This window comes from Suncus etruscus, chromosome 7, assembly GCF_024139225.1.
Source record: "Suncus etruscus isolate mSunEtr1 chromosome 7, mSunEtr1.pri.cur, whole genome shotgun sequence".
Lineage (NCBI taxonomy): Eukaryota > Metazoa > Chordata > Mammalia > Eulipotyphla > Soricidae > Suncus > Suncus etruscus.
The window spans coordinates 6,946,890-7,017,923 of record NC_064854.1 but is presented as its reverse complement, the minus strand read 5'-3'; the positions used below and the strand labels follow the sequence as shown (position 1 = coordinate 7,017,923).

At 47.1% G+C, this 71,034-nt stretch overlaps 2 protein-coding genes across 3 annotated transcripts; one reads left to right on the top strand and one right to left on the bottom strand.

Annotated features, from left to right (window-relative positions):
- Positions 1–45,124: 45,124 nt before the first annotated feature.
- On the top strand, positions 45,125–56,558 carry NELFCD (negative elongation factor complex member C/D). 2 transcript variants are annotated; one of them, XM_049776342.1, is made up of 15 exons: positions 45,125–45,251; positions 47,255–47,373; positions 47,535–47,644; positions 48,098–48,207; positions 49,301–49,408; positions 49,811–49,963; positions 50,050–50,180; positions 52,063–52,228; positions 52,562–52,696; positions 53,874–54,013; positions 54,969–55,083; positions 55,312–55,407; positions 55,496–55,636; positions 55,796–55,925; positions 56,414–56,558. In XM_049776342.1, the coding sequence occupies exons 1-15, from the start codon at positions 45,165–45,167 to the stop codon at positions 56,446–56,448; spliced, it is 1,776 nt and encodes a 591-aa protein (XP_049632299.1). In that variant the 5' UTR covers positions 45,125–45,164; the 3' UTR covers positions 56,449–56,558. The 2 variants fall into 2 exon arrangements, with proteins under 2 accessions (XP_049632299.1, XP_049632300.1); XM_049776343.1 differs by having other exon boundaries at positions 45,142–45,251; positions 47,258–47,373.
- A 215-nt stretch (positions 56,559–56,773) lies between these two features.
- On the bottom strand, positions 56,774–63,653 carry CTSZ (cathepsin Z). The gene is made up of 6 exons (XM_049776362.1): positions 63,404–63,653; positions 62,633–62,796; positions 59,525–59,704; positions 58,389–58,539; positions 57,978–58,140; positions 56,774–57,117 (listed from the first exon to the last, which is right to left on the bottom strand). Exons 1-6 carry the CDS (start codon positions 63,544–63,546, stop codon positions 57,007–57,009), a joined length of 912 nt encoding a protein of 303 aa, XP_049632319.1. The 5' UTR covers positions 63,547–63,653; the 3' UTR covers positions 56,774–57,006.
- Positions 63,654–71,034: the final 7,381 nt, after the last annotated feature.

The window sequence follows — 71,034 nt, the reverse complement described above, 5'->3', positions numbered from 1 at the left end:
AAACTTTAACCACAGTGAAAGGTTTCTGAACATGGAACAACCTGAGCATCATGGAATCAACTAAGAACCGGCTCCTCGGTGTTGCCTCGATGCTCACCTGTGCCACAAATGGACACTTCATCTAGGACTTAGAATCTATGAAATCATCAACGTCTCCCCAATAGCCAAAGTCCAACTGAGAAAATGTTATCATCAAAGACATAAATAGCTAAAGTCCTACTGAGAATTAAGAAATGTGGGGCTGGAGAGAGTTAGCAAAGAGGTAGGGAGTTCGCCTTGCATGCAAAAGGACGGTGGTTCGAATGCAGGCATCCCATATGGTTCCCCGAGCCTGCCAGGAGCAATTTCTGAGTGCAGAGCCAGGAGTAACTGCTGAGCGCTGCCGGGTGTGACCCAAAAATTAAAAACCACATACACAAAAAAAAGAAACTGTGAGGTTGGGGCAGGATAGCACAGCGGTAGGGCGTCTGCCTTGCATGCAGCCAACCTGGGATGGCCCTGGGTTCAACTACCGGCATCCCATATGGTCCCCCAAGCCTGCCAGGAGCAATTTCTGAGTGTAGAGCCAGTAGTAACTGCTGAACATCATCGGGTGTGGCCCAAAAACAAATAAACAGAAAAAACAAAAATAACAAAAAAAGGAGCAGTGAGTTTATCTCATAACTTAACTTGAAACTGTGTTAGAACCTGTTGAAAATGGGACAGCTCGATACTGGAATAGGGGACAAACTCCATGACCGGTGGGTCCGAGCATGCACCTAAACACAAATGCCTAGATTTATGGCTCATTTTCCAAAAAGGATCCAGTACCTGGGGACAAAGACAGACTCTTTAGCAAATGCCACAGGGAAACTGGATCCCCAAGTGAGGAATAATGAAGCTGGGTCCACACCTCACACTCTGACCAGCACCTAAGTAAGTCTGAACCTGAGGGAGCAGAATTGAGGAGACCTGGGGTTGGGGGTAAGAGCCCCAGGCGACCGGCTATGGGAAGACCATGGGGCAGGAGTCACAATTTTGTTATTTTAGGGGGCCCATGCTGAGCAGGTTGGCCTGGAGGACTCTCTAAGGGCAGAAGAGGAGCCCTTAACCCAGAAGAAGATGATGACGGGCGCCCATCCTTTGCAACAGAAGGTAGGGATGCAGAGGGATGACGCAGAATTGTGGGGCAGTGTAGAGAGAAGGAGGGGATTACGAATGTGATCAGGGCCCTTTGCTCTCCCTGCTGGAGGTGGAACCCTTGGCTGAGCATGGTAGGGGTCCTGCCAGCCGTTTCAGGGGTTGTGGTTGGGAAAGAGGACAGAGTCCATATAGGACAGTTCAGTGGCCACCTCCAGGATTGCCAACTAGGGAACAAGGCCGGAGAAACATAGAACAAAAGACCCTCAGTTCTGGAGCAGGAGAGCAGCAGGCATGGACCCCCACCCAAGACTGGGGCCGAGCAGGAATTTGCTGCTCACCAGAGCTGCAGACTAGGACCTGGGGCTGACAGAGTACTAAGGCCTGACATGCAAGGTTCCTGTTCTTGAAGCCAATTCGAAGCCCCCACTAAATCCCCCAAGACACTTTGGGGGTCCCCCTGCTGGAGCCCAGAGCCAGAACCACCCCATCTCCCATTTCAGGTTTCCTGGGGGCCTGGGAAGTGCAGTAAATGATTCAAACCAACAGAGCCTGGCTCCTCGCTCACCTGCCTCACCAACAGGCTCCACTTGTGGGGTTGACAAGGCCTCACTTGCCTGTGCTCCCCGTGGGTCCCCCAGAGACAGCCCCTCTGCTTATCCTGTGCCCCCAGAAAAGAAGAGAAATGTCCCAGAGGTTCACAGGGCTCATCCCTAAAGATGGGGTCAGACCTAGAGGGCACCCCCTTCCCAGCTCTCTTAAATCCCCACGCACAAGGCAAAGTCTACCTGGACTCTCAGCCCAGAAAAAGCTCCAAAGCATTCCAGAAAGGATAACAAGCAAGCAGAGTGAAGAGTAGGAGCAACCACCAGGGTTGGGGGGCTGGGGGTAGGAGGAGCTGTGCAGACCTTAAAGCAATTCAGACTGTTGTGGGGGTGGGAATGGAGGGGGGAGGAGGAGGGGAGGAGGAAGAGGAGAAGAAAGAGGAGGACAGGGAGAAGGAGGAGGAGGAAGAAGAGGAACAGGAGGAGGAAGAATAAGAGGAGGAGAAAGAGGAGAAAGAAGAAGAGGAGGAGGAAGGTGGAGGAAGGCAGCAGCACCACTGGAGAGATGCAGGAGTTCAAGAGAAGAAAGAAAATGACAGCAATGGGGCCTGAGCGGTGGTGCAAGTGGTAGGGCGTTTGCCTTGCATGAGGTTGATCTAGGATAGACCTTGGTTTGATCCCCCACTGTCTCATATGGTCCTCCAAGCCAGGATCAATTTCTGAGCACAAAGCTAAGAGTAACCCCTGAGCGTCACTGGTTGTGGCCCAAAAACAAAGCAAAACAAAACAAAAAAACAAAAGAAAAAGAAAAAAAAAAAAAGAAAATGACAGCAAGGATTCTGGTTTTGGATGGATCCAGCAGGAGCCCAGACACAAGCAGGGAAGGCAGTTGAGTCAGAGGATTTGGAATCAGGGTTCTTGGAAAAGCAGAAAAGCAAAGAGAAATGCAGGAAAGGCACCGAGAACAAAATGTCCCAGATTTATGGGACTGGACCAATAGCACAGCAGGGAGAATGTTTGCCTTGCACATGGCCCAACCAAGTTTAATCCCTAACATTCATAGGGTTCTCCAAGCCCGTCAGAAGTAATTTCTGAGTGCAGAGCCAGGAGTAACTCCCGAGTGCTGCCGGGTGTGGCCCCAAAACAAAAACAAACAGAAATGTCCCAGGTTTGTTAAAGAGCAACAAAAGGTGTGACACACAGGGTGGAGATGCCTAGGAGAGGGATTGGGGGAGCAGAATAGAATGACCTCGTAATTCAAACCCAGATCAAGGGCTAAGGGAACAGAAGGGGGTGAACTAGGAGATCAAAATTCCTGACATTTTTTTCCCAAGTTTTTATTACTTGATTTAAGCACTGTGGTTTACAGAGTTGCTCATAATACCTTTGTTCCTGTCCTTTCATGCTCTAACACCAATGCTACCACCAGTGCATCACTCCTTCCACCACTGTCCCCAGATTCCCAAGCCTGCTTCCCTGGCAGGTACAATATAATTTAATTTCTATAGCTTGTATACAACTATTACAATGGTAATCATTTAAAAAAGAGTAACAGCAAAATAAAATTTATGAAAATTATTCTACCTCACAATGGGGTGATTAAGTCATGTTTGAAGATTTAACAAGTTGTTTATTGCTAGTTGATTGTTTTGTTGTTTGTTTGTTTTGTTGTTTATTAAACGTAGTTGACTTCTATGCTATTTAGACATTGACTTTAGTGTATTGCTACCGAGGTGTCCATATTAAGAATATTTAGAGGGCCCGGAAAGATAGCATAGCAGCGTTTGCCTTGCAAGCAGCCGATCCAGGACCAAAGGGGGTTGGTTCGAATCCCGGTGTCCCATAGGGTCCCCCGTGCCTGCCAGGAGCTATTTCTGAGCAGACAGCCAGGAGTAACCCCTGAGCACCTTTGGGTGTGGCCCAAAAACCAAAAAAAAAAAAAAGAATATTTAGAGAGGTCACATGGCCACATATGCAATGCAGCCACGTGGTCCAGAAATTCCAAGTTCTGTGGCTGACATGGCAGCAGCTGCCCCACATTCTTTTTTTGTTTTATTTTGTCTTGTTTTGTTTGGGGGTCCCATCCTGCAGTGCTAGGAGCTTATTCCTGGCTCTGCACTTAGGAATAACTAACTATAACTAACTAATAGCCAGGAATAACTGGCTATTCCTGATTATGGTTTATGATTATAATTTATCATAAATTATGATTTATGATTCCTGATTATGGGAGTAGGAGAACTAGATGGAATGCCGTGGATTGAACCTAGGTCAGCTGCAAACAAGGCAAGTGCCTCACTTGCTTGTTCTATCTCTCAAGCTCTGCAAAATGTTATTTTTAAGATTAAAATGCAATAAGCCTTGAGCCAGGCCAACCGAGAGGGGGGAAAGACATCAGGAAAGAAAATGAGGACATTCCTATAACTATTACAGCTGATAAAAACGGAAGATTGTGAATACTATGCCCACAGATAGAATAACAAAGATAAAATGGACAAAATCCTTGAGAGTCAGAATAATCTACCCAAAACCCAACCAAGATCAACTTTCTGAGTGGGTTTAGAACTAATTTCAAAGATGGCCAGAAAATAAATAGATTCAGGCAGATCACTGACGGGATTTCATAAACATTTAAGGAAAGAATTATACTAATTCTCCAATCTCTCTCACAAGAGAGAAGAGAGACTAATTTCTATCTTTTCTTTTGGGGAGGAGGGTTTAGGCTGCCCCATGTGCTGCTTAGGGATTACTCCTGGCTCTGTACACAGGAACCGGTCCTTAGAGGGCTCAGGACCATATCAGTCCTACCCACTGAACTATCTCTCTGGTCTCAAAGAGATTAATTTCTAATTCATCCTATGAGTCCAGCATCACTCAGACTCTAATGTCAGACAAGAAAAGAAAACTCCAGACCATCATCTATCATGACTATGGATGCAAAACTCCCCAAGAACGTATTAGCACATTAAATCCAAAATACACACACGAATTATACACCATAACACAGAAGGACATATCACAGATAGGAAAGGTTGGTTCAACATCTGAAAACATAATACATCCTGCCAACAAGCAAAAAATCCTATGAGTAAACAGAAAAAAATAAATTAAAACCCAACAGTTATTTCTAGCTTTAACAAAAATGTAGCAAGCTAGAAATAAAAGAAAACTGGGACCGAAGTGATAGCACAGTGGTAGGGTGTTTGCCATGCATGCTGCCTACTTGGGATCGACCCAGGTTTACTTCCTGGCCTCCTATATGGTCCCCAAGCCTGCCAGGAGTGATTTCTGAGTGCAGAGCCAGGCGTAACCCCTGGATGCTGCTGGTTTGACCAAAACAAAACAAAACTAAACTAAACTAAAACTAAAAAAACAAAACCCACCCCTCTCCTCAAAAAAGAAATAAAGGGAAATTTCTTCAAATTTGTAAAGAATTTTTATGTTAAAGAACTACAAATGCCCTCCCCACTGTCCTATCACCCCAGGGCCAGTAAGAACTTTTCGAAATAACTTCCAAGGCTACTTGAGGAGGAAAATTTCATGCATCTACTGATTTGTCCAATGGGTTCAGGTGAGACTGACAGTACACAGAGAGGGTGGAGACAGGAGTTGGCTAGTGATTGTCCTGGGCAGCTCAGAGGCCAGGGACCAGTCTGCCATGGTCCTTGGTGACAGACACAACGATCTCTCAGGCTTTCTGCATCACTCAGAAGGGATTTGGGGGAACCCGAGAGAGAGTACAGCGGTAGGCCGTTTGCCTTGCAAGCAGTTGACCCAGGACTGATGGAGGTTCAATTCCTTGCATCCCATATGGTCCCCTGTGCCTGCCAGGAGTGATTTTGAGCTCAGAGCCAGGAGTAAGCCCTTAAGCGCTGCCGGTGTAGCCCCCAAAACAAAATAATAATAATAATAATAACAATAACAATAATAATAAATAAAAAACTTATCTAGGGTGGTGTCTCTGCATTTAAAGAATTTAGGGTCCCACAGGACAGAAAGAATTGGTGTCACCCAATTCCCTAGGGGAACAACCTTATAGAAGTAACAGTAAAATATTTAGGACCAAGGTATGATAGGAGCAGGTGGACAAGATGAGAAGTTTGGTTTCCTCTACCCTCCCCAACATACACACAGCACCCTTGGCAAAGACTGGGCAACTCATTTGTTCCAGGCACCAAAGACAATTCTCTCCCAAGACTTGGCTGTCCGTAAGTAGAGGGCATCTCGGTGACCGAACACAGACAATGAAGACTTGGCAGAATGATTTCAGCAAAGTCTTTAGCAAGCCACAAATGCTGAAGAACAGAGAAAAGCTGAGAGGTGGGGTTGTTGCCTTCTGTGACTTAAATGGCTAGGAACCACAAGATGTGTACAGAAACTTCTATAAACGAGGTTCAAAAATAAATAAATAAATAAATAAATAAATAAATGAATAAATGAAAACAAAAGTGATGGCTTATCTACCCAAAATGGAAAGCGAAGAACCAAAGGCACCATACATTGAGAACATTGAACAGGATCTCAATGCACAAAGATTTTAAATAAGTCTCACAACAGTTTTTGAAAGCTGGGGCTATAGTACGGTGAGTAGGACATTTGCCTTGCACACGGCCATCCTGTGTTCGATCCCTGGCATCCATATGGTCCCTCAAACTTGCCAGGAGTAGTTTCTAGATGCAGAGCCAGGAGTATAACCCCTGAGCACTGCTGAGTGTGGTCCAAAAAAAAACCTAACAAGTTATTAAAAAGAACTAAAACATAACAACATTATGCATCAATAAAGAAGCAGAAATTATATATAAGATATATATGATATGTATATTATGTGAATGACTAGAAAAGTCAAAAAGAAATTTGGAAACAGAAATGTAAAATAATTGAAATAAAACTTTTCCTCAAATCTAAACACCTCTCAGCTCCCACAAGGAGCCAGAGACCGAGCTCCAAGGGCTGGAGAACATTCTTGGCTTGCAGGAGACCAAGGTTTGCTCCCCAGCACTACATAGTCTCCCAAGTACCACCAGAAGTAGTCCTTAAAACACTGGGTGGACCCCCCCAAGTAAATAATCATAATTCATAAAATAAAAGGTCAACTGGCATTTCCCACTTTGTGTGACCAAAATTTTTGAGCCTTCCAATGTTCAGGGTGCCCAGAGACCATGCCCAGTGGCACACATCAAGCTGTCTGGTAAACAGACTTCTTTCTTCAAAGAAGGATGAATAAAACTGAACAGAACCTCAGGATTCTAAGGTAACCCAGAAAGCATACCAGCACATTACATGTCTGTATTCTGCCCATCAACATACCTGGAACATTTGCACAATTGGAGTCCCAGAGAGAAGGAAGAGCGGAAAAGAAAGAAAGCTTGATAAAGGGGCCAGAAAGATTGGTCAAGTGGGAGGGCTCTGGCCTTGCACACAGCTAAACCAGGTTCAATTCCTAGCATCCCATAGAGTCCCCTGAGCCTGCCAGGACAAGTTCTGAACACAGAGATATAAAAGCACCTCTGTTGTGTGTAACCCCCAAAATCCAAAATGCAAAGAATGGCTGGAAGAAATGAGGGCTGACAATGTTCCAAGTTGGATTTAAGCTATGAATCCTCATATCCAAAAAAAGCTCAACAATTCTCCAATGAAGGGTAATTCTAACACCTTCACACATTAAGATTAAGGAATTGTAAACTTAAGGAAAAAGAAGGGGTTCCTACTAAAAGTGAGGGAGGAGAGACCACGTAGGCAAATCATGGGGAAAAGCACCCTGAGAGAGAGAGAGATCAGAAGAAACACCAGAACATTCTGTTGATTCTTGCAGGCACTGGCTTCTGCTAGAGGGGAAATCAGATGTCCTAGTTCCATTTGGTGACTGATTTGGACTCACTTTACCTCTCTCAACGTTAAGGCTGCCGTACATATTAACTCACATACCTGCTAGCTGTGTAAGTGGATATGAAGATATGAAGCATGGCTGGGGAAGCCTAAGGTCCCAGCAGGCATGCAACGCCCAAACCACTCACTTTCTCTTTCTCTTTCTCTCTCTTCCTCTACTTCCTCCTCGACCACATCCTCAGCCTCTCTCTTTCTCTCTCTCCTCTCTCATCTCTCTCTCTCTCTCTCTCTCTCTCTCTCTCTCTCCTCTCTCTCATTTGCTCACCCCTTTAGATTCCTGCTCCCAAACCTCGCAGATGTGACCCTCTCAAAGGGCAGCTGCTTAGGCCACTCTTTGAGGGGTACACTTTCACTTTCACAAAAGCTTTTGCTTTCTTTCTCTGCCTGTCTCCTTCTTGACATCTCCCTCCCAACGGAAACAGAACATGGTGTTTGGATCAAGAAGGACTGCTTGCCTCTGCTCCAGACCCCAGAGTAACATCTCCCCCTCTGACTCAAGCTCCACATTCCCCCATCCAAGGCGCCAGAGAGTCAGGGACCAGCTCTCGGGTCATGCAGAACAAGCAAACGTGAGCATTGAATGTACTAGACAGGAAGTCACTGGGGTCCTCTAATTCCTGGGGCTGCCCTGAGATGACCTCCTGCCAACAAAAGAAGAGAAACATGATTCCCAGCAAGAGGCATGTGAAGCCCAGTTTTCAATAATGGGTAGAACACACTGACAGAAAGTCAATAAGGCTAGAATAACACTATAACCCAACTCTAACTGAACAACATCCATAAAACACTCCACTCAATATCAGCAAAATAATCTTCTCAGGGACACGCAGAATTTACTCTGATATAGGGCAGGTATTAAGCCATAAAAGAAATCTTCACCAGAAGGAGTGTGTTCTTTTTATTACTGAAAACCAACTACAAGCATGTTTGTAATGTAAAGATATTGTTAAAAAAAAACAACAACAACAGACTTGTTTGTAATCACAGTGTTTAAATAAAGATATTATTAAAAAAAAACATGTTTGTAATCATGGTGCTTAAATAAAGATATCACTTTAAAAGATAAATCTTCACCAGTTTAAGAAAGGTTGAAATAAGACTGGTATGGGAAATCCACAAAGGTGGTAAATAGAGTGTTGATATTCTATGATAAATAAATAATATGATAAATTCTATGATAAATAAATAATAAATATGATAAATTCTATGATAAATAAATAAAGCCACAATTCAATTAATAAGAGGAAGCCCAGAAAGTTCACAAACTGGGACAAATAAACAATACCCAACTAATAATGAATCAAACAAGAAAATACAAAGGAAAATTAAAATAGAGGGAACTTCAAAAAAGAAAAAGGCAAAGCAAAATACTCATGAGGAAAATTCATAACTTTTTAAATACATTGAAAAACATTAAAGAGTTTGAGTCAATACTATAAATACAACTTACAGAATAAGAAAATCAAACCCAAATTTCACAGAAGAAATAAAATAACAAAGATTAGAGGAAAGTAATACAGAAAAGAAATGAAGCCAACCATGGTTCTTTGAAAAGATTACCAAAATGGACAGACTTTTTTAGGTGGGTGAACTGGGAGGGTGGGGAGATAGATAGATACATACAGAGAGATGACTAAAATCAGAAACAAAAGGGGGACATTATTAACAAGTAGAAGGAGGGGAGGCTCCTAAGAGATTACTATAGGAAAATTTACACTATAAAATGAAATTAACCTAAATGAACTGGTAATTCAATTCAATAATATACTTTAAAATAAATAAAATTTTAAAATATTTTAAATGCTTGTTTAAAATAAAAGGGAACAGTAATACTATTGTTTCCAAGAAAAATTACACCTAGCAAGATTAAATCATAAGAAAATAGAAAATCTAACTAGGTAAAGGAGACTGAAACAGTCATTATACATCTGCAGAAAGAAATCCCTTGCTCTGGTGGCTGTATTTGTGAGCTCCACAAAGTATTTCAGAGAAAATCAAGAAGAGTACTTTCCAAAAGGAAGAGAAATATTATTTTTCTGTTTGGTTTTGCCTTACACCCAGCAGTACTTAGACCTTACTCCTGGCTCTGTGCACAGCAACGAGGCAGGCTCAAAAGACTAGAAGGATATCGGTGATCAAACCTGAGTTGACTGTGTGTAACACAACACAACACCTTCCCTGCATTGCTATCTGCCTGGGTCTGAAAGTTTTATCTATTCTATTGGCTCAACATTTCCTGATGTCCAAGTGAAACAAATATTCTACAACAAAAAATAAAACTACAAACCAGAAGCACGGGCTCATGATAGGAAGCACATCACGAAGAGTGGTGAATGCAATAACAGAAATAACTACACCGACAACTATTCTGACAATGGTAGTGAGTGAGAGAAATAGAATACCTGTCTCAAAGGGGTAAGGGAGGAAGGAGGGGGGGGCATTGATGGTGGAAGGTTGCAGTGTTGAAGGGGGGGTGTTCTTTTTATGAAACCCAACTACAATCATGCTTGTAATCATGGTGCTTAAATAAAGATATTATTTAAAAAAAAAAAAAAACTACAAACAACACCAGACCACATTTTAACAGAATGAAGTGGATGTGTTATGGGTCTGAGAACCCCAGAAGTGCTTGAGGACACATAGTCTGACAGAGATGGGGAGCAGCTCCCACAGGAGGAACATCTGGCCCCCTAAACACACAAATGTTGCCCTGTGATCCCCAAGGAAGGCCAGGCTAAAAATCTGGTGTATCTGGTTGGTATCTCTGAGACACGTGTCACCAGAAGTGGCCCCACTCTCAGCAGCTCTTGTCTAACCCCCCCCCCCTTCGCCAAGAAAGAAAAGAGGGCTGGGAGGAATAGCACAACTTGTTTGGCATGTATCTGACCCTGGTTTGATCCCCAGCATCCCATCTGGTCCTCTGAGCTTCTCAGGAGTGATCCCTGAGGACTGGTGGTTGTGGCCCAAAATGAAAAGTATGACTGAATCCAATGCACTTTAATTACAAGTAGAACAAGGATTGGTAAGAAAACTGCCCCAAAGGGATGAAAGCACTTGAACAAGATCCTATCACGAACACAGCAAGCGTAAACACTTGAAAAGAAAAAAGACAAGAAGGCTCCTGGCTCTCAGCATTTCCATCTAGCAGAGTGTTTGAAGCCCTATGGCAGGGGTGGCGAACAGGATTTTTACCCTCACTCAAAACGGCAAAATACAATATGTGTTTAATATATTATTGTTAAAATTATATGCTTTTGTGTGAGTGTTTGTCTGTTTTGGCAGGTCACTGCACGGGTGGCTCTCTGACTCTGGCTCGCTAACTCTCACAGTTTAAAATTTTGGCTGTGTGTTGAACTTGTTCACCACCCCTGCCCTATGGGGTAACAAGAGATAGAGAAAGGGAGCGAGCAAATAACCAAAGACAGCAGAACTGGGGAGTTGACCTACGGGACTGAATTTAAGAGGGGTTCAGGGAGGAAGGTGGAAGGGAGGGTCCCGGGACAGGGTGCAGGGAATTGGGTCCCAGTTGAGTGACAGTTGGAATGAGGATTGCATCATGGATATTCTTTTGCTTTTTTTTTTTTTTTACTTTTTTGTTGTTGTTGTTGTTTTTGGGTCACACCCGGCGAGTGCTCAGGGGTTACTCCTGGCTGTCTGCTCAGAAATAGCTCCTGGCAGGCACGGGGGACCATATGGGACACCGGGATTCGAACCAACCACCTTTGGTCCTGGATTGGCTGCTTGCAAGGCAAACACCACTGTGCTATCTCTCCGGGCCCGGATATTCTTTTGAATCACAGTACAGGACCTCATAAAGTTGGTGGGGAGGAAGAGGGACAGGAGCAATAGTACAGAGGGAAGGGTGCTCACCCTGCAGTCAGTCACCCCAGGTTTGATCCCTGGAATCTCCAAATGGTCCTCTGAGCACAGCCAGGAATTATATCAAAGTGCAGAGCCAAGAGTATGTCCTGATCACTGCCAGATATATGTGTGTATGTGTGTGTGTTTATACAAACACACCTATGTATACCACAATTTCTTTCTTCTTAACCTAACAGATACTGTGGGAAGGAAAAATGCATTAATAGGAGTTTTTTTTTTAAACTATCTAGGTCCACATTAAAGACAAGAAAAGAATATTGGTGCCAGGGGCTAGAGTGATAGCACCACACACACACACACACACACACACACACACTGGCATACTACTTAGCCATAAGAAAAAATAAAATCTTCCAGTTTTCTATAACTTAAATAAAATTGGAGGGTACCATATTCAGCAAAAATAAGTCCAAGAATGATCTCACTCATCTGTATATAGAGAGACAAAGCCAGGGGATAGACAGTGCCGAACAATGACAAACACTTGGCCTTGTATAGCACAAAACTGAGCCTATGAAGCAGTGGAAGGAGGAGGAGGAGGAAAAGGAGAAGGTGGCCAGGAAGGGACATACGAACAGTGGTGGGAGTCTGGGACCCTCTGGCAGTGATGCAAGTGCAAAACTTTCTACAAAAAGATCATAAATGTTGAAAGTGCTGTGACTGTATTACCTAAAGTACGATATGATTTTAAAGAAAACAAATCAAGCATAGAAAGGATAAACACAATATATAAACCTGTAGCCAATAAACAGGCACAGGACCAACTAAATAAAAGCAAAAGATGGGGCAGGAGCCATAGCACAACAGGTTAGTGTGTATGTCTTGCACATGGTTGATGCGGGTTCAATTCCAGAATCCTATAGGGTTCCCCCCCAAGCCTGCCAGGAGTAATTTCTGAACGCAGAGTTAGGAGAAACCCCTGAAACTGCTGGGTGTGACCCCAAAACAAAACAAACAAACAAACACCCTAACAATCCCATTGAATTTTGATCAACAGAAAAAGAGAAACAGAAGCTGGGTTCCTCTGTTTCAGTAGCCCAGGCGCCCAAGGCTCAGTGACAGGACAAGTTCCTTGACCCCTCAGTCTGTTGACCTGGTCAGGAGTGGCCTGCGGCTACTGCCACAAGTCAGAACATGCCACATAGTTTAGGGCGGGGTGTGCCTTGGAGTGGGGGTAAGAGTGCAGATGCCATTTCTAGTCCCAAATAGCATCTCTTTCCCTTCCACACACAGTCCTGTTTTGGGAGAGAGGTGTGATAATGTGGAGATATTATACTTCCCCGACCCCAAACTATCTTACAAAGCAATTGTAATCCAAACAGTGCAATATTGGGACAAAAGAGACAGGGGCAAATGAACTAGAACAGAGCCCAAGGGAAGAATAATTATTGGCTCAAAATCTATGTTCAATACACCATTACTAACAACAACCCAAACACAGAATCAGCCTAAATGACCGCCATTGGGCAAAAAAAAAAAAGTCAAAACATACACAGTGGATGGAGAGCACTCCATGTCTGAGGAAGATAAAACTGGGCCTTGGGCTGGACTCAGGAGTAGACCTCATGCCTGACATGTGTGAGGGCCTGAGTTCATTCCCTGCACTGTCAGAAAGAAAAAGAATATCTTGTGACTCTCCTGGCCATGTCCATGGGATATGAGGTGATTGTGTCAGGCAAAAGACAAATACCAGATGGTTTTGTTCATGTGTGGAATAGAAATATAAAGCAAACGAATGGCCAAAACACAACAAAACTGAACTCAGACTCCATGAGAAATATCATGGTGAACAGAGAAGAGGCAGGAGAGGTGGGCAAAGGGCATCACTCACTGGCTAGTACCATGACACTGCCAAAGTCCTCCCACATATCCCCATAGCAAACCAGACTCCCCAATTTCTATAATACATACATCAGTGAAACTATGTTTTTTATGTTAAAATGAGATACTACCTTATTCCTAGTTGGACCCACACTGTTCTATTATTGTTGTTGTTTTGAGTCCACACTTCAAGGATCACTCCGGCAGTAATCGGGGACCATATGGGATGTAGGGGATGGAACCCAGGTCAGGCAAGTGAAAGGAAAATGCTTACTTGCTGTACTATCTCTTCAATTCTAGGATACCATTATTTTAAATAAATGAGGCCGGGAGGAAAAACAGTGGGGAAGAGATGGTCTTTTTGGATCTTTGTATACTATTTTTTTTTGGTAGGGGATCACACTCTATGATATTCAGAGATTACTCCTATCTCTGCACTCAGGAATAACTCCTGGTGGAATGTGGGGGAGGAACAACATGAGATGACATCTGGGATCGAACCTGGGTTGGCTGCATGCCAGTGCCCTCCCCACAGGACTATCCTCCAGCTCCCCTGCCTTGTCACTCTTGCATGGGGGAAGATGGTCCAAGCACTTGACCAGAGTATGACATACAGTTCCGCATAATCTTTAAAGTAACATTGGTTTTCGATCTCTAATTCCATTCTGGGCATAAAGTACAAAAATTGAAAGCAGACTCTTCAAGAGAAATAGTATTTGCACATCCACATTCTGAGCAGTATTACACATAAGAACTCATCTGTAGGGTGAAACAACCAACAACCACATTCACAATAACATTCTAACACTTGTCCCAATGCCCAGGCTGCCACCAATGCTTGGTATAAAAGCTTAGAATGCCTCAATGTACAAAGGAAAATAAAATGGATAATAAAACAATATGGATTGGGGCCGGAGAAGTAGCACAGTTGGGGGAATACTTGCCCCCCAGGAGTTATTTCTGAGTGAAGAGTTGGAAGTAACTCTTGAGTATCACCAGGTGGGACCCAAAAATAAAAATCATAATAAGGATTTCCAGATAAGATTGTGCTGGGGAGCCACACCCAACAGTGCTCAGGGATTATTCCTGGCTCTGTACTAAAACAAACAAACAAACAAAAAAAACCTCTTTTGGGCTAAAGAGAGAATAGCAGTAGGGTGTTTGCCTTGCATTCAGCCGATTCAGGGGGGCAGGCGGGTGGTTTGAATCCCGGCATCCCATATGATCCCCCGTACCTGCCAGGAGCGATTTCTGAGTGCAGAGCCAAGAGTAACCCATGAGTGCTGCCAGGTGTTACTCCAAAACAAACAAAAGACAAACAAACAAACAAAAAAAACAAACACTCTTGGCGAGGATTGACTGATATATGGGATGGTGGGATTGGAACTGCATCATTTGTATGGAAGGCAAACACCCTACATGCTACACTATCATTCCAATACCCCAGATAAGATTTCTGGACATACTTTAAGTCTCTGTAATTATGTAGGTTCACTTCTTTCTCCTCTTTTTCTTCCTAGAACCTTTCTTTGACCGCTGTACATGTTTTCTGGATGAGCACCTAAAGTATAGTTTTGATCCTCACTCTTCTGCTTTACTTAAAAACCTCTTCTTTTTTTTTTTTTTTTGGTTTTTTTTTTTTTTTTTGGCCACACCCAGCAGTGCTCAGGGGTTACTCCTGGCTGTCTGCTCAGAAATAGCTCCTGGCAGGCACGGGGGACCATATGGGACACCGGAATTCGAACCAACCACCTTAGGTCCTGGAACGGCTGCTTGCAAGGCAAACACCGCTGTGCTATCTCTCCGGGCCCTTAAAAACCTCTAAATTTGGCATGGCTTTATTTGTTTTATTTTTTCTGTTTTCTTTTATCTTTCATCCTAGATATGTCCTCAATCTCAAGACTGATTTTGTGGACAAGACAACTTCATAGTGATGGCCTCATTCATCAGAAAAAAAAAAAAAAAACACTAATGGGTTGGTATGGCTCAGCAAACTGAGTCCAGAAGGCCCGAGGTTAATTTTCCCTGTTAATTCCTTTTCCCCTAGGCACCTTCAGGAGCACCCCCAAAATGACAAAAGCTTTAAAAAAAATGACTATCTTGCTTTCATTTCTTGTTTTAAGCAAGTCACTATGTTCTGTTCTCATTAATTCATCAGGAGTTACAAAATAAATGACAGCAGGGGCTGGAGTGATGGCATAGTGGTAGGGCATTTGCCTTGCACGTGGCTGACCCAGGATGGACTGATGTTCTATTCCCCAGTGTTCCATATGGTCCCCCAAGCCAGGAGCGATTTCTGAGCACTTAGCTAGGAGTAACCCCTGAGCATCCCCGGGTGTGCCTCCCCCAAATAATAACAGTAGCATTCCTTTTCTATATATTTTAGCTAAATTTTTGTGTTTAGTAAAGTTAATTTTATTGACTTACCATTTAAGACTATCAAATGCTGCGACTACTACCTCACACCACTCTCCGGTATAATCTTCACAGTATCCAACATCAAAGTTCTGGTGTTAGCATACTAGGGTGCCCTCAGCCAATTTCTCCAGCTCCTCCTATGGGCCCTCTGGAAACCACACTCTTTTTCCATTTAAGAGTAATTTTGGTTCCGTTTTGCCAGTTCACTTCTTTGTTTATTTACACACCACATGTGCATGTATGGTTGGTCATCTTTCACTTCCTGTTTTGTTTGGTTTTGGGGCCATACCCAACACGCTCAGGCTCTGCCATCAGAAATCGCTCCTGGCAGGCTCCGGGCACATATGGGATGCCAAGAAATGAACCGGATCCATTTTGGGTCAGCCATGTGCAAAGCAAACACCCTACCACTGTGCTATGGCTCCAGACCCACTTCCTGGTTTGTTATGTTTAGCAATATCACCTCAATTTTCATCCATGTTATTATTTACCTTTGTTTGCTTAGGGCCAATCTTGGTGATGCTCAGGGATCACTCCTGGCTTTGCACTCAGAGATCATTCATGGTGGTGCTCAGGGAACATTAGGGGGTGGTGGGAATCAAACCTAGGTCAGGTACTGTACTATTGCTCCATTTACTTTGTTTCAGAAATTTTGTTTAAAAAAATAGCCAAATTCTTTGACCATGAGTTTTGTTTTGTTTTTGTTTTTTGAGGGGACACACCCAGCAGTGCTTAGGGGTTATTCCTGGCTCTATGTTCATAAATTACTACTGGCAGGCTCAGAGGACCATATAGGATGCCGGGAATCAAACATGGGTTTGCCGCTTGCAAGACAAATGCTTTACCTGCTATGCTATCACTCTGCCCCCCTCATACATGTAGCATGAGTTCTTGATGCATTCATCTTTTAGTTTAAGCAGACTTAACTTAAAGCAGACTTAAGGCACTTAAGCACACTCCATAACCTGAATGCCATAAATTATGTTGTCACCAAACAGTCTGGTGTATGCCCTCTTAAGTTAGTGCTTTCGTATCCTCAGTCAGTTACATGACCGTGGTGGGTGAGATTGCTGGATCATAATGCAATTAGAATTTTAATTTGGGGGACATTCATAAAAACTCCTCTCCTCTCCTCTTGGGTTATCCAAATACACAGCATGTACAAGATAGACAAAGAAGATGCAAAAAAATAAATAAAACACAACAAAACTCATTTACTAATTCTCAAAATAGTATGTTCATCTTTGATTAGGCTCATAATTGTACCAAGTAGTTTTTCTTTTATTATTATTATCTTCTTCTTCATCATCATCATTATCATTACAAATTTCTATTATTTCTATTATTAACTTTTTTATTTCAAAGAAATCAAATGCTTTATTCTGAACAAAGATGGGGTAATTTTGTTTTTGTTTTTTTGGGGGGCCACACCTGATGGCACTCAGGGGTTACTCCTGGCTCTGTGCTCAGATATCACCATATGGGATGCCAAAGATATAACCTGGGTCGGCCATGTACAAGGTAAATGCTCTACCTGCTGTGCTATTGCTCTGGCTCCCAATAGGGGTGATATTTTGAAGTGACTGCACAGGAAGCCAGAGAGTTGCTCAGATCTGTGTTTTGAGCCTTACTCTGTGTTTTGCTCTGTAATTTGGGATGGAAATGACTCTTGGAGCAATCAACAGGATCAACTTCTTATTGATCTTGATGATTTCATTCTTGTTAACTCAAATATTTCTCCTTTGAGTTGCATCAGGCTTTACTTCTTTGACTTCCTGTAGTATATCTAGAATGTGTAGAAGGGGTATATATTTGAATTGCTCTTTCTTACATTTGTCGAGCTTTTCAGATATGCCAATTAACATTTTTCTCCAAAGTTGAAGTTCATTTCTAGTGGATCTCAACTATTCTTCATTCTTTCCTGGGCTCTCCTTTTGCAAGTTTCATGTATGTTGATGAGCATACCACAGAGGAAGATGCCATTTGCTTATGTGCTTGATGGTGTTCCAAAGAATTATCAGTCTATACTCATTTTTCTTCAACTTATCCCCCCCCCACACAGATGTGTTTTCTGTCAGTAGCAAAAATAAGTGGCTTGTTCCTGCTCCATTCTGCAATGCTATGTATGCCTTGCTCAGCAAACCCAGGAGAATGCCCACTCTGAATAGTCCAGGTATGGTTAAGAAAGTTGAATGAAGATTTTCAGAAGTCATCTGAAATTTTCTTCAGATTCATCCCGCTGAAACATTCATTATTGTCTTCCCCAAGGAAACATTTCTTCCCTACCCACTGGCCTCAAGTGTCTATGGGACTGATAACCAGAATCCAAACTCAGGAAAGTTGGTAAGAGGAAATGCAGACCCGTCTCCACTGCAAGTTGGGCAAGAATTTGACAGTCCTGATAGATATTGTGGGGTCCCCTTGTGAGAAGGGACTGGGGTAATTGGGCACAGAGAGGGTAGGTTCCTTTGCCATGAGAAAAGGATGACTGATGTGCAGGCCTCTCTCTGTCAGCAGCCAGAACCAACTGCTTTCATGATTTACTGTTTGAGCTGAAGTGGGAGCTCTGAGGAAAAATGACCTGAAAAGACCTGAAATATTTTGGCATAGGACAGGCAAAGCAGTTCTGAGAACTCCAGAGACAAAAGTGCCTCTCTGGAGCCATGACTACTTTCTCCCTTCTTGCGTTCCTGAGAACCTTCCTCATCTCCCATCACCAGCCAGGGCCATTGGGACTAAAAAGACTATTTACTTTCCATGGCAAATGGACTTTTTAGACAGAGTTGGTTCATTGTAGTGAACTGTCACTGCTCTAGAGAAAATAGGGGGCACTGGGGCCAGGACCAGCATGGGTTCTGCTGATGGACACCTGTGCTAAGGTGCTACCAAGAGGATGGGCCAAGCCATCCTGAACTACAGGGCAGGGCTATTGGCTCAATTTCTCCTGATAGTGTATTACAGAAGATGTGACTAACTAACCAGGGGCTTCTCCAAAAGTAAAGTAACATTGGAACTTTTCAAACAAGCCCAGGTACAAATGACAATAACCCCAACCCAAGAACATCAAGACAGACATAACATCTGTCTAGACCTCACTGTGGGTCGCTATTGATTCAGAAACTTTAGACTCAGACACTAACTAAACACAAACAACAATCCTAAGTCTCTTCCTCATGTTCCCAGAGAGAAATTCATCCCAGGAGGACACATGCAAACCTTTGGTTAACTGGGTACATGGTCCGAGCTACTGATCATTATTGGCACCCCATGAACAGCCATAATAGCAACCTGGTACCCAGGCACGCACAGAGCATGTTGTAGATCTGTTGTGACTCCCTCCCATCCATCTGGTGTCCAAGAAAGAAAATTCAGTGAAATGTTGAGCCCAGAGGGGACAATGGAGTCTCTGAAGGGACAGACTCGCTAACTCCCTGTTATTTTGGAAGTATCCTAATGTCCAACAATGTTGTTTGTCTGTGTTCTCATTACTAACAAAGTCCTGGAAGGGAGCTACATGGTGAGTTTCTGGCATGCCAATACCACTCACACAACTTAGACCATATACAAAATGTCAATGGACCCACAAAACCGCAATCAGCTTCTAACACTGGGGATCCAGTCCCCACTGCGCCTCTTTCTCTAGGGGGGCGATCTAGATGGGACATTGAACACACTTGGTCTCACAGACCAGGGTGACCAACTATGCACTGGACATTGTGTTCATACCTTCTCAATCCTTCCTCTTTGTCTTCTTGCATCTGGGGATGTAGTGGGGTCCCCTGAGCACCTCATAGCCCAGCTCCGATGGGCCAGATACTTGGGCAGAGCAGGGAAGCAGAAGGAACAGCTGCCTAGACAAGTACCAATAGATCCTTGTAGCCAGTGTCCCTGGAGGGGAGATAAGAGCTCCATCACTACCTCACACTTGAATGTTGAGGTGGCAGTCATGGTGGCCCCTTGCTCAAGAAACACAACATACTAGTTGTTAGTGTAGTTATTGTTGTGTATGTAAATATTTTATGGGATTATTATGTTACTGACCCTACCCTGATCGGTGATTGTGCCCTACCCTAGGGTGTGACCTGGCATTCTGCCCCCACCCTAGGGTGGTACCTGATTCTGCTCCCACCATTGGGTGGTATCTGATCCCACCATTGGGTGGTACCTGATTCTGGGGGATAAAAAGAAGGGTCTGTGGAAGGCAAGGTGCTTTTAGGCTGGAATTGATGCTGAGGCTTTGGACTTCAGTCTTGTCCACTGAATAAAGCTAATATTTCCACAAGCCTGACTGTCTGCGAGCTGTTTAGAACTGTTTACCCGCCGTTTCACCTCAGAACCATCAGCTGGACGGGGTGGCAGACGCGTGCTCCGAGCTGGAAGGGAAAGACCTCATCCTCCATCCCTCCATCAGTCAACCTCTTCAGAGGCTGACTTGCAACAGTTATTTCTCTAACTGCAATCACCACTCTCTGTGGTAAATTTCATATGGTCCTTCCAGCCCTCATCTCTATTGTTTCTGGATAGTATTACAATGATGTCTTTTATTTTTCTTAAATCACACAGATGGTAGTGAGTGAGAAAAATAGAAAGAATGCCTGCCTCAAATACAGGCAGGGGTGGAGAAGAGGGAGATAGGGGCATTGGTGGTGGTAATGTTGCACTGGTGAAGGGAGGTGTTCTTTTTGATGACTGAAACCCAACTACAAACTTGTTTGTAATCATAGTGCTTAAATTAATATATTATTAAATAATAATAATAATAATAACACAGCATAGCTGAACTCTGCAGAAAGTCCCAAGGGGGCTGATTTGGCACCCATTTTGGGGGTAGTATTTTAAGACATTTGTTACATGAACCCCACATTCATTCTTGTGACCTCATCAGCTTTTTGGTTCATGAGTGTATGTGCCCATGAAACAGCAGCCCACAAAAGGATGCAAGCCAAGGGATGGGCAGAAATGAGCACTTGTTGGGTGTACATGATTGACTAGCGTCCCCAAATCCATCCAAGACAGTTCTTCCCAACTCCAACCATGAGACACTGGCCATGGCCAGAAGATCTTGTTCCTATGTCCCTACTAGTGGGCATGTGACCCAGGCCCAAGCACAATTTCTTGGTGGGAGCATTTTAAGTGGCAAGACACCAAAAACTCAAAATGCTGTGTCTATAAACACTGAAGACACTTGACCCAAGAATAGTTGCACAATGTTTTGAGGGGGCCACACCTGGTGACGCTTAGGGATTACTCATGGCTATGAGCTCAGAAATCGCTCCTGGCTTGGGGGACCATATGGGATGCCAGGGGATCGAACTGCGGTTCGTTCTGGGCTAGCGTGGGCAAGCCTTACTGCTTGCGCCACCACTCCGGCCCCGGCACAATTTTTTTTTTTATCCAAGTACAAATGGAATCTTCACCACATGAAACTATATTCTTGGAAATAAAATGGGCCTCAACATGTTTTAATAACTAGGATCATGCTAAGTCAGAGTTGCTGAATAACACAGAAATTAAAAAAAAAAAGAACAAAAAACAAAAAGAGCTATAATATGTTCCCCAGTAAGAAATAGAACAACACAGGTGCACATGAGCCACCAAGACAGTTAAACATACTTTGAGTGAGGGGTCTAAAAGAGCTCAGTGTTAAGGTGTCCTGCCTTGCAGGCATGAGATCTCAAGTGCAATCCCTAGTGCTACTCACATGTCAAAACACAGCCTGGTGAGACTGACCTTTGGGGACCCTCGGGCCAGAACCAAGAACATGATCTTCTATTTCTTGCACCCACGTGGTGTGAGTGCTTCATCTAAGAGTATGAAAACTCCAGGATACTCTGACAGAGTGCCAAGAACTAGGGGCAGCCAAGTGAGGAATTCCATGTCTGCAACAACTCCACGGGATGTTGCGAAAACGTCAATGAATATATAGCATGAATTAAATGGAAATAAAAAGCATGGCTCATCAAAAAAGTGAGGAGGAAGCTAAGCAAAATCTTGGGAGAAATGTAGCAGAAGAAAAACTTACATTGGAGAAGGAAAACATTGGGAGCCAGAGCAAGGTTTGTGCTTGCCTTGCACACAGCCATCCTGGGTTCAATCCCCAGCATAGCATATGTTCCCCTGAGTGTCACAAAGAGAAATCCCTGAGAAGTGCCAAATGTGATCCAAAATTCAAAAAAAAAAAAAAAGACAAATTAAAAAGAGACAATAAAAAAGGGAAGAGGAGAAAGGCATGAAAGATGTGAGCTGTAGGAATGAGAGAAAGATGCTGGAACACTGTGACACTGGACACAATGCTTAAGCCAACTTTCTCCCATGGACGCATTGTTTTCCTTGCTTGTCTCTATGTCTCTTTGCTTGCTCTTCCACACTGAAGAAGCCTGCGTTCTCTTTTGAACATGTTTCTTCTCTTCTTCTCTCCCCTCACATCTTTCTACGCAAATGTTTTTCCATAAAAACTGCCTGGCTACACACACACACACACACACACACACACACACACACACACACACACACAGCACACACACACACACAAAAGTATTGTAAATTATAGAAACTCAATAAAGATTTAAAAAAGAAGAATTAGACACATAAGTTGAATCCAGAGTGAGCAGCAAAGAATAAAGATGAAAGCACAAATCAATATAATTAAAGCCAGGAAAATTAGAGAGAAAATCAAATCGAATGCCCTTTCTCAGACAGATCAACAAAATGAATAGGGCCTCACAAGCTTCATTAATCAAGAACAAAAGAGAGACGCATACATTACCGATACCAAGAAAGAATGAGTTCACTTACAGTAAGATCTTGGACTCAAGAGGAGCTATAATATTTTAAACATGGTACTCATACATTTGACAAAGCAGATAAAATGGACAAACTCTTTGAAAGATGTAAACGTTTTAAGCTCTCTAAAGAGGAAATTAGATTATCTAGCCATTCCTATATAAAATAAGAAAGTTCAAGTTTATTGTTCAAATTTATCACACAGAAAGCAAAAAAAAAAAAAAAAAAGCCCAAAGAAATTAGAATTCCAGACTGAGATGTCCACAAGGACAAACTCGACCTAATATTTAAGGAAGAAACTATCTGAACCCTTACGAAATCATCCAGAAAAATGCGCGAGAAGAAATGACTTGCCATGATCCCAATATCAAAACCTGAAATAAATATTACAAGATTAAATCATCCCCATTTATCTGCCATGATGAACTTGACAACAAAATATTACTAAGCTGAATCCAACAATAGAAAAAAGAAATCACACATTGGGACAAATGGGGAAATTCTCCTAGAGGTGAAAACTGTTTCAATACTTACAGGTCAACTAGCATCATACAATAGAACATGTGAACATCTAAATACCAGGGAATAAAGAAACTAGAAGGCAAAAAAAGGAAGAAAGTCATTTAATAAAACTCAGCATCTATGAACTCACGTGATAGAAACCCCTCACAACCCAGGAATGGAATAGAAGGAACTTCCTTGGGCTAGAGAGGTAGCACAGAAGTGAAGATACCAGCAATCCTGGTTTGATCCCTCACACCACACAGGATCCCCAAGTACTTCTAAGAGAGAACAAAGAGCCTGGAGTAGCCTGAGTGCCTCTGAGTATATCCTACACATGTCTGCACCCCTGATCCCCCAACCATCAGCACAAAGATCTCCCCCTTTCCTAATGCTGGTGATTCAAGTGTGATAGAGACAATCCCTAAAATTAAGAACATGACAAAGTTAGTCACTCTCTTCCCCTCAATCCTACTTAACCTAGCTTTAGAAGGATCAAATGAATGAGGTAATAGGAAACGTAAAATAAAAATGGCTTATATGAGACCCTCGGTTCATCCTTGGCAGAAAGGAAGGAAGAAAATAGAAAGAGAGAAAGAAAGAAAGAAGAAGAAGAAAGAAAGAAAGAAAGAAAGAAGAAAGAAAGAAAAGAAAGAAAGAAAGAAAGAAAGAAAAAAGAAAGAAAGAAAAGAAAAGAAAGAAAGAAAGAAGAAAGAAAGAAAGAAAGAAGAAGAAAGAAAGAAAGAAAGAAAGAAGAAAGAAAAAGAAAGAAAGAAGAAAGAAAGAAAGAAAAGAAAGAAGAAAGAAGAAAGAAAGAAAGAAAGAAAAAAAAAAAGAAAGAGAGAGAAGAGAAGAAAAAGAAAGAAAAAAGAGAGAGAAAGAAAGAGAAAGAGAGAGAGAAAGAAGAGAGAGAAAGAAAGAAAAAAGAAAGAAAGAAAAGAAAGAAAAAAGAAAGAAAGAAAGAAAGAAGAAAGAAAGAAAGAAAGAAAGAGAGAAAGAAAGAAAGAAAGAAGGAAGGAAGGAAAGAAGGAAAGAAGAGAAAAAAGAATAAGATTAATCCAGATTGGGAAAAAATTCAAAAAGTAAAGCGATTATTCTTTGCAGATGACATGATAGTAAGTATTTGAATTATTTTTTAAAATGTAAAATGATTACAAACAATGAATAGAGCAAAATGACTCATTGTAAAATCAATATACAGGCTGGAAAGAGCTCAAAAGCTGAGTATATATGCTTTGCCTGCAGGAAGGCTGGGTTCAGTTCTGGGCATTAAGAGAAATAACTTCCAAGCTCTGAATCAGGAGTGCCATTGAACAAAAAGTTTTTGGTGTGACCCCCAAACACTCAAATCTAAAGTCAATATACAAAACAATTGTCCAAAAAGGACATACAAATGATATACAGGTAAAAAGAACCAACACTGAATATTAGGGGCAGAACATGAAGGTCACAATGGAACCCTACCTGGCATTTCATTCATGTGAATGGCATCAGTGACACCGAAGGAACCAGTGGTCAGCAACTATGTGGAGAACAAGAGTCCTGGTGTACTGAGAGGAAATGAGTACTCAAGTTCTCATTTAGGAAAACTGTCCAGAAATTTCTTTGGAAGCAGAAACCAGAGATGCAATTAGTTGGTTCAGTTTCCCACTGTGGGGGCTTGTATAAAGAATAAAAAGATATTCATATATGGAGCTGTGGCGCAAGCAGTAAAGTGTCTGTCTGCCTTGCCCACACTAGCCTAGAACGGACCTCCATTAGATCCCCGGTATCCCCTATGGTCCCCCCAAGCCAGGAGCAATTTCTGAGTGCATAGCCAGGAGTAACCCCTGAGCATCACCAGGTGTGGCCCCCCCCCAAAAAAAACAAAAAAAAATCATATACAAACAGTGAGATTCCTCCAAATATTCTTTGAATATGGCAGTAACTAAGGGGCCTGTTGATCAATGATTGGGGAAAAAAATGGGAGGCATTTAATCAATGGAACACTATACTTCTATTTTTTTTTTTTTTTTTTTTTTTGGTTTTTGGGCCACACCCGGTAACGCTCAGGGGTTACTCCTGGCTATGCGCTCAGAAGTCGCTCCTGGCTTGGGGGACCATATGGGACGCCGGGGGATCGAACCGCGGTCCGTCTCCTAGGCTAGCGCAGGTAAGGCGGGCACCTTACCTCCAGCGCCACCGCCCGGCCCCTTCTATTTTTTTTTTAAGATAAAACTTTACTTTTCACAACAAAATTGTCAGGATCTTGAGAAACTCAAAAGAGAAGGCAAAATTGCAAGTATTCTATTTTTTTCATCTATGTGTTCAGTCTAAGAAAATAAAAACCCAAGAAAGGGGTGAGGAGAAAGAACCAAGGTGATGGAGGGTGCAAATTCATTATCGAAGAAAAATACTTTAGCCAGATCTAACTCGATAGCTTTGAAAGGGCACCAGAGTGTAGTTCCCAGAAAACATCGCTAGAAAGACAGATACAAATAAAAGTAAGATATATAAGAAAACATTAGTCCCTACAGGCGGGAATCATTAGTGAGTCAGCAGGGAAAAATAAGTCGAATCTTGCCTGAATGCACAGAAAGATGTGAAGGGAAATTACTTCCTCAGAAAAAACAAAAACTGATTCGATTTTTTGTCAACAGGCCGCCTTGCAAGACGTGTTAAAAGAGATTCAAGGCGAGGGAAATGATGACGCTGGCCAAGGACAGCCCTCGGGGAGAAGAAGAAAGAGGGTGAGAATGAGGACAGGAAGATGGGTCAGAAACTCATAAGCACCACATTTAAGAAAAATAAGAAAAAACAAAACTTATTTAAACAAATAAAAATAGTAATCAAATTATTTGACTGTGTACGCTTGCTGCACACCCTGGCTGGTGTGATCAGGTGAGAGTGATAGGAATATGTTACAAGGGACAAGATGGAGGAAAGAGGGGGGAAGTACTTAGTTTTGGGTATTTGTGTTTTCTGCAAGCAATGGAGTCATCTGGAAGTGAATTTTGATCCGTTGTACATTGTGAACTGTAGAGAAAATGCTAAAAAATCTTTAAAAACTCTTTTTTTTTCCCAAGTCAAGCAGTGTGTAGGGTTTAGTCTTGGCTCTGCATTCAGGGATCTTGCCTAGCAGGGCTCAAATTTTGAGAGGGCTACATGCAAGGCAAGTTCCCAATTCACTGTACTCTAGCTGTGACACCTGTTTTTTCTATATAATTTCAAATTATACAAAAGAAGAAGAGAATATGGAATTATATAAAATGCCAAGTGAATGAGTAGAAAGGAGGGAAGCCGGAAATAAGAACAAGTAACAAAGAGCAACAACATGGTAGATTTTAATCAAAATGAAAGACATTCTTGTAATAATAATTTTCAAACACAAAAGAGAAAAGAGCTGGAATTTCCAGCTCACCACAAAGAGTGATGAGTTTAGTTAGAGAAATAACTACATTTTGAATGGTCCTAATAATGAGAATGTATGAGGGAAATGGAGAGCCTGAAACCCAAACACAATCATGTATGTAATCAAGGTGTTTAAATAAAATAAAATAATAATAATAATAAAAAAAGAAGATATTTAGGAGGGAGATTTGGGACATTGGTGATGGGAATGTTGCACTGGTGAAGGGGGATGTTTTTTACATGACCAAAACCCAACCATAATCATGTTTTTAATCAAGATGTTTAAATAAAGATATTACAAAAAATAAGAAAAAATATTTTAATCAAGCACTATCAATGAATCAAAGTCTCTCATGCTTATTTAATGTATGGTCCTCTTTATGGAAACCATATTTTCATACCATAAGACACACTTTCCCCCCCAAAAAAAGGTGGGGGGAAATGTCTGTGCATCTTAGGGAGCAAATGCCGCCTGGAGCTGAAGCCTGTATGCAGGGAAGGAGAGACATAATGTCATAATGATTCTTAATGTCATATTGACTGCCGTTCACTTAACATGGTGGAAATACTCTTCTGTTATAGTTTATTGAACATTTTAGTACACCATTTGCTTTAGAATATTTTTTTCTTGTTTTCCTCCTCTAAAGACTATGTGCATCTTATGGTCAGGTGCGTCTTATAGAGCGAAATATGGTATTATTTTGCACCTCCCTATAAATGTACAGAAAATCTCACCAATTGCCTTCAGGATCCTGTTGTGTTCCCTCTACCCTGCCAGCATCATTGCAGCGCCCCACACTGGAAAACACTGGTCTACCCATGGCAATTAAAATGTAAAAATTGGGCTGGAGAGAGAGCCAAAGGTCAGAGCACTTGCTTTGCATGAATGAGCTGACCCCAGTTTGGATCCCTGACAGCACATAAGATCCTCTGAGCACTACCAGGAGTGATTCCTGGGCCTACCCAGTGCTCTGAATATGGCTGGGTGTGGCCACAAGCCAATATATAGGTAGAAGTTATTACAGTGGATAAACAAATAAATAAATTAATTTAAAAAGACCTATACTTGGATTATCTACAAGACATTCAGGACCAGGGCATAGTTCAAGGGTTAGAGCTCATGAACGGAATATGTGGAAGCTTCCAAGTTTGATCTCTGGGACTGCCAGATGTGGAGGTCTCAAGATGAGCACCACAAATTAGACCACAAAGCCAAAAAGGAGAGAGATGGAAATTCAGGTTAAAATAAAGACACATTTAGATGAAAGTAAATGGATGGAGTGGCCTATACTATGACACTCCAAGGGACAATGATGGGTGAACAACAGATAAATGAGGGGGTCGCTGTATGCCTCTCTTGGACCATTGACAACAAGAAGTAAGGAACCAAGGACAGAAGAGGCTGCCAGGCGACAAAGGTCAAGGAACACTGACTGGCCTAAGGTTCCTCTCAGACATAATGTCTGAACATAAATCACAGGAAAGTGGTAGTAACATCACTCATTTCAGATGGAAAAATTTTAAAGAAACTATCAGGAAAGAATAGCCAGGAATTATCAGGAAAGAAGGGCAGTAAAGGGGTCAGTTCTCCCACACAGATCTAACAACACCTAATGTGGACACACGGGGCCACTATATTGGATCCAAATGATACAGAACTTCAATAAGACAAGAACTCACTCTTGCAGGAGGAAACCTCAGCCTGCCTCCAGCACCAGGGGCCCACAGAAGAGGCCAGGCCTGTTTCAACAGCCCTGTGAGTCAGCGGGGTGCCAATGGTGCCCATTGAAGGCTTCAACAGTTCCAGCAGATGACTTGGTGGTTCAACCTTCAGGGTCATTCACTGATACCAATCACATACACGCTCAGCCATGCAATGCCCCTGAATGAAAAAAAATCCCATTTATTATTTTTTTTGGGGGGGTGGTCATGTCCGGTAGCTCTTGGGTTACTCCTGGCTCTGTATTCAGAAATTGCTTCTGGCAGGTTCGGGGGCTATATGGGATGCAGGGGATCGAACCCATGTTGACAGTGTGCAAGGCAAACACCCTACTTGCTGTTCCATCGCTCCAGCCCCAGAAAGCAAACTTTCAAGAAAACCTCAAAATGTAGAGATTTAACACACTTCTAAATCACATGTGGGTTTTAAAGATAAAAATAGCAGGAAACTATTTTTTAATTTGGAACAAAGTTAAATTACTTTTCCGGATATGTGAGAAGCAGTGTGAGCGTAGGGTGGATGAGAACATTGAAAGCCAATAATCTAAGTTCCCACTGATGAATGATTTAAAAAAAGAGTTAATTAAGCCCCCAATAGGAAATGAAATGGAATGCTTAAAATACAGAAATCAATTAAACAAATTATTAATAAAGCAAAACAATAAAACCAAAATGATTCATCAAAAAGATTTTAATTAATCAAAAAGGGACTGGAGCAACAGTACAGCAGGGAGGGTGCCTGCCTTGCACCCAGCCAACCCAGGTTTGATCCATGATACACAATATGGTTTCCTGAGCACCTCCAGGAGTGATTCTTGAGAATAGAGTCAGAAGCAGTCCCTGAGCATTGCAGGGTGTGGGCTAAAGACAAATATATAATAAACTTTTACCCAGGCTAACTAAGGAAAAAAAACAGTAGACACAATTCACTAATATTAGAGAAGAAAATGAGGACATGGGGGCCAGAGTGACAGAACAGCAGTAGGGCATTTGCCTTTCACAAGGTCCACCTGGAACAAACCCAGGTTTTATCCCATATAGTTCCCTTTGCCTGTCAGGAGTTATTTCTGAGCTCAGGGCCAGGAGTATCCCCTGAGCACCACTGGGTATGGCCCAAAATAACAACAATAATAAAGAATCTACACAAACTCACACAAGAAGATAAAAGTCTTGGTCCTAGATTCTGTAATTGAGTCAATAACTAATAACCCATGAAAATGGTTGCTGATGATTCTACTAAACATTGTTGTTGGGGTGGGAGTGGGCAGGGACTAGAGCCCACCAAGCAGTGCTCAGGGTCTGACAGTGCCAAGGGTGATGCAGAGACTGTTTGGAGACCTGCTCTAACCTATGAGCCCTGCTAAACAGTAAAGGGGAAAAATTGCATGAATATTCAATTATCTCTCTCAGAAGACAAAAGCAGAGAGAATATTTTTCATTCATTCCCTGAGGCCTGCATTACCAGAATGCCAAATAGATACAGGTATTAATGTAGATACAAGTATTAATAAAAATATAGTCATAGGCTAATCTCTCTCCTGACCATCAGTGCAAAAAATAGTCAGCAAAATATTAGCACATCCAATCCAACAGAGTAAATATGAATTATACACCATGACCCACTGGGATTTTATTTCAGGTATAGAAGGTTGGTTCAACATTAAAAGCCAATCAATATAATCCATTACATCAATAGATAAAAGAAGAAAAATAATATGATAATGCTCGTAGGTGCAGAAAGAACATTTGACAAAGCCAATCACATATTTAAATTTCTGCTCTTTGAAAAGCGCTGTAAAGACATATGCTAGAGGAACAATAGCTTAGAGAAATATTTGCAAACATTAATAATAGAGGGCTTCCATCCAAGCTACATAAAGAACTCTTAAATTCTAATAATAAAAACCCATAAAATATAAATATGGACAAATTTATAAAGGTATTTGACTAAATATTTCTCAAGGTATTTGACTAAAACAGTTAAAATAGGCAAAATTTATATTTTTTAAAGCCTGCAATATTATTAGTCAATAGAGAAATGCAAATATAAGCCATAATGATATACTGACCTTGTAAATACAAAGCAAAAAAAAAAAAGTTAAACCAAGACAAACCCAACTACAAATGTGTTTGTAAGTGGTGTGTAAATAAAAAAATTTTGTTTTTTTAAAAGACAATAACCAAAAAAAAAAAAAAAACTAACAGCTTCAAGTACTGAGAAGGATGTAAAACAATTAAAATTTTCATATACTAGTGATAGAAACTCAAAATAATAACCACTTTGGGAACATTTTGACCATTCCTATAAGGTTGATATGCATTTACAATAAGTCCAAATGAGTAGAATCCTGGATTTATTCAAAACAAAAGCTATGTTCACAGAAAAATATGGGCATCTCCACTTATGGTGGTTTTATTCCTAGTCAAAGTACTAGAAAGAACCTTAGAATTCTTTATCTGGTGAATCAGCAAACTGAGCAATATCTGGATAAGACTATAATAGTCAAAAATAAACTTTGAGAGACTCAATAAAATGACGGAATCATGTTTTTTATTGAATGAAAAAGCCAACCTGGACAGTTACATACGAAAGAATAGAACTGGCTCCTCTTTAAGTCCAAATATCAAAAGAAACTCAAAGTTATTAAAAACCTGGGGTTCTGGAGAGATAGCACAGCAGTGGGGTGTTTGCCTTGCAAGCAGCCGATCCAGACGGATTTTGGTTCCATCCCCGGCATCCCATATGGTCCCCCGTGCCTGCCAGGATTGACTTCTGAGCCCAGAGCCAGGAGTAACCTCTGTGCACTGCCGGGTGTGACCTAAAAACAAACAAACAAACAAAAAAACCTGAATGCACCTGAAGTCATAATTTGCACAGTTTACTCAGGTGAATTGTTTTTGCTAGAAAGTTAGAGCTACTACTGGGAATTCAACCCTAACAGGAAAGGAAAGAGAGAGAGAGAGAGAGAGAGAGAGAGAGAGAGAGAGAGAGAGAGAGAGAGAGAGAGAGAGAGACAGACAGACAGACAGACAGACAGACAGACAGACAGACAGACAGAGACAGACAGAGACAGACAGACTGAGAGAGAGAAAGAGAGAGAGGGAGAGGAGAGAGAGAGAGAGGAGAGAGAGAAGTGGTTCCATTTAGGAATAGAAAGCTTTTGTAAAGCAAATGGAAATATAAGCAGAATAAAAGGCCAGCTGACTGGACTGAGATATTTGCACATCATACATCTAATAAGAATTAGCAGGGCCAGAGAGGTAGCATGGAGATAAGGCTTTTGCCTTTCATGCAGGAGGTCATCGGTTCGAATCCCGGCATCCCATATGTTCCCCCGTGCCTGCCAGGAGCAATTTCTGAGCCTGGAGCCAGGAATAACCCCTGAGCACTGCTGGGTGTGACCCAAAAAACCACACACACACACACACACACACACACACACACACACACACACACACAAAGAATTAGCATCCAAGGTATATAAATAATACAACTCAACCAGAAGATACACAACCCCAGTTAAAAACTGGACAGTCTATTTGAAGAGTCATTTGGTCCAAAGAGAACAAATAGGTAACTCAACGGGCACATAAGAAAAATATTCATCTCTAAGGGCTGGAATTATTGGACAGCAGAGAGTGAATGTTTTCCTTGCATGAAGTCAACCTGGGTTCAATCGTTGGTATCCCATAAGGTCTCCTGAGTATTTCCAGAAGTGATTCCTGAGCTCAGAGGTAGGAGTAACCCCTGAATATCACCGAGAGTGACCCGAAGACTTAAAAAAAAATTATCGTCACCTTGTATTAAGAAAGTACAGGCAGGGGTGGGTGGGGAGAAGGGAGATTTGGATCATCGGTGATGGGAATGTTGCACTGGTGAAGGGGGGTGTGTTCTTTACATGACTAAAACCCAACTACAATCATATTTGTAATCATGGTGTTTAAATAAAGATATAAAAAAAAAGGAAGCATAGGGGGCTGGAGAGATAGCATGGAGGTAGGAAGTTTGCCTTGCCTGCAGGACAGTGGTTCAAATCCAGTATCCCATATGGTCCCCTGAGCCTGCCAGGAACAATTTCTGAGCATAGAGCCAGGAGTAACCCTGAGCATTGCCAGGTGTGACCCCAAAACAAAACAAAACAAAACAAAGAGAATATAGATCAAAATCACAATAAGCTAATGGATTATACCTGTGAAGAAAGCTTACATGAAGATAAACAATATGGGCAAGAGTGAGGAGAAAAAAGGAAATCTCATGCACTGATTGGTAGTAATGTAAGCTGCTGAAGCAATTTTGGAAAATAGTATTGAGCTTCCTCAATCACCTAATAAACCTAATAAGCCTAATGATAACCTAATAAATGTATGATTCAAGAGACTTAGTTCTAAGGGTCTGTGAGAGTAAATGAGAACACTTAACAAAGCTTTGTCTTTACCGCAATGTTGATGGCGGCATTATTTATAATGGCTAAGAGATGGTAGCGATTAAAATCCCATCCACAAATGACTGAATAATAAAGATGTAGTTACATAATAGGTTTAATTGGGCTATTTTAAAATATTAAACTCCCCCCAAGAGAAACTTTACAGACCAGAAGAAAATGCATGATCTATTCCAAATGTTGAGTAGAAAAACCAACTAAAAAAATTTTTTTTTTTTTTTTTTTGGGTCACATCCGGCAGCACTCAGAGGTTACTCCTGGCTTTAAGCTCAGAAATCCCTCCTGGCAGGTTCCGGGGACCATATGGTATGCCAGGATTCAAACCACCATCCTTGTGCATGCAAGGCAAATGCCCTACCTCCATGTTCTCTCTCCAGCCCCAACCAAGAATATTGTATCCAGAATTGAAATGATAAAAAAAAAATTTAGGAAAAAAAATAAAGTCATTAGGGCTAACCCATCCCTTCAAGAAATACTAAAAATACTTATACAAAAAGAAAAGTCACATAGAAGTTAAAAGATCGCTAAAAATGTAAAAGATGGAAAGTACAATTACATTATTTGTTTTTGTTTTTTAATGACCGTGAGATTATCTTGCTTTCAATTAAAATGAAAAAAAAAGCTTAGCACCCTATGTGTAAAACTTCAGGGGAACCGCAAAACTAATGTGTTTTTTTTTAAATCTATCTTTGGTTATTTGGTCACTCCTGATATTTAGAGCTTATTCATGGTTTTGTGCTCAAAACTGAGATCAGTTACATGCTAAAGCAAGTGCTTTAACCTCTGTACTGTATTTCCTACCTTGTCTGTGTTCCCCCATCGCCACCACCCGGCACCTGATATAGTCCCTGAGCCTGCCGGGAGCAATTCCTGAGCTCAGAGCCAGGAGTAATCCCTGAGCACCAATGGGTGTAGTCCAAAAACCTAAACAAAAAAATTAATTAATAAAAAAGATTTGATATCCTAACCATTTCCAGTTGTATAGACCAGTAATGTTAAATGGTAGAACAACTTGGAACCAGAGCAATTGCAAATTACCCCTGAAATATAAGCAGATACAATACCTCCATACCTTACACTTCTGATAACTTATCTGATGAAAATTTCTTTTAGAAACAATTCTTTGGGGGCCCGGAGAGATAGCACAGTGGCGTTTGCCTTGCAACCAGCCCATCCAGGACCTAAGGTGGTTGGTTCGAGTCCCGGTGTCCCATATGGTCCCCTGTGCCTGCCAGGAGCTATTTCTGAGCAGACAGCCAGGATAACCCCTGAGCATCGCCGGGTGTGGCCCAAAAAAACAAAAAAACAAAAAATAAAAAATAAAAATAAAAAAGAAACAATTCTTTGGGACACATATAATTTTGACTTTTATTCAAAATAAATGTAAACTTGCCTACTAATCAAATGGGTGTGTTCATTTTTTCATAAATATTTGACTCTTGTTTGATTATTTGGTACTATAGGATAAGACCATCTTGCACATTTTTCAGGTTTGATTGCTACTTTTTTTTGTTTGTTTTGGTTTTTTGGCCACTTCTGGCAGGAGTTACTCCTGTCTCTGCACTCAAAATGGCTCCTGGCAGGCTTGGGGACTGCAGGGGATGCTGGGGATAGAACCTGGGTCCGTCCTGGGTCAGCCGAATGCAAAGCAAATGCTGTGCTACCACTCAGGCCCCCGAGTGATTTGTAATCAGTGCTCAGAACAGAAAACAAAATGGCTGGAATATGTTTAGGGCCACTTCCAAAATTTCCAGCCATGTTCCAATGCCAAACCTAAATTCAATAAGCAATTTTTGAAGGAGTCACACCATATTTTCTTAGGGCTTACATTAGGCTCTGTACTCAGCTCATATGCGGTACAGGGGTCAAACCAGGTCTGCTGTGTGCAAGACAAGCACCTTTTCCGCTGTGCGGTTTCTCTAGCCCCTAAGCAATTTTATTTTAGAAAATTCATCATTTAAAACCCGTGTTGCTTGATAACTTAGTCAATTCTTTTTGAATTTTTAATGGAAGATAACTGATTTTTCATAATTGACTATGGGATAGAGAAACACAACCTAGGATTTTTTTTTTTAGAATCAAAATTTGAAAGGAAGTATTTCTGAATCTGAATCTCCAGACATTTTTGACACTCAATTATAACTCTCATAATTCAATCCTCGAAAGATTATTTTTCATTATAATTCAATCGTACCTGTAAATTTTTCTCAAGAACGATTTTCACCCCACTATTCCACATTGGCTTTACTTTTTTTTTTTTAGCAAAACTAGCCATGTGATCATTAAACACAAATGACAGCACAATTTTCCCATCAAGTGACATATTGAAACCACTGAGTTTTTCTAAAATAATAAAGAAGTCTGGAAAGTCGCCAGTCATTATGTATATATTAAAAGTGTGTTTAACAGCGTTTAATTTCTGCTCAATCCAAAGTGGAACAGTCTCATCTTTCACTTTCAACCATGGTTTAAACTTTGCCCTTCTGAGAAAGGCCTCACCTCTGAGTGGAGTAATGATCTTTTGTAAACAGTCATATCTGTACAGAAGTTCGAAAAGAAGCAGCTGGGAACAACTGCTCACTTCGAGGCTTTTTAATGAAGTTAATGGTTTTGATTGTATGTGAAAGCACCAAAGTTCTTTTAGATTATGGAAATATAACTTTGTAATAATTATTGCAATTATTTATTAATATTTTGCTACGAGTGTCTCTGAATGGATTACAAAGTGAGTAAAAAGGTTACATTCATTATCGCCAACTTTTTTTTTTCTTTTTTGGGTTTTGGGTCACACCCGGCAGCGCTCAGAGGTTACTTCTGGCTCTACGCTCAGAAATTGCTCCTGGCAGGCTCAGGGGACCATATGGGATGCCGGAATTCAAACTACCATCCTTCTGTATGCTATCTCCATACTATCTCTCCGGCCCATTCTCACCAACTTTTAACTTTCATTTCCAGTCCTACATTCTTGCTCACGATTGCTTTCTGTGTAGATTCCCATGAAATTATTCTTATAAGCTTTCAAGTGAAAATTTTTTCATCTTTAAAATAGACATTTTCTGAGCCAGAGTGATAGCACAGCGGTAGGGCATTTGTCTTGCACGCAGCTGACCCAGGACACACTCAGGTTTGATCCCCAGCATCCCATATAGTTCCCTGAGCCTGCCAGGAGTGATTTCTGAGCACAGAGCCTGGAGTCACCCCTGAGCACTGCTGGGTGTGGCCCCCCAAAACAAACAAACAAAAATAGACACTTTCCTCTCTGGAGTGTCCTAAAGGGTAACAAAACAATGTATGTATCCTGCAAAAACATCTTTCATACAAAGGGGCCACATTAGAGACATCAATTGTGGGCCGAAGAGATAGCACAGCAGTAGGGCGTTTGCCTTGCACACAGCCGATCCAGGATGGATAGTGGTTCAAATCCCAACATCCTATATGGTCCCCAAGCCTGCTGGGAGCAATTTCTGAGTACAGAGCTAGGAGTAACCCCCGAGTACTGCTGCTGAGTGTGACCCAAAAACAACAACAACAACAACAACAAAAGCAAACAAAAATCAAATAAATACAGGCTCTCCTTTATGAGAGGAATGGTGGTGGGGTGGGGGGGAGGATGAGTAAGAGAGACGGGAAGGAACCAGGTATACAGGTAATGGATGTGGTGTCTGAATAATGCCCATGAGAAACCATTATTCATAGCATTGGAAGCCAAATAAACAAAGCAAAAACTATGAGCCTTTCTTTTTGAAATTCTATCTGTGCTTAATTTAAACAATTTGTTCTCACACTTATCTACACATAAGTGATGTGGTGGAGAACTACTAAAGAACTTTCATCTTTACTGATTCTAATTAAGCCCTGATGGTTTTTAAATAGGCGATAACAGCAATTTCTAAAATCAAATATACTTTTAATTTTTTGTTGAGGGAAGCTGTGCTCAGGGCTTACTACTGCTTGCACTCAGGAATTACTCCTGGCAGTACTCCGGGTACCAAATGACGTACTGGGGATGGAAACCTGGGTTGGCCACTTGGAAGGCAAGCAAACTCCTGGCTGTCCTCTCTCTCTGGTTCATAAAATCAAACATTCTCGCACCATACATACAATCAATATCTATACTACTGTGATGTTTACACGCTAAGGAATGGCTGTAGAGAAACACTAAGTCTTTCTTTTCCGAAAACAAGGATGTTTCTGGAAGAGTAGACAACTTGGTCCATGCATGAAAACCATTGTGATTCAGAGTATACAAGTCTTGAATCTCAGCCGGTGGGTTCTGGAGGTGTTAGTTGGTATGTGGCATGAAGGCACATGCTGACCTAAACCCAACTCTTTCGTGTTAGGGTTGGAGGGCAGTGATGGGTGGGATGCAATAACGTGAGCATGACCAGAAACACCGTGGATTCATTATGTATTTAATTTCGAATTAATATTTGGTTCCTACTGACATCTGGTTCCATATGGGGTCACGAGCCACAGTGCAAGAGCTGAAGTAGTTTCACTCTTCTATTTATCTAGTCACCACTTATCCAACGGTGCTTGGATGGTCCTTCTAATTGGGAATATTACTGCTAGGAATAAATTGCCAACAAAAATAAGACCCCTGATTTCACTTTCTTGAGAGTAACATCTGGTTGTGAAATTGCTGGATCCTTCTAATAAATTGAATTTTAATTTGGGAGGAATTCCAAATTACTTTCCATATTGACCGGACTATTTTATGTGCCCCCCCCCCTTCTCCCTCCTGAGGACTCCAATGGAAGTATTGACATCTTCCAATACTCTTGTGAAATTATCTACTTTTCTTTTCAGATGTGTTAACTTTAGGGGGGGGGGTTACAAAATTTGGGTTCAACCCATGAGATCAACATATCAATATACATTTATAATCAGTTTGTGGAGCTAATGCAGTAATCTGTATTCTCAGTCTGCAAGTCTCTTGGTCTTTTATTTGTGGGTGTATTTTATTAATACAGGAACTCCATCTGCTCTCTCATTACTTTTTGATTGGCATATCTCTCTCGGTCCTTTTATTTCCCACCCATTGAGCCTTTGAACCTCTGGAGCTCTTTGAGGCATATCTTGCTTTCTCTGCCCACTTTGACAATCTCAGGCTTTTGAGATCCATTCATAGTTGATGGCATTCTCAATATGATGAGATTAGTGCCTGTCACCTGGCTATTTGCTTTGTCTCTGCCTTGAGTCTCTTTTGTTCTCCTTTCCTGCCCTAGTTTAAGTTGAGTGTGTTTTCATGAGCCACTGTAATGTATCTGATTTTTTAAATTTTTCCTTTGTGTGATTTTATGAGTACCTTTTCAGGAGGTTATACAATGCGTCTTTTTTTTTTTTTTTTTTTTTTTTTTTTTTTTTTTTTTTTTTTTTTTGGTTTTTGGGCCACACCCGGTAACGCTCAGGGGTTACTCCTGGCTATGTGCTCAGAAGTTGCTCCTGGCTTGGGGGACCATATGGGACACCGGGGGATCGAACCGCGGTCCGTCCAAGGCAGCGCTGGCAAGGCAGGCACCTTACCTTTAGCGCCACCGCCCGGCCCCATACAATGCGTCTTAACTGAGCACGATCTGCTGCTGAATAACACTAATTGAATTTCAGTAAGACATAGAAACTTTCTGTTAATGTCTCTCTTTTCTCTCTCCCCTCTTTTGTGTGGTTGAAAACCCAACCATCCTGTGTCACAAAATGACTTTGTCCAATCATTTTTATTTTTAATGGCGAGAAAGGACATGGGATTTTATAGATTTTTTTTTTTACTGGCCAGTTCAGACTTGAACTCAATTTCCTGTTGAGTCTCCAATTCATTTTGAAGAACTGCAGTATTTCTTCCTTGGCATGTGGGCTAGTTTTAAGTGTTCGTTTTTTGTAGGTTGGCTTTATTTGGGGGGGGGGTGCCACACCTTGGCAATGCTTAGGACTACTTCTGGCATTGAGTTCAGAAAGTCACTGCTGGTAGTATTTGGAGGACCATGTGGGGTGCCAGGGATCAAACCTGGGTTGAATGTATCTGAGGCAAATGCCCTGCCATCTGAGCCTTTTCTCTAGCTCAGATGGTGGCTCATAAGGCTGGAGAACATTCATTTTGGAGTCCCAGAATTGATTCTCAGAACCACAGTGTTCCTTAGTCACACAGGAAGACATCCTGAGCCTGGTGCCAGGAGATGCACCTCCCCAAAGAAATCTCAGTTTCTAAGAAAATGTGTTTCTTTCACCTTCATTTTTAATTTTGCGATTAATATAGAAGTCTTGGCTGGTTGAGTCATTTTGCTTTTGGTCTGGGGGACAAACCTAGTGGAACCTGCCTCAGTGCTGAGGGGACCCTGCAGTGCCAGGGATGGGAGTCTGGCCTCAGAAGTATATAGCTGCCTTTCAGTCCTCTGCACCATCACTAGGTCTTGGCTGATGGCTTCCTTTCAGCATTTTGTGCGTGGGGGGGTCTCCAATTATTCACTGAGAATCACTCACTAATTGCCTTGCCCTCACTGCTCTTGTGAACAAAAACACAGACAGCAGAAATGACGCTCTGGTTCCTGCTATGATGGCATGAAGTTGGCACTTTGCACCATAATCACTTGCAGGCTGGGAGCTCAGTGGCCTGGTAAGGCCTGGGGGAATCTGCCCAGCTCTGGAGATAAGATATATTGGTTCTCTGTCATTGTTTGCTTGTATTTAAGGGGAAATGAGTCTCATGGAGGGGTAACAAGGAGAAAATCACAGAATTGGATTGGAGTTGTAAAAGAACTTTAGCGCCTTCCCTGAGTTCCTTGTGGCTGCAGAGACCAAACGTGTAGAGCTTTAAGACCATGTACTTCGTGATGCCACAGTGTCTGGGGGATCCCAAAGTGGGAGCTTGGGGGTTCCGAATCCATGTCTCTGGCTAGGTGACACCTTGAGTACTTGCCGGAACGGAAGACTCCTCTCCAAGTTCCACTCCCACCATGTGACCTCTCTGCCTCCAAACAAATGATCCAAGATGAAGCTGTAGTGTCTTCAGATGGAGTCCATGAGGCCCAGAAGGCTCTGCTCCTCAGAAGAAAAATGTTGAGTTGGGCCCACACTCAATGCCACTGAAAATGCAGCTGCACTCTGGGCGAGAGGAGGATTTCAACAGCTTTGAGGTGACCAGCTGGTCATTTTGGAGAAGCAAAAGAGGAAAGAAAAGGCTGGAGCGATTGAACAATGGGGAGACCATTTACCTTGCATGCAGCTGACCCGGATTCGATCCCCGGCATCTCATATGATCTTCCGAGCACACCAGCAGTATATTCCAGAGTTCAGAGCCAGGAATAATTCCTGAGCACCGCCGGGTGTGGTCCTAAAACCAAAACTATGAAAGGAAATGCAGGATGGAAACTGAATACACTCGCTGAACCATATTGCCGATTATTCACATCCCATCCATGTTTGGTTTTGTGGTTCTCCTGGTAAAGGACCATCCGGTTCTCCACTGCCAAACCCTGCAGGAGAGGCTCAGCACAGCATCTAACCAGGCTCCTCCAACCACTGCCAGTCTTATTGCCACCGCACATTTCTGTTTCCTGCATCTCTGAAGTAAAGTCTTCCTTCTTCATCCTGTGTCCTTGGGGCCAGAGTGATAGTACAGTGGGTACGGCGCTTGCATGCAGCTGACAAGAACTTGATCTCCAGCATGGGGGCTCCCCAAGTTCTTCCAGGAGTGATCCCTAAGCGCAGAGAGAGGAGTCAGCTCTGACCACTACAAGGTGGGGCGAGAAAGCCCTTCCCTCTACTTTCAACAAGTTCCAGACCTGCCATCTTTCTAGCACCTGCTTCAGGGGCCAGTCATAGCGCAGCAGGTAAGGCACTTGCCAAGCACATAGCCGAACCAGGGTCCATCTCTCACACCCCATGTGGTCCCCTGAGCCCCCCAGGAGTGACCCTTGAGTACAGAGCCAGAAGTAAGTCCTGAGCATTATTGGGTGTGGCTTTCTTTCCCCTCCCCTTCCCTCTCTTCTCTTCTTTCTTTTCTCCTCCCTTCTTCCCTCCCCCTTGGCTGCATTTGCACTTCAGTTCACTGTCTCCTCTCTCTCTCTCTCTCTCTCTCTCTCTCTCTCTCTCTCTCTCTCTCTCTCTCTCTCTCCTCTCTCCCTCTCTCTCTCCCCCCCCCCCCATGCCCTTTGGGTCCAATCAGGCTTCTGGGATAGCCCAGGGATGCGAATATGAGGGAAACTTGCTAGAGATCCATATCTCAGCTCCAGGCAAGTTACCTCTTCCCCCACACTGGCCCTGTCTGACCACCTTTCCTTTGTTTCTCTTTTATTTTCCCTTTAGCTTTAGGGAGCTAGCACCTATGACTTATAACCATGGCCCCATCCCAGCACAAAACTATTGCTCCTGCCCCCAGGACCTGACCTCTCATCTCTGAGGAAATTCTCCCTCCTGAATTTTTCTTAAACAGGAAAATCTCTCCATGGCTTTCGAGTATTTAAGAAATGTGAGCTAATTGGGACATTTTAGATTCAGCTTTTCAAGAACAACAGGCCAACCATCTGTGAGGAGGCAAGACCTCTCGATCCAATTATTCTAAATCATTTCAATTTAGAGACTGAAAGTAATGCTTTTATTAGGGGAGGCTTGTTAATCCGTTTAAGCAAGAAGGAACCTTCCTGTGAAGGAAGAGGTGAGCTAAATAATTCGCGATTTTGTAGGAGCAATTAGTTATACATATATTAATTTGCCTGCTTTCAACTCACTGTTACACACACACACACACACACACACACACACACACACACACACACACACACACACACACAAAACCAAGAGGAGAAATCGCAGGAATTTAACAGCCAAAAATGCTGTTAAATTCTCTGCAGCATTTCCGGAAAGTATGTGGAAAATGAACCCTAAAACAAGCCAACAGCAGGGACACTCATTCATTTAATACGCTTCAATCTTGGGGACCGGAACTGGGGCTGGATTCATTGAACCTAGAGCCTCAGACGCCCACCCTAGCCACCTGCAAGACTGACAACTCATTGATGGCGTGGCCATTTCCGCTCATTAGCTATCTCATTACAGATCGTGGGCAGAAGCCCTCCTCCTCCTCCTGAGCCCCCTGTTCACACATCCTCACTACACGCAGGTTGAATCTTCTCAAATCATCTCCTCTGCTCAGTTTCCTGCCTCTCCGGGCCCTCCAGGACAACCACCTCCTTCTGACCCCTTCTCAGCCCCCCATCACTCTCCCCGAGCCTCTATACCTGAATTCTCCCCTACAAACCAGCCTCAGTGGTCTCTCATCCTGCTATGAAAAGCAACTTCCTCTGGGTCTGAAGCACAGTACAATGGGGCAAGAAGCTTGCCTTGCACATGGCCCACCTGGGTTGGATCCCCAGAATCCACCGAGCATGATTTCTGAGCTCAGAATCAGACAGAAATAACTCTGAGCATTACTGAGTATGGACCAAACACTCAGTGAATGAATGAATGAATCAATCAATCAATCAATAAATAAATAAGAACAAAGGATCAAAGAAAGGCTGGGGCCAGGGGCCAAGTGGTCTCAGATGCATTGGCAGGGAAATAAATAAGGACAGAACTAAATATCCAAGCCAAAATCAAAGACAATAGAATCAAAGGACCAAAACTTTAACAATCTAAACTCTAAGGGGCCTGTTGCACTGGCAGGCCAGGGGGCAAAGGGTGGTGGGATAGGATGTACTCGGGGTCCATTGAGGGTGGGAGGTTGACACTGGTGGTTAGAAGGACCCTAACTCGCTGCATAGCTGAAATTCAACTGTGAAGGACTCTGTAGATCACAATGGTTTCAATAAAATTTAAGAAAAAAGTCTAAGTCTAAATATCCAAGCCAAAGTCAACAATAATAGAATCAAGGGACCTAAACTTTAACAATCTACACTCAAAGGGACCTGTTCCACTGGCAAGCCAGGGGGTAAGGGGTGGTGTGATAGGATGTACTCTGTGTCCATTGGTGGAGGGAGGTTGACTGATGGTAGAAAGGGCCCTGACTTGCTGTATAGCTGAAATCCAACTATGAAGGACTCTGTTGATCACAATTGTTTCAATAAAATAAAAATAAAAATAAAAACAACTTCCCAAACCCCATGCCACCTTTCCCAGGCAAACAAGCCCACCTTGTCTTCAATATTTCATCTCCCTCATAATAACAAACCCAGATATCTGCCTCAGTTGTTAACACACGGGTTGGGCTACATGCTTTAAATCTTTCAATCCTTTCATGGGAGCCTCAGTCTTTGGCCCTGCTGCTTCCTGACACGAAGGTTCAGTCAAGCTTTGGGTCCCTGGGACACGGCAAGGTTGTACTGACCTCCTCTGTGTCTACCTGCTCACACCTGTTGTCACATGACCCTCAACTCAAGCCCAGCGGTGTAGCACTGAGGGATGTGTTGGCTAATGGGGGCCACAGAGGCAACGGCTGAGCCAACAGGTGAGTGAAAGTCTTTTCACAAAATAAGTGATCTGCACAGTGAAATTGCCTCCTTCCTGGAAGCAGTAATGAATAGCAGATCACTTATTTTGAGGGGGTTGACTTGGGGCCACACGGGACAGTGCTCAGGGCTTATACTCAGGGTCTCTCCTGGCAGACTTGGGGTACCATACAGGATATGGAATGCTGGGGATCGAATCTGGGTTGGCCACATGCAAGTCAAGTTCCCTTCCCTCTGAACTATGCCTCTGGCCTTAGTATCCTTCAAACTTCCCAGAGAAACTCGGAGGCCCACCACAGCCTGCACTGTCACCCTGTGTTTTGATTCCATCTTTGCTCTCCCTTCGGCTCACCGCAGGCCAGAACATTGTCCAATTTGCTGCCGCCAACTGAGGTTCAGAACAGGCTCCTTGGAATGTTAGACTGGACTGGATGGAGGGAAAAGGTTCTGCAAAGAGCAGAGTGCTCTGGGATGGTGCAGGCTCTGATTTCAGGGCTGCCAAAGTGCTTCCTGACAGCCCTGGCATTACCTCTCCTGAGTCAGACAGGAGCAATAAGTGCTGCTTTAGAATCTTCAGGCTACTATTCAAACAAATAAACAAACAAAAACCAAGGACTCAGCAGTGGCACAAACGGAAGCCTAGGAAGGACTGTGATTCTATCCCCCGGCATCCCATATGGTCCCCCACGCCAGGAGAAATTTCTGACAGCAGAGCCAGGAGTAACCCCTGAGTGTCACAGGGTATGGTCCAAAAGAAAAAAGAAAAAGGGGGTGGGCGGAGAGAAAGCATGGAGGTAAAGCGTTTGCCTTGCATGCAGAAGGTGGATGGTTTGAATCCTGGCATCCCCTGAGCCTGCCAGGAGCAATTTCTGAGCATAGAGCCAGGAGTAACCCCTGAGGGCTGTCGGGTGTGACCCAAAAACAAAAACAAAAACAAAAACAAAAAAAAAAAACCACTCTTCTTTGTGCAAGGCACTTTAAAAGCCTATCTCCATTTTCCTGGGGGAACGCCCCAGGGTAGATCTTTGGCAGCCCTAAAACATCCCGTTTCCTAAACAAATGTTAAAACTGGGTCAGGAGCGATAGCACTGTGGTAGGGTAATTTGCCTTGCACATGGCTGACGTGGGATGGACTCTGGTTCTATCATATGGTTCATATGGCTCTCTAAGCCTGCTAGGAGCAATGTTTGAGCACAGAGTCAGGAGTAACCCCTGACTTTGGGTGTGGCCCAAAGACCTAAATAAATAAGTAAATGCTTAAAAAAAAGAAATGCTAAAACTCCATTTTATGCTATATGACTTCTTTTTTTAATATTTTTTATTTTTATTTTTTCTTCAAAGTGTATTCCATTATTTATCATCATTGCAATCAATCCAGTGTCGGGATGTTACTAATACTAACATGAATGGAATTGAAAGAGAAAAATACAGCAGGGTATTGATTGTAATTTCCTCAAGACTATCAAAGATGACACAGAAAACAGAATAATATACACTAAACTTTTAATTGTACTCTGATTTGTTTTTCTCTTTTCTAAATTAATGTCTCTATTTATACAATTTGATTACAAACATGATGGTAGTTGGGTTTCAGACATATAAAGAACAACCCCCTTCACCAGTGTGACTGACATTCCTGTCATCAATGCCCCAAATCTCCCACCTCCCTACCTCCTCCTTGTCTGTATTTGAGACAGGCTTTCTACTTCATTCATTCATTCATTCACATTGTTAAGTTAGTTGTCAGTGTAGTTATTGTATGACTCCTTGATACCCCATCATATTTCTGTAAAAATAATTCAGGCTGGAGTTACTGTTTAGGTCCTCATTTTCCTTATGAGCTTCACTCAAGGCCTTTTCTTGGGGTCTTCAGGAAACTGGTGCGCCCAGGACCCCAAAGACGTAGCGAGGCACCGACCGGGCTCGAACCTCTGACCTTGGAGACAGCTGCAAAGTTTCTAGCCAGGCCTAGAGAAAAAAATCCTGGCCTCCAGCTAAACCAAGGCCACGCCCCTCGAAGCCAGCCACGCCCCTCTTTAAATCCCCGCCCCTAGACAATAAGTCCCGCCTTTTCCGCAGTCCCTCGCCCAATCGTCGATCCTCACTCCTTCCTATGCCCGCCCTAGGGACCCGCCTTGCCCCGCGATTGGCTCTGACGCGCGTCCGTCAGCGAGGAGGGCGGGGCTTTGAGCCGCGCCTGCGCCGTGGAGGCAGCAAACATGGCGACCCCTGGGTCTGGCGCCATCATGGAGGAGGAGTATTTCGGGAGCGCGGCCGAGTGGGGCGACGAGGCGGACGGCGGGCAGGTGAGGCGGAGGCGCCGAGGTCCCCGCACAGGCCTGGCGCTGCCCGTCGCCTCGTGATCGGCCTGAGGTTCAAGCACAGCGCCCCGCGGCCACCCCTTCACCCGCCTTCTGGTGCCTCAGTTTCCCCTTTGGGCTCCCTCCCTTTGAAGGCTGCAGCCCAGCAGCCTGCAGGGGCTTGACCTCGGGGGTGCCAGTTGCACCCACTGGCACCCCCTGGGCATCCACAACGTCCCCGCACTACTGGGTGTGACCCCAGATGACAGCACAACAAAACCATCATGCTGGGGTGGGGATGGCTTGCACCTTGGGGTGCCATTTTGCCGCCCCGTTGTGCCACTTTGCCAGATTTGGGGGGGTGTTTGGGTGGGTCTGAACCCCCCAACTCCTGGACATGGGCGTTTCAATAGGAAGGAAGGAGGCAGGGCAGGTGGGACCCTCCCTCAGTGGTGAGATGCACCTACCACCCTGCACCACCACCACCCAGCTTCCAGGATAGGCAGGAAGGTGGGTCCCCCACCTACCCCAGTCTATATAGGTAGTGGGGCCTGTCACTGTGGGTGTGGTGGGCCAGTCAGATTGAGCCCCTCAAGTCACCTATGCAGGGTCCAGAGAGATAGCATGGAAGTAGGGTGTTTGCCTTGAATGCAGAAGGACAGTGATTCGAATCCCGGCATCTCATATGGTCTCTCCCTTGAATCTGCCAGGAGTGATTTCTGAGCGTACAGCCAGGAGTGACCCCTGAGTGCTGCTGGGTGTGACCCAAAAATCAAGTCACCTATGCAGGGAATGTGCTGAAGGCACCCTCGAATGTACCAGGGGATGAGGGGGCGACCTGGGGTGTGGGCATGAGTCCTGGTCTTCTCTGGCTCTGTTCCACCTCATCAGAACCTTAAATTGCTGCACCAGAGAGGCTCAGGTTGTAGGGGTATCTGGAGGTGCTGGTGTTTTTTGGCTGCAGTCACACAGGGGCCTCGGGTCATCCATCAGACCAATGAGTGGATGTCACTGGTGTTCGTGTCATGTTCATGTACCTGTGGCTGTTCTGGATGCTGAGGGGGCGGTGGGTCAGTTTCTGGGCACATAGTGACTAGTTTAGACTGTAGGTTTTGCACCACTACTCAGCTATGTTTTTTCCGGGGGGAGGCAGTTTTAGATTTTTTTTTAAAGGGGTTTGAGGGTTGGAGAAATAGTATAAAGAGTAGGTCACAGGGCTGTGTTTCAATAGAACTTTATTTATAACAAACAAGAGGAGGGCCAGAGTTGGCCCGAGAATATAGCATGCTGATCCCTTGCACAGCTTTTTTCCATTAGCCCAGAGTCAGTTTTTCTCCTGTTATTTGGTGTAGTCCTTCATTGGCAGAAACCACAGCTTGTTTTGTATTTTCTTAGGTTTCTGGATGACTAGTATTATACTCTGTATAGAGTAAGTGTTGAAAAAGCATTTGTTAAGTTGAAACTTTCAAATCAGACAGGTGTTAATAGCAGATCTTATCCTTCCATTCAGTCTCTGGCCTAAGATTCCTCCCCCCACTGAAGAGTACCAGAATACACCTTGGCCTTTTCATTCCAGCCAGCCAATGATCTTTACCTTCTAGCAGCAAATGGCTAGCTTATGCCTTCAAGAGTCCCTTTATCGGTCTTAGTTGTAAAGTGCTTAATGGCACATGTAACATCAGTGGAAAACCTTAAGTAGCTAATGTCTATCAAACTCTTACAAAATGTCAGGTACTAGGCTTGACATTTTCAAAGATTAGCTCATGAAATGTCCACCACAGTCAAATGGGAGTAGGACAGTTCATTATTTGCTTAACAGGAGAGGCTGGAGCTACCCAGAAAGACTTGAGTGCCTTGCATTCCCACTAGACACAAGTTTGCCCAGGTGGAGACACAGTTCAAACCCGTGCAGTCCCATTCTGGTTCCAATTTTCTCAGCCATTCATTGCTTGCCCTACCTGCTTCCAGAGATTGTTCTAGAAAGGCTGACAGCATGTCTGTTTTCACAGCAGCAGGAGGATGATTATGGAGAAGGAGAAGATGATGCTGAGGTGCAACAGGAATGTTTACATAAGTTTTCGACGCGGGACTATATCATGGAACCCTCCATCTTCAACACTCTCAAGAGGTGCGTGAAAGCCCCTCCATCCCCACCCAATGGCACCATCAGTGAATTTCCAGAATATTCTAGTAGACGTGGAGGATGCAGGTGCTTTCTCCTACATCTCCACCTCTGATTTGTGCCTGCCTCATGAATCTTAGGGTCCTTACCCACTTGTTCTTTTCTAGGTATTTTCAAGCTGGAGGGTCCCCGGAGAACGTCATCCATCTCCTCTCTGAGAACTACACTGCTGTGGCCCAGACGGTCAACCTGCTGGCCGAGTGGCTTATTCAGACAGGTGCTTTGGGGGCTGGGGGGCTCCCCACCTGTCTGCTGTCCCCTCTTTTGGTAGCGGACCTTTGCTATAAGTGTGCTAAGCTGGGCACAGGTGTATCAAGGACCCAGCCTCTCTCTTGCCTATCATTTGCTCTTCTCTCTCAGACCGGGCTGTTTTCTACCCTCCTACCTATTTCACAACTTGTCCTCGTCTTTAGTGAGGTTTTGATGATGACATTGTCCCCATCCTTATGTTCTGGCCTGTGTCTGCGTCGGTCTGCCATCAACTCTGAGAACAGGAGGTGGTCCCAAGCCCTGGTTGGGGCCCAGGATGTGACACAGTGGTAGAGCACACACTGGGAGACACTGAGGGTTTTGAGAACCCTGACTCCCTGACAGATGCTCCCGCCTGCTCTCACTAGGGTATGGGCCAAGCTGTGTCCTGCCTCACCCCTTTCCTTCTCTTCTCCTTGAGGTGTGGAGCCCGTCCAAGTCCAGGAGACGGTGGAGAATCACCTGAAGAGTTTGTTGATCAAACATTTTGACCCCCGTAAAGCCGACTCCATTTTCACTGAAGAAGGGGAGGTAAGGAGTTTCCCTTCTTTCCCCTACACTGCTTCTGAGGGTCATTCTCTAGGTTTGGTGGATGCAGGAGAGGGAGGCCCCTCCTGTGGCATGTAAAGCAGAGAGTCCAAGGCAGAGGTCATGCTGGCCAGGTGAGGGGTTTAGACAGGAGACAAGGCACCTCCTTCCTCTCCCCATCAGGACAGCTCCTGTCCCTGGGGGGGGGGGGGTCCTCCCTACAGTAGGAGTCAGAGGGATGGTCTGAGGTGCAGGGGAGTGTGGGGCACCCTGGTGACTTGGCTGGGGTGGGTGAGAGGCAGTGCTGACACTGGGCCCGTAGTTGGAAGGAAGGCTCGGGATGAAGTGCTTTAGGCCCTAGCGTGTGTTGACAGTGGCTGTGGGATGTGGAAGCTTTGTGCTTGCCCAGCGGCTTCGTTTCCATGGCCCAGACCACTTGCTCTACCCAAGTTGCATGTGCCCTCTGCCTCTTGCCAAGGATGTGTTTTTTGTTTTTGTTTTTGTTTTTGGGACACACCCAGTGATGTTCAGGGATTATTCCTCAGCGGTTATTTTTCAGGGGCTATGCACTCAGAAATTGCTCCTGGCTTGGGGGATCATATGGGACGTTGGGGATCGAACCGAGGTCTGTCCTGGGTCAGCTGCATGTAAAGCAAACGCCCTACTGCTATGTTATCACTCCGGCCCCTCTTGCCAAGGATATGGAGCTGATTTTTCCCAGGCGTGCTTGGAACTGCACCCCAGCAACCGCCTCCCTGGCCCCCCGAGCATCCCCAGGAAGTGCCATTTTGTTTTCTGTTTTTTTTAGCCACACCCAGCAATTTTCAGGGGTGACTCCTAGCCCTGTACTCAGGAATTATTTCCACTGGTGATCAGGGATCGAACCTAGGTCGGCCACACACAAAGCAAACGCCCTCCCCATTGTGCTATTGCTTGGGCCCCGGGAAGTGCCGGTCTGTGCATGCTGGTACAGTTGGGCTCCCAGATGCAACAAGGGGCCACCCAGGGGCTTAGCACAGCCTCTCTGGGTTATGTGGCCTAGCCATCTCTGGGGTCCCCAGGCAGCTGGAGCCTGACCCTGTCCCTCTGCCGGCAGACCCCGGCCTGGCTGGAGCAGATGATCGCACATACCACATGGCGGGATCTGTTTTACAAACTGGCCGAGGCCCACCCCGACTGCCTGATGCTCAACTTCACCGTGAAGGTAGGATGTGCGTGGTATCAGGGCCGACTCGAAAGCTCTACCTGGTGTGGGTGGCCTGGGTCTCCATCATGGCTCCACATTCGTAAAGCTTGACACAGTGACGGGAATGGCCAGGAACAAGGGGCAGTCTGTATTTCAGGGCTGTTTGGGCTGTGTTTGGATTCGGTGTCCTATTGGAGAGTTCCTGATGCTGTGGGGGGCACACACACACACATTCACATGTGGGACCCCTTTTGCTTTTCTCGTTATACATACACATACACACCCTGATGCTGTGTATGGGACCACACACACAGATTTGGAGGCTCCATATCTGCAATCAGGGCTGCTCGTGTCCCCCCTACATTGCACATGCTCTAGCAGCCCCGCTGGCTGCCTTGTTGACACACACTTCTGCCGTAGCTGATTTCTGACGCGGGCTACCAGGGCGAGATCACCAGCGTTTCCACAGCCTGCCAGCAGCTGGAGGTGTTTTCTCGGGTGTTGCGTACCTCCCTGGCCACGATTCTGGACGGCGGGGAAGAAAACCTGGAGAAAACCCTCCCCGAATTTGCTGTAAGTTCATCACTCTGGAGGTTGTCCACACAGCGACGCCTGCCGGCACTGCCTTCCTCGACTCTGCCTCCTGTGTTCTTTTCCAGAAAATGGTGTGCCACGGGGAGCACACATACCTGTTTGCCCAGGTCATGATGTCCCTGCTGGCCCAGGAGGAGCAGGGCGGCTCTGCTGTGCGCAGGATCGCCCAGGAAGTCCAGCGCTTCGCCCAGGAGAAGTGAGCAGCCCTCTCTTCCCTGCCCCAGTCTTACAAACTAACACACTGGCTTGTCTTCACAGACCACTGTTGGCTGGCCCCAGGGGTCTGTGACTGTCAGGGGGATCTTATTTGGTTCGGGAACCATATCAGCTAGTGCTCGGGACTTACTCTGGGTTCTGGGCTCAGGCATCACTCCTGGCTCTGCTCCAGTGGTTTTGGTGCTGGGAGTGGAACTCAGGTTGGTCACAAGCTACACTAGTGTCTTCCACCCTGTACTATCTCTCTTCCAGTCCTGGGGAGACATGAATGAGTCAGTGGTCTGCCACCTCAAGTTAGATTTTATATTTTAGTCTCATAGTTTCTGAAACTTTTTCTTCCTCTTGTGACCTGTGACCAGAGATTTTTGTTTTGTTTTGTTTGTTTTTGGGCCACACCCTGCTACTCCTGGCTGGGGGACCATATGGGATGCTGGGGATCGAACCTGGGTTCATCCTGGGTCAGCAGCCTGCAAGGCAATGCCCTGCCACTGTGCTATCCCTCTGACCCTCAGGAGAAAATTTTATGTGACTTTAGATATAAAATAGGTATACAGATACCATTTTTACTGATAATCAGTCATAGTTTTTTTTGTTTTTTGTTTTTTTGGTTTTTGGGCCACACTCAGCGATGCTCAGGAGTTACTCCTGGCTGTCTGCTCAGAAATAGCTCCTGGCAGGCACAGGGACCATATGGGACACCGGGATTCGAACCAACCACCTTAGGTCCTGGACAAGGCAAACACCACTGTGCTATCTCTCTGGGCCCAAGGTCCACTCTTCTTTATATATGTGTGTGTGTGTGTGTGTGTGTGTGTGTTTGTGTGTATATATATATACACAGAAATAGCTCCTGGCAGGCACGGGGGACCATATGGGACATCAGGATTCGAACCAACCACGTTTGGTCCTGGATCTGCTGCTTGCAAGGCAAACACTGCTGTGCTATCTCTCTGGGCCCAAGGTCCACTCTTCTTTTTATATATATATATATTTTTTTTTTTTTTGTTTTGGTTTTTGGTTTTTGGGCCACACCCGGCAGTGCTCAGGGGTTACTCCTGGCTGTCTGCTCAGAAATAGCTCCTGGCAGGCACGGGGGACCATATGGGACACCGGGATTCAAACCAACCACCTTTGGTCCTGGATCGGCTGCCTGCAAGGCAAACGCTGCTGTGCTATGTCTCCGGGCCCCATAGTTTATTTTCAAACAAGAGTTTTCATGACACACACCCCCCACTCACCCCCCACATTCATCAGTTATTTTTGCAGCTGCAATTTAAGAAGCTGGCGTGGGTCTTTGAAAACAAAGCTTTTGCAGTTACTAGTGTTATTGCTTCTAGGAGGCTCTTCTTTTTTGTTTGTTGTTTTGTTTTGTTTTGGGGCCACAACCAGTGGTGTTCAAGGTTACTCCTAGCTCTGCGCTTAGAAATTGCTCCTGTCAGGCTTGGAGACTATATGGGATGCCGGGGATCGAACTGGAGTCTGTCCAGGGTTGGCTGCATGCAAGGCAAACACCCTATTGTTATGCTGTCGCTCCAACTCAAGTGTTTGTGTGTATTTTAGTTTTGGGACCACACCTGGTGATGCTCAAGGGTTACTCCTGGCTATGTGCTTAGAAATTGCTCCTGGCCTTAATGAACCTGCTCACTATGTTGGAATCAGTCTTTCCCATTAATGATTATTCCCATTAATGATAAATGTTTTGTGACCCAGCATTACAGCAAATGACAGACACCAGAACAAATAAAGGACTCCTAACAGTCCTGAGCATGAATTAGGGAATAAAGGAAGGAAAGAAGAGGTGCGGGCTGGGAGGCGGGCGAACTGGCTTACTAAACCGGGCTTTTCTGCGTGTTCCCATTAAGAGGCCACGATGCCAGTCAGATCACACTGGCTCTGGGCACTGCTGCCTCATACCCCCGGGCGTGCCAGGCCCTGGGCGCGATGCTGTCCAAGGGGGCCCTGAATCCAGCTGACATCACAGTCCTGTTTAAGATGTTCACCAGCATGGACCCACCGCCCGTTGAACTCGTGAGCTGCCTTTCCCTTTAATAAGACGGGCCTCCCCACCTACCCCCATGCCCAGTGGAAGGTTATTTTGGTAGTGTTGGGGAAAGTGGGGGGGCACACCCCAAAGTGCTCAGGGCTTACTACTGGCTCTGTACTCAGCGATCTCTCCTGGTGGGGCTCAGGGGACCATATGGGTTGCTGTCAGCTGCTTCCAAGACCACGGAAAGGGTCATTTTTGAAAGTCGCTGAGTTTCTTGCTCTGGTCACCTCCACGTCCCTCCTGTGCACGGGAGCAGCAGCGTCTCCAGATAGACCTGCCAAGTATCCCCCTCCTTCCTACCCTTCTCCCCACAGATCCGTGTGCCGGCCTTCCTGGACCTGTTCATGCAGTCGCTCTTCAAACCCGGGGCCAGGATCAACCAGGACCACAAGCACAAGTACATCCACATCCTGGCCTATGCAGCCAGTGTGGTGGAAATGTGGAAGAAGGTAGGTGGCCGCGTTGCCTTGCAGGCTCTGCCCCTCAGCTCTTCAGGAACTGGGGCTCCGCTCGTGTCAATGTCAAAAAGGTCTTTTCTGGGTCCGGAAAGAAAGCACAGCAGTAGGGCATTTGCCTTGCATGCATCAACATGGGAGGGGCCCGATTCGATTCCTATCATCCCCTATGGTCCCCCAGCCTGCCAGGGGCGATTTCTGAGTGCAGAGCTGGGAGTAACCCCTGAGTGCCGCCGGGTGTGGCCCAAAGATCCACCAATCAATCAATCAATAAAATAAAATTAAAAAAAAAAGAAATGTCTTTTCTGACGTAGACAAGTTAGAGCCACACTATGCAGTGCTTTTAGAAGGAAGCACAGGCGGGCCCAGAGAGATAGCACAGCAGCGTTTGCCTTGCAAGCAGCCGATCCAGGACCAAAGGTGGTTGGTTCGAATCCCAGTGTCCCATCTGGTCCCCCGTGCCTGCCAGGAGCTATTTCTGAGCAGACAGCCAGGAGTAACCCCTGAGCACTGCCGGGTGTGGCCCAAAAACCAAAAAAAAAAAAAAAAGAAGGAAGCACAGGGGCCGGAGCAGTGGCACAGGCGGTAGGGTGTTTGCCTTACATGCAATAACCTAGGACAGATCGTGCTTTGATCTCCTGGCCCATGTGGTCCCCTAAGCCAGGGGCAATTTCTGAGCGAATGGCCAGGAGTAACCCCTGAGCGTCACTGGGTGTGGCCCAAAAACCAAAAAAAAAAAATAAGGAAGCACAGAGCATGCACCCTGCTCCTTCACCCAGGAGGAAGCATGTCTGGAGAAATGAGATGAGTTGCGCAGAAGCAGACCAAAGAGAAGACATTGGTTGGAAGTTTGCATGTGTGTTGTGACTGGAGTCTGGCTGCTGACTGTCTTGAGGGTCAGAAAGGTTTCAGACAAGAACGGCAAGGAGCTGGAGAGAGAGAGCGCGCATGTGCACATGAGAGAGAGACACGGGATTTCAGCCAGCCTGGGTTCTTCAATCCCCAGCACCACTGGTGGTTCCCTGAGCCCTGCTAAGATAGATGCCTGAGGCCAAAGCCAGGAGTCAGCCCTGAGCACTCCTGGGTGGGGCCAAAATATTGGGGGGAAGGTGGGGACAGAAAGCAAAGGAGTAGACTCCCCAAAAGACTCTTTGCTCCCTGGTACTTGCAGAATAAGCGGATGAATATCAACAAAGATGAGCTGAAGTCCACCTCGAAGGCCATTGAGACGGTGCATAATCTCTGCTGCAACGAGAACAAAGGTGCCTCGGAGTTGGTGGCAGAGCTGAGCACCCTTTACCAGTGCATCAGGTGAGGGATGGTGCTGAGTCCTCTGTGCATCAGATAGAGACAGGTCTGGGTAGGGCGGGGTCAGGGACCGAATGCATCAAGGGAGGGACAGGTCCCCAGTACATCAAGTAGGGAAGGGGCTGGCCCCAATCCATCTGCTAGTGACAGAGCTGGATCCCCAGTTTATCAGGAAGGGACGGGGCTGGTTACCCAATGCATCAGGTTGAGATGGGGGTAGGTCCCTAGTGCATTGGGTGAGGGATGGGGCTGAATCCCCAGTGGACGGATAGGGGATGGACTGGGTCCCCAGTGCATTAGGTGAGCACTGATTGTGTTTTCCCAGTGCTCATGTTTGGACCACAGCTATTGTGAGTTTTCCTACCAAAAGCTTTAAGCCAGCTGCAGAGAACGTTTCCATTTCCTTTTCCTCTTTCAAGTAGGAACGAACTTTAAACTTTGACCACCATAAACACTATCAAGGAATTGGTCCAAACCTGTAATTAGATTAAGAAATACAAAAACAAGGAGGCCCCTGGATAGATAGAAGTCGGTTTGAGGAAAGTGAGTTCACAGTGAAAGTCGGGTCCACAGAGCCGTTGCTCAGGGGTCCAGGCTGGTGCGGACCTGTGGGCTTGCTTCCTTTCCCTGGGACTAAAATCCTTAGCTGGGAACATTCGGAATCGTTGTTCGTTGGCACTTGGGCCGAGATGAGGGTTTGCTGGGTGAGAGTCAGCAGAGCCCAGAGCATCAGGATTCCCCAGGCTCATGGCTCTGCTGACTCTCACCCAGCAAACCCTCCTGTTCCTCCTCTCACTGCACTGGGAGTTAGTCGGTCCTGCCTCTCCCAGGACCTCGCATTTGAGTGGCTGGAGAGACCTTCCACCTGGTCGGCTGTGTCGGTGACCAAGAGGATGGGTTGTGTTGTTTGAAGCTTCCCTGCTGCTCACCCAGTGTGTCTGCTCCTTGGGCACTTCAGGTTTCCGGTGGTGGCCATGGGCGTGCTCAAGTGGGTGGACTGGACCGTGTCGGAGCCACGCTACTTCCAGCTGCAGACAGACCACACTCCTGTGCCGCTGGCACTGCTCGATGAGGTAGGAGGTCGGCAGCCGTGCCTGTGGGCTGGTATCCCTTGCCCAGTCAGCGTGGGCCCTTCCTTCTGGGGAACTCGAGGTATTGCCACCTGGTTTCCCCGGAGCCCAGGAGGTGTCCCTTGAGGGCTATAGAGGGGAGCTGACGAGGACAGCCCTGGTGGGTCGTGCCTGTGTCAGGGAGCACAGGCACTGGGGTGCCCAGCCAGGCTGCCTCTGGCCTCTTCACAGATCAGCACCTGCCACCAGCTCCTGCACCCCCAAGTCCTGCAGCTGCTGGTGAAGCTGTTCGAGACGGAGCACTCACAGCTGGATGTGATGGAGCAGGTGAGCGGGGAAGGGGACACGGAGCTCAGCAGGGTGCCCTGAAGGGCCCACAGACACACACTGACCGGCCTGCCTGTTCCGCTGGCAGCTGGAGCTGAAGAAGACGTTGCTGGACAGGATGGTCCACCTGCTCAGCCGGGGCTACGTCCTCCCCGTGGTCGGCTACATCCGCAAGTGTCTGGAGAAGCTGGACACGGACATTTCTCTCATCCGCTACTTCGTCACCGAGGTCAGCAACGTTCCTCTAGGGCTACCCGGGTCCCTGAGCTGCCTGACGAGAGTGTGTGTGGCCCACGACAGGCAGCTCACGGGACTCAGGGTCCGGGTTACCCAGACTGTCCCGGAGGTGCGGGATTGGGCCACACTGTGATCACACTCGTCCCCACAGGTCTTGGACGTCATCGCGCCCCCGTACACCTCCGACTTCGTGCATCTCTTCCTGCCCATCCTGGAGAATGACAGCATCGCAGGCACCATCAAGACAGAAGGGGAGCACGACCCCGTGACTGAGTTCATAGGTCAGGCAGGCGGGTGGGGCGGGGCAGGGAATGGCCCGGGAGGGAAGCGCCATGTGCTGTGGCGATGGACAACATGTGTGGTGGAAGCCTGGACTGCCCTGTGCCTGTCCCTGCTCTGCAGATGAGAGCAGGGCCCTTTGCTCTGATGGGAAACTGAGGCGCTCAGTCAGGCAGCAGCTTCTCTTGGGGGTTATTATCCTCCCCAACTATACTCCCTTGAGTCATAACAGGGCTGGGAAGGGGCCAGAGAGGCAGGACAACCTTGGACACGGCTGACACAGGTTCGAGCCCTGGTACCACATAGGCTCCAAGTGCCTCCAAGAATCATCCCCGAGCAGTCAGTAGGATACCCAAAGAGTGGGGGGCGGGTCTTGAATGCATTTTGTATGGGGAATGAGGAGCAGGGGTGAGAGGGAAGTTCCCGTCTTTGTTCAGGACAGGCTTTCTGTGGGCTTCGGTCTCTAACCCTGGGCCTGTTTCCTCCTCAGCTCACTGCAAGTCCAGCTTTATCCTGCTCAGCTGATCCCAAGCAGCAGAAGGTTCTGGAACCTCTGGGTCCTGTCTGAAGCAGCAGCTGAGGGTCTTGGACGTGGGGAGGTGGTGGGTGAGTCCTTGCCGGCAAATGACCCCTTTGGGGGCTGTGGGGCGCGCTCATGCCCCAGCTCAGGACCAGGCTACGGTGACGCCTCAGCTGTCCACTGTCAGAACTAACTTGGGTTTGCCAACCTGGACCTGTTGCTGCCGTTTGAATCTCCCAGTCTGACAAGTTCGTTTTGCTGGGCCAGAAGGTACAGGCGCCGGTACCTCAGCGTGCCAGTGTGAGATCAAATAAAACACTCAACTCTCAGTTGCAGATCCTGTATTTTATTCACCTCTCAAGCCAGGAGAGATCACCACCCGCCACTCCCTTCTTGGCTGATCCAACCACCAAGGAAAACGCAGGCGCCTCCGTTCTGGGCCCTTTTCTGTTCTCACAAGGAACTGTCACTGCAGCCTGTGTCTGGCGGTCACCATAGGCCAAGGGCGTGGCGTCCCACTCCCCAGTGCTCACAGGTGCTCAGTGCTGGACTGCTGGGGGCCCTTACACAATGGGGTCCCCGAATGTGCAGGAATCCTCGATGGCCAGGTTGTAGCTGGCACCCTGCCCGCCTTTGTAGGTGCTGGTCACGATCCTCATCCATCCACGCTCACCCTGCGATAGACGGAGGCCACTGCTTAGTGCACGGCCCATTGCCCCTGGCCCCCACTGCAGCCTCCAGCCCACCCTGCCAGCCATCCTGGCTCTTTTGGGACCCCGATTCACATGAGTTAACACAATCTTTGAGGGGTATGAGGCATCTCTGCCCAGAGCTCAAGAAGGGCACAACAGCATGGGGGCTAGAGCAGGTGTAGCGGGTAAGGTATTCACCAGGCATGCGGCCATAGCAGGTAAAATCTCCAGCACCCCTTATTGTGCCCAGAGCTTGCCAGAAGTGGCCCCTAAATTAAGAAACTGCATTGCCGGATGTGCCCCCCCCCAAGTTGCCGTTTCATCAACATAAATCCCTTTCATAATGACTGTTAATACAAGGTCCCAGAAATGAGCTTTCAGGGGCCAGAGGAGAGCCCAGCAGGGAAGGCACTTTCTTGCAACAGCTGACCCAAATTTAATCCCTGACATTTTATATGGTCCCTTGAGCACTGCCAGGAGTAACCCCTGAGCATCACCCAAAACCACCAGTCAAAAACCAGAAGAACGTTCTGGAGTTAACTGTGCTCCCTCAGGTCCCTGAGCCAACAGGCCTGTCTCAGTGAGCCCCAAGAGAAGCCCAAGAGCACCAGGGATCTGAGGAGCACGCCAAGAGGGAGGAAGCAAACAGAACCCTGAACCCAGAGCTCACCCAAGGCGGGATTTCTCAGGGTGCTGGGTAAAGTCTGGAACTGATTATAGGGGATGGGGAGAGGAGCACGAGCAGAGTTGGGGTGCTCAGAGCGGCGGCGCCCCCAGCAGCAGGCAGCCCCAACCCTAGGGTACTCAGAAAGCGGGGGTAAGAGGCACCCGGGACACCTTACCCATGGTTCACCCCACGAGTTCCGCACAATCCAGTATTCTATGCCGTTGTCTTCGCCCCAGCCCACCACAGAGACGATGTGGTTGATGGAAGGCTCCTCTGCGTACTCGCTGTAGATGCCCCCCGTGTACTTATCCATCTGCTCCGTGGCCATAATCCCGCAGCTGGGAGGGCGCAGGGGTGTGGGCATGAGTCGGGCCAGGGTGCCCCTGCTCCGCACACGCACACACAGACACACGGCCCATTGGAATATCATCTCTCACAACAATGCAGCCATCTTACAATATGCACCCATCTTACACACACACACACACACACACACACACACACACACACACACATGCACGCACGCACGCACGCACATAGTCTGGGGTGTCTGTCACACACACCAACACACACACACCCCTCTCACCTGATGGGCCCATTGCGGTAGATCTCGGCCATCATCTTCTCCCTCCCGGCTACGGAGCCGTAATCTCCCACCCGCCATAGCGTGTAGTTCTGGATGGCGTGGCACACCTTGAACTCCGTGCATGTGCCACACTGGTTAAACTTGTTACACTCTGCGGGCACAGGAGCAGCCTCAGGCTCTGCTGTCGCCAGAAGTGGCTCACTCTGGCCAGCAGTGGCCTGTGATTAGGCTCGCCCTGGCCCAGGTACACCAGCACCCGTTGGCACACAGAAAGGCCAGCCTTGCCCTCTCTCGAGGCGAGGGAGAGGGGCCCCCCCATTCTTCCAGGCTGCAAAAAGTATAATTAAGGGACTGGCTGCTAATATGTCAGTCTGGCAAGGCCAGTCCACGGAGGGAACAATGAAGAGTTTTGTTATAGCATGCTGGATGGAGGAGGCCACAGAAGAAGGGAAGCCCTGACTTTGGGGGCACTTTCAACTTTCACCTGGCCCCACATCTTGGTCTGCCCATCCTCTCTGGCCTTCTTGGCACTATTTCCTGTTTTCCAAGGTTTAGACTTGTGGGACACCAAAGCCCAAGGCTCAGGTTGCAGCTCCCCCAGACTCTGTTGACTGCAAACAGTAGAGAGCTCCGAGGATCGGACACGCTGGCCAGCTGGAGACAGCCAGTCTTAGGCGGAGCAGGGCAGGCAGGCCCAGTGACCACCTGTCTCTGCGGGGCTCCCCCTTCCTAGACAGTGGGGATTCCTGTCCAACAGGTCCAGGTGACCCTTGTCCACAAAAGGGTGGGACTTCCCTTTGGCCTCTTTTGCCAGGCCAGGAGACTGGAGGGACGTCCCTCCTTCCCCCACACCAGCTCAACCATGCAGTGCCCTCCCACTTTGCCTGCAACCCCAGATCCCAGGGGCTTTGCCTTACACGCAGCTGACCCAGGTTCGATCCCAGGCATCCCATAGGGTCCCCAGCGCCTGCCAGAAGTAATTTCTGAGTGCAGAGTCAGGAGTAACCCCTGAGCACTGCTGGGTGTGACCCCAAAATAAAAAAAAATGAAAAACCCAGACCCCAGAACCCCTCAAGTCCACAGCCAGGGCCTGCCACAAGTCGCCAGACCCCATCTACCTACCCTTCGCTACCTACCCTGGTCCTTGGCTTGGTAATTGTTGCATGTCTCATCAGGGATGCCATGTTCATGCGCGTAGTGCCACACCAGCAGGTCGTTGCCGCCTTCACAGGAACCCGCCTCCCCGCAGTCCAGAACATTCTGCACTGACAGCATCGTGGGGGGCCAGGCCCCCTTCCTCCGGATGTTGATACGGTCTGCAAGATAAGCGGTGCTGGGCTCAACATAGCCCAAGACCCCACTGGGATGAGGAGAAGCCTCAGAGGGATATACACCCGAGGGAAAAAAGCTGGTGATGGGGTGTCCCTGGGTACACGAATGGGTGATGGGGCCCTGAGCCTGCTGCTCTTCAGATTAGGCAGAACCTGGTCTGCCTGGGCAGTCTTGCACTCCCTCCCCAGGATTCACTGATCAGGGGGCCTCAATGTCATAACTCACCAAGACTCACCTGAAACATCAACCCCAGCCTCATTGCTGCCCCCCAAGAACAGTCCTGTGGGCATCCAGCGTCCTGTGTCTGGGGTGCCTCCCAAAGTAGCTATCCCTCCCCACAGCCCCACACCAAGTATGGGTGCTGGCCCCAGCGACCCCACTACTCTCTTCGAGCTACTGGCCTGTGTGGGAAATGGCGGCACCTAGGCTATCTGGACAGTAGTTCTTAGGCACTGATAAGTTCATGGGCTGGGCCGGGCAGCGGATGTGGCGGTTCGGGTCCTGCCCACGGCTTGCCTCTGACCATGGCCCAGTCCCTTTTTCTTGCTGGCTCCCTACAGTACCTCCCACTCTGGCATCAGATGATCCCACCACCCTCACATATAGAATCTCCTTATTTCCTGATCCACCTTCTTTCTGATGCCCACAGAGGCCAAACTGTCCCCACCATGTCTCACTTCTGCCCCAATGGACTTGTCAATGGGGTGTCTTGGCCACACGGGCCATTCATTACGTTGGAGGTCAGTCTGCTACCTGTATCCGTCCTTGTACCCCAAGTCTCCTCAGTCCAATACAGACATGGGAAATATTTCAGCATGGCCCTGCCACTTGGCTCTCCATTTCCACCTGGACAGAGACCCCATGGACAGTCCTCACCAACCATAGGACGTCACCTGCACTCTTCAATCTGTGTGCGGATCCAGCCTGTTCTCATGTATGTATATATGTACTTGTGTGTGCAATGAACATGGGAACTGAGCCTGTTCTCATGAGTGTATGCATGTATGAACACAAACCTGTCCTTATGCATCTGTGTGTCCATGTATGTAGGGACAGAGACCTTCTTGTGTACATGTGCCTGTGGGGACTGACCCTGGCTTCGGGCCTGCCTGAGTCTTGGGGCATCTCAGGTCTCCCCAGAAGGTGCCTCCCCACCAGAGACAGATCACCATGGCCCAGGTCTGCCATCCCTGACAGGACCTTGCTGAGGGGTGGGCGTCCCCAGTGGGGGTGGCCTCGATAGTTTGTCCCTCCTCCACCAAACTGGGGAAGCATAAGAGAGATGCCGTGAGCAGGAAGGAGAAGGGGTGAGAGCTGGTGAGGAGTAGGTTCTGGGCATCCAGAGGGGAACACGGCCCTGTCCAACCCTGCCCTGTCCAGAGGGCTTGGCTTGGTTTATGAGGGAGAGAGGGGGAATCTTAAAACTTTGAAGCAGGAGACCATGCTGGACAGAGTCTAAATGGAAGGAGGAGGGAGAAGGGCAGAGGAAGGAGGGAGGGAGAATGACAGGAGAATGGAGGGAGGAACAGAGGGAAGAAGGGAGGAAGGGAAGTTGGAGGGAGGATGTGAGGGAGGAAGGAGAAAGGATGGGAGAGGCTGGGAAGATGGAGAGGAAGGATGGAGAGAGGACAGGAAGAAGGATGGAGGGAGTATGGAAGGAGCAGAGGGAGGAGGGAGGGTTGGGAGAGAGGATGGAAGAAGAGAGAGAATAAGAAGAGCAGAGGAATAATAAAGGGAGAATGGAAGGAGGAGCAGAGGGCTTGTCCCACAGCTGTCAGGCAGGTGAGCTCAATAGGGTTGAGGCTAGGCATACGGTGGGGAGCCAGGCCCTGAAGGTGGCCTTGTGGGATTTTTGGGGTCCCCAGGCTTTCCCCAATCAGCTTCAGGTACAGGTGGGAGGGCGGAGACAAGGGGCTTTTGGGACACAGAGGCCGTGTCAGGTGTCCCTGAGAGGAATCAATCTGGGCTGCTCTGGGCTAAGGCTGGGGAACTCCAAATTCACAAGTTGGGGTGAGGAGAAGGAAGAGGATCTTGGAAAGGTGGAAACTGGGGGAGCCGGCTAGCAGGACACACATGCCTCGGAGTATAAAGACAAGAAACCACCTAAGGAGTGGGGACGGGTCTGGCCTGCCTTTTGCAGATGATGTGAAAGAGGAAGGAGACACAGTCACAAGGAAGATGTCAGGGCCTGGGGTGGGGGTGGGGGAGGCAGCGGTGACCCAGGAACCTCAGAAGGGAGCCCAGCCCCCTGCAGACCTTTACCTTGCTGACCTGAGCCTGATTCCCTCAGGCTCCATTTCTATGTCAGCCGGGGCTCTACCCTCAGTCATGTGGGGCCCAGACTCCCCACCACCACCACCCTCCCACCCTCCCCTCTGACCCCTGTCCAGCCTTGGGCCAGTCCACTCCCTCTCTCCAAGTCGCCAACCCCACATACCTGTTCCAGCCCTTCCTGGAACTCCCCTTGATCTGAGGGTGCCTGTCTCCCTCCATCCCCCCTTAACTCCCCAAGACTCCCAGCCTGAGAACAGAGGCAGCACTGAGCCCCCTCAGGCCTTCAGCTGGCTGGGGGTTGGGGGGCTGCCTCCACTCACGTGGCCAGGACTCCTTAGCTAAAGGGTCAAAGTGCAGAGGCCACGAGGCCTCCTGGTCACATTCCCCAAGCAGAACCTGCAGGCTGGGCATATGTGAGAGATCACGAGGTCTGAGGTCTGGGGTGGGGGTGGGGGGCAGGACTGCAACCCCCAGTCCAGGAGCCCTGCAGTGGGGTTCCAGCATGAGCTGTCCAGCAGCCATGGCAGGTGTGAGGCCGCAAGAGCAGGCCTCAGGGCTCAGCTCTGTGCCCAGTCATGCCAGGCCAGGCCAGTCTGGGCAGGGCCAAAGGGTAGTCCAGGCGGGTGTCCCCCACCTACCGGCCAGGGCGCTGGTGCTGCCGTGCGCCCAGCAGGATCCGCAGTATTGGGGGATATGCTGGTTGCGGGTTACGCTGGCATAGTTGACCCCGTCCACGTTGCGCCAGTCCCAGGTCTTGGGCAGGTCCGAGGGGGAGAGATACTCATGAGGGCGGGGGTAGGTCCTGGAAAGAGAGACAGAGAGAGAGAAAAGAGAGAGAGAGATAGACAACCCCTCAGAGATTCAGCCTGGGGGTTCCCCCTGCAAATTCCAGTCATGGGGTCGCAGAGGCTGGGTACCCCCAAAGCAGCAAGAATGGAATGTGCAGGTGCTCAGGGGGAGTTCTTGGAGACCTGGGGGAACCCTTGGAGACCCAGGGCGGGGGTTCTTGGAGACCCAGGAGGAATCCTTGAAGACCCAGGGGTGTCCTTGGAGACCCAGTGAGAATCTTTGGAGACCCAGGGAGGGGGTCCTTGGACATTCATAGGTGTCATTGGAGACCCAGGGGGGAATCCTTGGAGATCCAGTGGGAATTCTTGGAGATCCAAGGGAGGTCCTTGGAGACCCAGGTGGGAATCCTTGGAGATACAGAGGAGGTCCTTGGAGACCCAGGGAAGGGGTCCTTGGACATTCACAGGGGTCCTTGAAGACCCAGGGGAGGGGGGATCCTTGGAGACTCAGTGGGAATCCTTGGAGATGGGGAGGGGGGTCCTTGGAGACCCAGAGGGGCCCTTGGAGCCCCACGGGTTGTCCTTGGAGACCCCAGACGGGACCACCGGGCTCTCTCTCACCTGCGTCCGGGCAGGGCAGCCGGGTCCCCGGCCAGGGCCCGGTAGCAGCCCCGGCCTGCGAACTGGGAGCGGCCAGGGGTCCCCGCGGTGGCCCGCAGCGCGCACAGCAGCAGCAGCAGCAGCAGCCCAGCACAGGAGGCCATGGTTCCGAGCGGTGCGAGCGGATCTGGAGCGGTTCCGGGCCGGCCCACGCGGTGCCACCCCGGGCTGGGTCCTCGTGCCGCGCCCCGGGGCCCTGCTCGGCCTTTAGGCTGCTGGGCGGCCCGGGACACTCCCCAGAGGCGGGGCTGGCCGCTCCGCCCCGGCCCGCCCGCCCCAGGGCCCGGCCTGGCACCTTGGCTGGCCCTGCGCCCTTTGCCCGGCAGGCGCTGCAGGATGCTCGGGCCTGGGGCTGGGCAACCTGCTTCAGACCCCTTCTTGGGGGGCTCCCCGGCCCCCTCTCCCCACTGAAGAGGAAGCAGGATTGTTCCAGAACATTTCTGCATTGGGCAATGCAGCTCTGTGCCTACTTCCACTTCCCCCCAGATGCTGAGTAGTTAGTTTTCTGCTGGCCAAGCCGGTCCATCCAGAGCGTGGACAGAAGAACCGGCCGCCAGGGCCTTCCGGCTCCTCTGTACCCCAAATCTGGGTTCCGACAAGGGGTGTCATCTGTGCTGGACACCCCAGCGAAGGACCTAGTGTCCCCAGAGTTAGTCTCTAGAGGAGACTTAGCTGCTTCTCCCCCTCTCACTCCAGGCAGCAGCTGTTTAGGCTCACAGCAACTTTCAACAATCAGGCAGCACCTCTTTGGGGAGATGCCCAATGTATCCCCCAAACTCAGGCTGGTGCCTGAAAAGCGTCTCTGAGTCAGCACCCATGACTGCTGCAGAGGACATCGCAGCCCTTGCCGTTGGTGAGGTCAGCTCTCCAGGAGGATCTCAGATGGAGGTGGGGTGCCAAGGTGGTTGGACTGCTCTCTCCCCATCTCTTTCCCACTCTGGGCCAACTGGATTGGCCCTAAGCACCCACTGGACACAGGCAGGGGCGTCTGGAAAGCTGGGACTTTAGTTTCAGCTGCACTGAAAGGGCTCGAGGTGGTGGCAGGGCCTAGGAGGGGACAAGGCGGAGGAGGTGACCCAGCTCTGGGAGGTCTCCTGCAGTCCACAAGTCCCTGATCTATTCAACAAGGGCCCGAGGGGAGCTCAGAGAAGCTGCAAAGCCAGGAGGGTGCGTGGACTACTGAGCACAAACCTGTAATTATGAACAGGATGTGCTGGGGAAGGCTGATGGCTGCAGTTCCACAGCCTGGTCAGGCCACCCTGGGGTGAAAGGGCACTTGGGGCCCAGAGTCTCTTGAACTCAGACTCAGCCCAGAAAAGGAAAGGGGGGGAAGGAAGGAGAGGAAGAAAGGAAGGAAGGAAGGAAGGAAGGAAGGAAGGAAGGAAGGAAGGAAGGAAGGAAGGAAGGAAGGAAGGAGGAAGGAAGGAAGGAAGGAAGGAAGAAAGGAGATGCAAGGAAGGAAGGGAAAGAGGAAGGAAGGAAGGAGAAAGGAAGAAAGGAGATGCAAGGAAGGAAGGAAGGAGATGCAAGGAAGGAAGAAGATGCAAGGAAGGAAGGGAGAAAAGAAGGAAGGGAGAAAGGAAGGAAGGAAGGAAGGAAGGAAGGAAGGAAGGAAGGAAGGAAGGAAGGAAGGAAGGAAGGAAGGAAGGAAGGAGAGCACTCAGGCTCAGGGAATCAGACCCTGGGCACATAAGCATGTAGGGAAGAAGAGAAGTAACTCCAGAAAGCCTGGTCTTGCATTCATCTGTCCCCAGGTTTGTCCCAGTGCCACGTCTCAATCCTGGAGTCCCCAGAACACAGACATAGGAGTGAACCCTGATCACTGCCAGGTGTGGTTCAAAAACCCAAATAAGGGTCCAGATCAATAGCACAGCAGGTAGGGCATTTTCTTGCATAGGGATGTCCCAGCACTGACCCAGGTTTGATCCTGGCATCCCTAAGCCCACCAGGTGTGACTTCTCAGTGTAGAGCCAGGAGTAACCCCTGAGCACCAGTGGTGTGGCTCAAAAACAACAAAAACCCAAATAAAGAAATAAATAGAAGAATAAAAGGGGAATTGAGAGGCATGTAGGCTGGTTGTTAAATCTCTGTCTTTCATTTTCCTATTTGCTGGCCACACCCTCCTCTCTGGTCTGTCTCTGAGCCCCATGACTAGGTTTGTGTCATGGGTCTGAGACAAAGCCCTTGGGGGGCCTGTGCTCCTCTGTGAGCTGGTTATGGCGACAGGTTCCTGCCCCAGGGCTGGCAGGTACACTGGAGACTACTTGAGACAGCAGCAAGCCCCCAAACATTCTGTGAAGACCCAGTCATGTCTGGCTGGGCTGGACTCTGCTGCAAAGGCAGGACTCGGACTCAGGGGTTCTCTGAGGAACACATCCCACAACCTGCTGGACAGGCCTCAGCTGCCCTGCCCCAGATCCGAGTTTCTCCCAGGGGACTCTTCACAGCATCTCACCTCAAATCACTGGCTGTTTCCCCTCTGGGTCAGGCCCCACAGGGTCTCACTGTCGCCCCTGCTATGGAATCCAGGGTGAATCTAGCTGCTGCTTGATTTCTCAAGCCCCCATATCCCCAGTACTCAGGGGTTACTCCTGGCTCTTCGCTCAGAAATCGCTCCTGGCAGGCTCAGGGCACTGGATGGAATGCTGGGAATTGAAAACTGGGTCCTTCCCAGGTCTTTCCCGGGTCAACTGCATACAAGGCAAACTCCTACCACTGTGTTATCGCTCCGACTCTCAGGGGTTGCTCTTGGCTCTGTGCTCAGGGGTCATTCCTGGCAGGCTCAGAGGACCATATGGAATGTTGGGATCAAACCCACGTTAACTATAGCTGGGGGCCCAAAGCTTCCCCTTTGGAAGGTTCACTGGGACACCTTCTGTCTGCTTTGCCAGAAGCATTTGGAAGAAGAGACATTCCAGGAGGTTCTAACCTGCCACACTTGCCCAGAAGGAAGATTGAGGTGGGGGGGAAGCCAAAAGGGATTATGAGTTGTGTGGGTGGCAGTTGGAAATCTCACCCCCTAAGTCTCTGATAAAACCCACAATGTGTAGGCCCCATTATAGAGCTCTTTCTACTTCTAAAAATGAGGAAGGCTTGGCTGGGGCCAGAAGTGCTGAGACGGCACAGGGTCTGACTGCCTTGTGAGTCCCCAAGTCCTATGACTGGTACCCAGGTAGAACATTGCTGGGTGTGGCCCTTTTGGCACCCCAAGTATCTGAGGCGTTATTCGGGGAGGGGAAGGAGAGAGGGTAATACAGGTGCCTTGCATGGGTCAGAGAGATAGGACAGTGGGAAGGGTGCTTGCCTCGAACATGGCCGACCTAACTTCAATCCCTGGCATCCCACAGGGTCCCCTGAAGCAGTTCCAGGAGTGACTCCCGAGTGTAGAGCCAGGAGTAAGTTCTGAGTATCACCAGGTATAGCCCCGAACCAAAAATAAACAAACCAAAAAAAAAAAATGGTGCAGAAGTTGGAGCCATGGTGTAGGGTGTAAGGTGTCTGCCTTGTGTGCACTAACCTAGAATGGACAGCGGTTCAATACCCTGGTGTTCCATATGGTCCCCCTAAAAAGAAATAAATCAATAATGCTCCCCACTTAAGAGACTAACCGTTATCTAGAGGATGAAAGCAGCCACCTGAACGTCCTAAACTTCCCCTGTAAAACTTTCTGCCCACTATTTTATTTTTTTTTTATTTTTATTTATTTATTTATTATTTTTTTTTTTTTTTGGTTTGGTTTTTGGGCCACATCCAGCAATGCTCAGGGGTTATTCCTGGCTCTCTGCTCAGAAATCAATCCTGGCAGGCACGGGGAACCATATGGGATGCCAGGATTTGAACCACCATTGGTCCTGGATCAGCGCTTGCAAGGCAAACGCGCTACCGCTGTGCTATCTCTCCAGCCTCATCCACTATTTTATGACTGACCTCCCTGCCCCCTATTTTATGGCTGACCTTCTGTCCCATCCTCCATGTGATTGTCATGAAAATTGCTTTGATGTAAAGCTTCCTGAGAAGCTTCCTATGACTGTAACCAGATGTCCTGTAAGTTTTCAATACGCTACAGAAACCTTGCATAAGTTTCACCCAGGGTCGTTGGGCTCAGGCCTGTCTTGTACAGCTGACCATGGACCCTGGAGTGTCAGAATAAAGCTCTCGCCTTTGTACTTGCATGGTATCGTGTCTCCTTTTGGAGCTCCCAGGGGTGCCTGAAGGATGGACATTTAGTCCTTTCACCCCAAGCCAGGAGCGATTTCTGAGCACATAGCCAGGAGTAACCCCTAAGTGTCACCAGGTGTGCCCCCTAAAAATAATGGTGCCTTATATATGGCCAACCCCCATTTGTTCCCAGTGCTTGTATTCCCCAAGTACAGATGGGTGTGGTCTTAGAGCCCCGAGTACTGCTAGAACCTTAGAGAATGCCCCAGTCTCCTACCCAATCACCAAGGCGGTCCTGCTCCCTTCTGGATACCAAGAGGTACTTATTCCCTTGCTGTGCTCCTGGTTCCTTCATATCAAGTAAATTCTTCCTGTGGCCTCTTGCTGGCCTGGGCCTGTTCTGTGGGATGCTACCAAGGGTTGCAGGGACCCTGACCTCCAGCCAGCTGGCGGGCGTAGTTGGGCGGCTGCAGAGACCCCGAACTCCAGGCCACTATGTTGTGCCCATGGGCTGTCTCACCTGGCAGCTCTGCCATTAGCTGCTGTCTGGGTGTCTTCAGTGGGTTTCCCACAGTGGGGTGCTTCATACGTACCTGGGAGACCCTCCTCAGGCACTGTGGATGGAGCAGCGGGAAGTTGGGGTCTAGGGGGCAACTTGAGCTCCAGAAAAAGGCAGCACTGAAGGAGAAAGCCCCCAACTGGGTGTGCTGGAGAAGACAGCTGGGTGGCGAGTAGAGCTGGTTGAGGCTGGGGTACACAGGGCCTTCTCAATCTGTACCACAAGAGTCTCAGGGTCACATGAGATGGGTCCCCCACACTTACAGGATGAGGTGCAGGAAGGAAACCAGGTTGGGTGGAGGATTAGACATTGGCCATGGGGTTTGGAGCTGAGATGGAAATGGCAGGACAACATGGAGAGTGTGGGAAGGAGACTGAGGGAGGAGAATGTGTGAGGGCCTTTGAAATGTCACACACACAAGGTGGGGGGCCTGGTGATTAAGGGAACAGGGACTGAAGGCCTGTTCCCAGGAGCCATCTCACTCTGCCACCCAGGGTCAGCCCCCTATTCTCAACTGTGGGGAGGGCTCTGTGCATGCCCAACCCCTTCTAGAGGGACCTCATAGGGAAGGGGCCTGTGTCCCTTCAGTTCTTCTGTCTGCTCTGAGGACACTGCTCTGCTCTGAGGTGTGTGTCCCCCTGCTGGCCTGCCCTCAGGCAGTGGTGAGGGAGCATTGCTGCACTGTGACCACTGTAGGGGCAGGGAGCTGGCAAGAGCAGGACTCAGCCCATTAGGAGGAGTCCAGTGCTGGGCTCCAGGTTTCAAGGGGTCCCATGGAGCCTCCCATCATGGCCCGTGTGCCCATGTGTACAAGCACACATGTAGTATGCATGTTTGTGTGTTCATATGTATGCCCCTATGTTGAATCCTGTCCATCACCAGTGCCAGACCACATCAGTGATGAATCCGCAGCGAGGGCCCCAGATTCCCTGATGGGCTTAGCAGTGGCAGAGCTGGGAGAGCCAGAGGGGCTAGTGGTGGGGTAGAACCTGTGTGGCACGTGTCCATGTTCCAGAACTTTCTGTTTGTTTTTGTTTGGGGGGCGCATCCAGTGACATTCAGAGGTTACTCCTGGCACTGAACTCAGGAGTCACTCCTGGCACAAGCCAAGTCAACAATACTATTATCAAAGGACCTAAATTTAGCAATCTAAACTCAAGGGGGCCTGTTAGACTGGCGGGCCAGGGGGGGAAAGGATGGTGGGATAAGATGCACTCTGGGGCCATTGGTGGAGGGAGGTTGACAGTGATGGTGGGAAGGGCCCTGATTCATTGTATAGCTAAAATTGAACTATGAAGGACTCTGTAGAACACAATGGTTTCAACAAAATAAAAACTAAAAACAAAACAAAAAAATAATAAAAACGAGAAATCACTCCTGGCAGGCACTAGGGAGGTCGGGGATCAAACCCTGGTGGATCTTGTGCAAGGCAAAACACCATCCCTACTGTGTGATCGCTCCAGCATCTGTGTTCCAGAACTTTCTCAATGAGGGGAACACCGAGGAAACTGCATTCAAGAATGCAGTGCGGGTCCTGAGAGATAGCACAGCAGCGTTTGCCTTGCAAGCAGCCGATCCAGGACCTAAGGTGGTTGGTTCAAATCCCGGTGTCCCATATGGTCCCCTGTGCCTGCCGGAGCTATTTCTGAGCAGATAGCCAGGAGTAACCCCTGAGCACTGCTGGGTGCGGCCCCAAAACAAAAACAAACAAACAAAAAAAGAAATGAATAACCTTTGGGGCCAGAGAGATAGCATGAAGGTAAGGCATTTGCCTTGCATGCAGAAGGACGTTGGTTGGAATCCTGGCATCCCATATGGTCCCCCGAGCCTGCCAGGAGCGATTTCTGAGCGCAGAGCCAGGAGTAATCAACCCCTGAGCACCGCTGAGTGTGGCCCCCAAACCAAAAACCAAAAAATAGTGCAATGCTGCCCTCAGCCCACACCACTGTGTCACTCTGGATGGCCCCTGGTCGTCACGTGGTCACTGTCCTGCCTCTGAGTCCAGCGTGGGTGACAATTCCACTTCCTGAGGCTTCTCACCAACAGCTGACTGGGTCTGTGTGGCAGCGGATGAAATCAAGGATCGCTCTCTCTCTGGGGTCTCCGCTTTCTCCCAGCAAGACTGCCTGAGCCCAAAGGTGGGGTGGGCTCTGTATGCCCAAGGGGCCCCCCTGGGGGAAAGTCTGGCAGCCACGATTGGGGGTTTCTGGGTGACACTGGTTTTCCTTATCTTCATGGCTGCCTTCCTGGAATAGATTCGCTTGTCATCCAGGAAAAGGCTCTTTCGCCACAGCCCCGCAGGCGCATCGCTGGTGGCACCCTATTCTGAGATCCTCCTTGGCCTCGACATTTTTGGGGCCCCTCTGCAACTCCTCTTGCTCTTCACCACCCAAGACCCCTGTGACATCTCACCATGGCTCAGGGGTCCTTCGGGGATGTGGTCTGACCCTTTGTGCACTTAGCACAAAATCGTCAAAGGCTAGAAACCCACACATCCTACTGTTCTCCCAGATACAGAAGATCAGGTTCAGTCCCTAGCAACCCATAATGCAGAGCCAGGAGTCAGCCACTGGGTGTGGTCCTCAAACCAATATAAATAAATAACAGAAGGTGAACCCCGTTCACATGGGTTTCAGTGTGTTGGTTTGACTCCAGTTTTGGGGAGGCAATCCCCTTCTTCAATTACATGGGACATAGGGAGGAATCCTCACTTCTCAATGAATGTATGGGTCACACCTGCCTAGGGGAAGAAGTTTGGGTCATGGATGGTGGACCCCCAATGCTGTGCCGTGATGGGACATCTTGGGGTATCAGGTAGACCTGAGAGGTTCAGGAAGGCTGGAAATGAGATGCCTATCTGGAGAGAGACGGCCTT

Bases quoted from the DNA above. Each gene is read 5' to 3' on its own strand.
- NELFCD (XM_049776342.1), top strand. From the start codon at position 45,165: ATGGCGACCCCTGGGTCTGGCGCCATCATGGAGGAGGAGTATTTCGGG. The intron at 50,181-52,062 runs GTGAGCAGCCCT...GTTCCCATTAAG, and splicing joins CAGCGCTTCGCCCAGGAGAA to AGGCCACGATGCCAGTCAGA. The intron at 52,229-52,561 runs GTGAGCTGCCTT...TTCTCCCCACAG, and splicing joins ACCCACCGCCCGTTGAACTC to ATCCGTGTGCCGGCCTTCCT.
- CTSZ (XM_049776362.1), bottom strand. From the start codon at position 63,546: ATGGCCTCCTGTGCTGGGCTGCTGCTGCTGCTGCTGCTGTGCGCGCTG. The intron at 62,797-63,403 runs GTGAGAGAGAGC...CTCTCTTTCCAG, and splicing joins GCTGCCCTGCCCGGACGCAG to GACCTACCCCCGCCCTCATG. The intron at 58,540-59,524 runs GTAGGTAGCGAA...CTGTGCCCGCAG, and splicing joins TTACCAAGCCAAGGACCAGG to AGTGTAACAAGTTTAACCAG.